Raw genomic sequence first — 72089 nt, forward strand, 5'->3', positions numbered from 1 at the left:
TTATGTATTGTATTATGAAATACTTTATGTGTTTTCCCCAGATATATGTTTTTTTTAATTTAATTTTGTTTTTATGACAACTTTTAATAACTAATTAATGGTCAGCTGACCTTTCTGTATAAGACAAGCAGGTGAATGACTCTCGATGTTGTGATGAAATCCTTTTGTAAGAATGCAGACAAAAGCAAGATGTACATCCTTTATTGTTGATATTTATAGTTTATGCTCTCTTTATTTAAGTCGAGTTACGACCAGCAGCACTTTGTGTTTCAACCTTTTACTGTGCTCAAGAATACATCTAGACATTGCTTTTAACTGAGAATTGTTTTACAAGTTATTTTTGATTCCTTCAAACATGTACACAAATAAAATGTAGTAGTATAACTGTAGGAGAGCAAGAATTTCAATGACAAATAACAGGATTCAGGAAAAAAAATAGCCAAGCAGATATTTCAAAGAAATAGCCATTAATAATTTAAATTCTAGTATATCTCATTGCACAAATAAACTAATTAATCAATTTTAAAAACAGTATATCATGATGGTCATGACATATGCCAGGCTACATCCATTTCAAAAGAAATATCATTATGCAATTATTTTTGTTTTATTTTAATTAGCTATTAATTTCATCATTAGACTATGATGATTCCTTCAAGAAATGTCAAAAAGACTTATTAATTCATTTAGTAGAATTTGCAGTTCACTGGCCATTCTGTGGTTTTCTGAATAAACTGAAGAAACTGATTTTAAAAAGAGTGCACCATAGCAGTCATGGCATTTCCCAGGCTACATCCTTGCCACAATAAATATCTTCATACAATTATTTTTGTTTTATTCGCTAGCCATTAGGTATTCTGATAGTTTTCTGAATAATCTGATACATGCAGTTGCACAACAAAAATGCTTTCCTAAATTAATAATGCTTTTGTTACCATCCATGTGCCTGATCATCCTAGAACTACTGTAAATGTATCCAAGCATACAGTCTCAGTGCTTATCTCTAGAGCACTGGTAATTTCTAAGATGCCACTTTCAAGCTGATAAAGTTACAAAAGTATGAATGTTCCACTGAACCATAAATGGAAATTACTATTAAATAAATAAACTCATGGGGTCCAGATTCATGAATGCCTACACTTAGTGCTGCTATTGTGTGGATGTCTCGCACAAGATAAACTGCTATTTCATACTCATTAAACAACTATGCACTTAGTGCAAAGCTAAAAACAAAGGTAGCTGGCAGAATATGCTAATGAAAGCATAAGTAGCTGAATTACAGTCTAATTAAGCAATCCAACATGGTGGAGCAATTCAAGAGCATATAAAGTAATCATGTACACTCATTGCACCATTTTTCCCTGAAATCCTAAACTCTTTGGAATACAGACACAACTACAATTAAAAGATATTAGGAGATACTGCTGCTGTCATTAACCTGCATGTGCAACAGGCTTTAAATCAAGGTGCTGCTGCTGCCGCCAGATGTCAGCCAGTAGGAAAAAGGGAGTATAGATCCCAATGGACTTATCTTAGACTGCATAACATAGACATTGTAGAGCAATACCAGGTGGACACTAAAGAAAATATGCAACTTCTGCCTGCTACCCTCACCTGAGGTACCTAGGAAAATCATAGAACTCATCCCAGTGGAAAAAAATACACCCCATACATAACTCTCCACTTCGTCTATGACTCAGCTTGACACAGTTGATTTGGTCCAATTGGCTGTATGACATTATTCTGTTGTTGTCACCCATCCTTAGTGCAGTCACTCTCCAAAGTCAAAAAATTCTATGCACAGTTCTATATTTATGCTGTGGAGAGGTGCATAACTAGTGTGTACTTCCACCACTATCCTGCAAATTCCTGCATTTTTTTCCCCTTTGTCCTACTGTCTGCTTACCCTATTTTCACCACTGTCCTATCATTCCCCTTTCACACATTAAATCCCTCTTAGTTCAAGAAATCTGGAAAAAGCCTAAAATAATAGGGGAACAAAGGTCCAAAAATAGGGATAGATTTTAAATATTGCTCTTATAAGCTTAGAAAGATTATAGAATAACAGGATTGCCCTATGTGTGAGTGTGTGGATGTGTGTGCCTTCTGTGGAAGGTTGGGTGCTGGGCTGGCAACTTGACACTATAAAACTCCACTGCCAATCATGAGTGGACAGGTGATCCGCTGTGATGACCCCTAACCGGGAAAAGCCGAAAGAAGAAGAAGTGTTATCATGCATTTTCAGAAGGGTATGAAGTTTGAAACTCAGATGTATGTCAGTATTTAATAAATTTAGTCCTTGGTGATTTGCCAGAAAACCACAAATTGTATGAGGAATAGACCAAAAATATGAGGCAAAACTCTGGACATTGTACAAAAATTTGGACAGCTGAGAGCTATGATGGCTAGAAATGGCCTATCAAAAAGCCTTCAGTTTTTGTCCCCATCATTTGTGTTGAGATTGGCATCATGTACTAACACTGAGTGACACTGAATGTCCTTTCACATCCTATTGCAAAAACTGGTAAGTCTTTGCCATTGCCTGCACTATTCCAGTTACCTTTGCACAAAAGTGTTTAAATCCACAGTGCTATATGAATGCAGAGTCAAGGCAGTGTAAAGGCATTGCTTTGAAACAGTTGCTCTAACGGTTCTTAGGCTGATAGATGCAATGAACTTAAAGTTCAACTGTAATGTGCTGAGACAATTCTCTTGTTTTGCAAACTGATGTTTTTGTATACTGTCAAGGGTTCGATTACAGCTGTATGTCAAATTATTATTTAATATCATTTTATATTCTTATCATATGTTTAACTGTAAACATCTGCATTTAGCTCCATTTACAACACTCACGAGCATAGCATTTAAACAGTACTTCAAAAACATTCCAACCCCAAAAGGGAGACAGTGAACCCCCCTTATCCTGCTTATGTATTAATCTCTCTCTTTCTCACTTCACCCTTTCTGCTTCATTTTGTTGTCACTGTCACTTAAGTTGTGTGATTTAAACTGAATTAGGAGTTCCTTTTGGCATGCTGAGATACTACTAATATGTTTACACTATTTATTTGTATACTATCAAGGGGTCTAATCCAAAAAATATGTCCAACTATTTTATGTGTCACTGTTGCCTGCTTATTGCTATGAGCCACTATTGTCCTGGTTCTGTCATATTCTACTTGCTCCCTGGCTCCCTCTCCCCTTTCTATGTCCCGTCCCCCTTCTGTGTCATCAGTCTGTCTCCTCAGCAGTTGGACAATATCTGGCACCAAGCAGCACCTGTAGATTAAGGCAAATGGAAGTGCATATGTTATGGAAAAATGGTGTGAGTTTTGCTTTCAGCCACATTGTGCTGGTCCCCTTTGCATTACTCTGCTTTGCCTCACTGCACTATTACAGTAAGGCCAATCTTCTCGTGTACGGGCTGAAGATCTGAATGTATATTATATAGGATATGCCAGTTGCAAATATTGTTAGAGGCAAGCTGCCCAAAACTTCTTGGCTTTATGAAAAATATGTAAGTCATGATACACAACAACTTAAGATAACACATCTTATTTCTGCATTGGATCATTGGTTATGTTTCTCGCTGGTGTGTTCACCTTATGTAATGCTAAAATTGTCATTACTGTAATAAAACCTGATGCCTACATTTTCCCTTGCCTCACTGCTTTGTGGCCGTCCCTTCAAACCAGCAAAATTAAGGTTGGGACACAATATTTCCTATGGTGTATAAAATTCACATGCCTGTAAAATGCTTTTTTTGGCATATTGTCAAGGGTTCAAATCCAAAAATGGATGTAAGCCATAGTTAATACTTTATTTACATTACTATTATGTGTGTAAATGATGTCTGCATATCTTATTAACCTACCATGTTCCTGTTTATGTCTTAATCATGTTCCTGCTGTTCGACCTGTACTTGCCCCCTAATGGAAACACTTGATTGTGCATAGCATTATTGATTACGTATCTGGAAAAGCATAACAGTAACACACCACAAAGATATTAAAAAACGGCCCTGAAAAATATGGTATTCTTTTTCTGTCTCTATCCCTTTCTCCAGGTCTCTATTTTTTCCCACTTTTGTATCCTCACTTTTTACTGTTTCATTTTTATTATGCTACTGGATGTAATGTACACTTTATGGGATTTTACAATTGTCATGAGTATGCTGAAGACTAATACATACATTCTCCTTTGCCTCAGTCTGTTTTCAGATTTGAATTTTGTGCAGTGGGGCTCCTTTCTGGTATGGTTAGAGCAACTCAGGTCTGTAGATTTATTTTGCAATACTGCCAAGGTTCATTTCCAGATGTATGCCAGTGTTGTTGAATGTTTTGTATAACTCCTTTGTCTGTAAGTGTGGGCTGCCCATTTTATTAACACTGTTGTCCTGCTGCTGTTTTAACCTGCTTACTCCCTGTTGGGAACACAGCCTTGTACAGACCATGACAGAATAATTATGATGACAAACCAAAGGGTAACTCATTACATAGACGTGCAGAAATAGACCATAAGCACATCTCTTCATACGTCTCTATCCCTGTCTTCCAGTCTCTCTTCCCCATTTTGTATCCTAAGCTTTTGCACAAAGCTTTGCATCACAGACCATTGGTGAATTATGGTAAAAGCCATTTCACATCTTATAGCAAAAGCTGAAGATTTTAATTTCAGCCAAAGTAGCATGGTTCATATCACACAAATGTGTTTAGCCATGCGGTGCTATACAAATATAGACTGGCAGTACTATTGTGAGGCAGTTCTTGTAGCATATGTATCAGACTGATAGATGTCATATATATCTTAAGGGATGTTCCACCTGTCCTAACTGTGTTGAACGCTGATGCTTCAATCTGTTCTCAATGTCCCTTCAAGTGCATCATTTGAACTTAAGCTTTTTTGAGTTCTTATGTGTTGAGCTGAAATAATCCTCCTTTCTGTATTCTTTTATTTTTATTTATTTATTTTACATTTGTTAACCGGGAAATTCAGACTGGACCAGGTCCATTTTCAGATGAGGCCCAGGCAGAAAAGCTCCAGCATTAAGTTATACAAATACAGTACAGCCAGCATAATACACAAAACAGGTTACATGATGTATGCTGAGCATAGTAATATAACAAGAAATTAATAAAACACTCCAGGAAAAAGAAGATATAGAACATAGGTAAAAGACAATGTCAGTTACAGTACACCCAGCATAATACACAAAACAGGTTTTATCATATATGCTGAGCATAGTAATATAACAAGAAATTAATAAAACACTCCAGGTAAAAGAAGGTATAGAACATGGGTAAAAAGACAATGTCAGTTATACATTGGTAAGAGAAGAAAATATATCAAGTATGTTTCTACAGTTAAAAGTACCCTTTCAGATGACCATGCCTACAGGGGATCAGAGATCCAACATGTGATCAGAGAGGAGTTTGGGGAGTTAATGGTAGTATGAGTAGGGTTATGTGATACAAAGGCATAACCAGGTACTAAGAAGGTGTGATTTGAGGGACTTTTTGAATATAGATGTGGAGGGGGCAGTGGACATGGATAGGAGAAGAGAGTTCCAATTTCTGGCAATGATGTGGGAGTAGAGCACTTTCCCTGCATTATTTTTAGCCTTGGTGATGGAGAGGAGAGATTTTTCATTGGATCTTATTTACCGGTTTGCAGTATAGACAGTAAGTAGGTTGGATAATGAGGGTTTTTTTTCAGGATAATTGAGAATATTGTAGGCTGTGCCCAGCTGGTGATAGTTAAGTAGCTGTGGTAACTCAAGCCATTTTAGTTCTTTTAGTGCAACACAGTGATGGGTTTTATAGATTGAGTTAGTAGCAAACTTGGCTATTTTATTGTAGCATGATTCTAGTTTGTCTAGGTCACATTGTCTGATTTGGGTAAAGATTGGTGCTGCATATAATAGAGTTGAGAAGAGGTGGCTTTGGGCAAGAGTGACTCTTGCATTTTGTGAGATAAAGGACTAATGCCTGTATAGGAAGCCTAGTTTTTTGTGTACTAGTTTTATGGTATGTGAGATGTGAACATCAAAGTGCAGATTATTGTCTATTTCAATGCCCAGAAGTTTGGTGTGGTTAGAAAGGGGGATGGTGGTGCCATCCTTAGATGTTATGGTAAAGGAGAGGGTTTTTTTTATCTATTAGGGGTAAATAGTAGCAGTTTTGTCTCTTTGGGACCCGATATCCATTTTTCTACTGAGTTAAAGGTATCTTGAGTGAGTGTATGTAGGGTGGTGGGAGATGAGGCGGAGCAAATCAGGGTTGAATCATCTGCATATTGAATGATTGTGGCATACTGTGTAGAGCTATTGAGGTTATTTGTGAATACAGAAAATAGTAGTGGGCCCAGTATCGAGCCCTGTGAGACTCCTATGGTGGTTGGAAGTTGTGTAGACAAAGTTTCTTTCCACTGGACTGATTGTTGCCTGTGAGATAGGTAGCTTCTGAACCAGGCTATAATAGAGGAGGTGAAGGATAATGATGTTAGTGAGTCTAGTAGAATGGAGTGGGAGACCATATCAAATACTTTTGAGAGGTCTAGGAAAATGCTATCATTCCTGTGAAGGTTTATATGATTAGTGAAGAGCTGTGGTAGTGCTGTGATGTGGATGGAAACCATGTTGTGTGGTAGATAGTAGATTGTATGTGTTAAGAAATGTCATCACTTGCAAGTGGATGTATTTGTCAAGAATTTTGGATAAGGGGCAAAGGATGGCAATAGGTTGGTAATTGGAGAATTCGTAAGAATTACCTCCTTTATGGAGAGGAATGATGTAAGATACTTTCCAGAGTTTGGGTATGTAGGATTCTAGTTTGGAGCGGTTGATTAGGATGGATACAGGATATGATAGGGAGTCAGTAGCCATTTTTAGGTATGCAGCAGGTATGTTATCAGCCACCAGTGTGGTTGGCTTTAGTTTTAGGAGGAGTTTTTTTATAGTTGAGGTGGGCACTGGTGATAGGCTGAAAGAGGGGGTGATGTGGGATTAAAGGTTCAAATCTAGACATATATCATACATTTATTTAATATTTTTACATATTAATAGCATGCTTGTAAGTGCATGATACATACTTTGTTAAACAACAGTATCCTTCTTATGTTCTCATATTTCCACTTTCCTGCACTGTCTTCATCCATATTGGAAACAGTTTATTCTACACAACAATACATCTGATGTGTGAAGAGTTTCAAATGACATACACATTTCTACATGTTAATGTTTGTTATTGTCATCCTTACCTTTGAGAACATCTTGACGACCATTGACAATTGCAAGCATTAGGAAAAGCCCTGGATATGATTTTGTAAATGTATATAGGTCATAAAATGCTGGCTAACACAAACCAAAAAATATGTGCAGAAAGGAGCCCTAAACTATCTCTTAGTATGTCTTTGTCTGCCTATCTCCAAATATCTCACTCTTCCCACACCTTCTGTGCTGTCAAATAAGCCTCCTCGATTCCATACTGTCCCCATAAGCTGTGTTTCAACAAGCAACTACATCCTTGGTCAGTTTGTCAATATATATGTATCATACATATAAGGAGAGAAGGCATGCAACTTTCATGGCAAATAGATTATGACACATTACCATAACGCATATCTGTTCTGTATTCCATAAGATTCAAACATGGTTTTATGTCTATATTTCTTATTTGTGTGAAGGATGGCAGAGACTATCATATACTACTGCAAACTCATGTTCTAAGTTCAGCACCTCACGATATGATTACACATGTGCTAATACTTTGCCATCAGCCATGCAAATGAACTTCCCAGTGGTGCATTTCAGGGAGTTAAAAATTACAACAAAAAAAATTATGTGAATAGGTAGTACATCTTCTGCATGTGTTAATGGAATTTTGAAACTAAGATATCTGGATTTTGCAATGATGTTGACTCATTTAATTCAGTTTGTTACTCTATGTCTTACAGTCCAACTGTTATATTTGCAACTGTAATACAATGATGTGTAACCTTTCTAAACATAATCCATCAGTGTTATTCAACAGTGAACTCTCATATTTTGGAAGTGTCTGTTTGTATTGTCAATTCACGTTGCCCAAGCATGACCCAATACAACTAGCAATGACACTATAAATAGTTACTATTTGCTTACAATCGTCACAGGATAAACTTTCATGAATGCTTGCTTGACAATCCACTTTCTTAAACTGTGATTATCATTGAAACACCATACTGTGAAACAGGTACATGTCATACTAAAGCAATGTATATGAATGGCAGTATATATATGCTATCAGAGCAGTATGTAATTATATGGGGCAAGCACAGTGCTGTTACATTGGCATGTCAGACACATGCATTTGCCTCAAAACCCGTCATGCACACTAGACAATCCTAAAAACACTGATGTATGATTAATTACAGATTTCACATCTTTAAAGTCAGACTTCTCCTGTTGTACTTACAGCTCATACCATGTTCTCTAGATTGTTTAAATAGTTATGTAGGTGGTTCAAATCTAATAGTGGTGAACTTGTATATGTATGTTTGGTTCTATTATCAGGTAAATAAAGATTCAACATACTTCTAAACTGTCCACATTTTCACAAAATGCCCAGATGTTTGCCTCATATTTTCTCCATTACTCATAAAATGTGATGTTTAGTGGCAAATTACTGAGGATTGAAGTCACTAAATCATGAAATCCATTGGAGTTTCAGATATCATCTCCTACAGAGAATGTGTGCTAAAATAAATCCTGTTATTCTACTTTTTAAGAAGAATATTTAAAATCTATCCCTATTTTGGGACATTTGTCCCACTATTATTTTAGGCTTTGTCCAGATTTCTTGTGCTAAGAGTTTGAGAGATATGAGCTTCAACAACAGATGTGTCATGTCCACTTCCTCTCAAGAAAGGTTTAACTTGTTTTCACAGCTCTCTCTGTACTTTATCCCACTTTTAGCACCGCCATATTCTCTGCAACACACTGATGATGTCATCCTGTTAAAAGTGCACTCTGTCCCCATAAAAGTCAAACTTCTCCTGTGGTGCTTGTAATTAATGCTGTGTTCTCTACACTGTGCAACCATGTAGGCAGGATGTTCATATCTCAAAGTAATAAACATGTGTGTGTGTGGTTCTAGTCTCAAGTAAATAAAGCTTCAACAAAAGATATGCTGTGTCCATTTCCACTCAGGAGAAGATTTTATAGGTTCATAGGTTCATAGATTAATACTAGGCTAACTGCCCTTGTGTGTCATTTCAAGCCTAGCCAATTACCCCATGTGAGAATCAAACCCTGCACGTTGTGTGTGCAAGGTAAATATCTTAACTATTATGCCAACCTCCCATTTGCATTTTATCCCACTTTTAAAACAAACATCCCACTTTTAAACAAATATTTTCTCTGCATGACACTGATGAGGTCATCCTGTCAAAAGTGCTTTCTTTCCTCTTACACCTTTAAATTCTCCTTCGGTGCTTGCAGTTAATAGTGTGATATTTAGGTTCTGTAGCTAGAGATGTAGGGAGTTCAAGTCTCACAGTGGTAAACTACTGTGCGTGGTTCTAATCTTAGGTACATATAACTACTTCAGCAGATGTACTGTATCTACTTTCATGCAAGAGAAGCATTTAAAATGGGAGCGGACTCCCTTGCCCTACTTTTAACACAAACATCTAATCTGCAAAACACTGATGAGGGCATCCTTTCATAAGTGCACTCTCTCACTGTACAAGTTGGACATCTCCTGTGCCAGTTGCAGTTAATACTCTACACTGGGTTCTGTAATTAAGTAGGTATGGTGTTCAAATCCAGCACTGATTAAGCAGTTTGAGTGTTTGCACTGTCATGTACAATTTCCTCCATGACAACACCCTTTATGTACACTTCCACAGGAGACATATTTTCACTGGCAGAGGGCTGCTCTGTGAATATCTTTTATTACCAAGCCAAACCCAGTTTTGGAAAAATAATGACTACATCTTGCTTTAAAATCTGCACCATCTCAGCGATTTAATATGAGACATCCTGCAAAGGTGGCTGTTGATACTGTGGTCTCAGACTGTTAACAAAATAGGTATGTGGTTTGACTCCAGCACTGATTGAGTACTATGAGTGTGTGTTTCTCTCACATGCTGTATGCAAAAATCTACAGATACGCATAGGATGTGTAGCTGTGCAGTGTTATTGCACTCATCCACCACTTTCTTTCCTTTTAGCATAAATATCTCCCTGTTACACAATGGTGTTTTTTGCACCAGTTCACTGCCATTTCTTGAGGTCTTTCATGGTGAGGCATTATAGCTGGAGAAGTAGAGGTTGTGCTCCTGTGCTCCTTTTAGAACACAGAGGTGGTGTGAGGAGGACTCCAATTTTTTCTGGACATCCCCCAAATGCATTACAGCTGTGGGTTCAATTCCTCACCCCTCACTATAAAGTTCTATTTTTATGAAACACTTTATTTGCTGTCCTAGTAATTTCAGTGCACCATTACACAGTCATTATATGTAAGATTTATAAGTAGTAGTTTGTTGGGCACTTCACAATATACAACAGAAATATCTGTCCCTTGTCTGTCTCCAGTGATAGGCATATTCATTGGGTAATCAACATATTTATTTATTATATGTATAGTTATATTGTTGTAAAAACTCATATTGTATTACTGATCACAAACAAGGAATTTATAAGCTACCTCTGTCCATAAGGGACTTGGGTGCCAGGCCTGGTGTAAATTTTCTATTTCCCATCCATGTGCTTAAACTAGATAAGAGATTAACTCAGCTTAACATAGATGCCTGTGTGACTTGATGGGTCCTAGCCCCAGAAAAGCAGCTAACTGTGACTCTCTCCTTACTTAGTCTGGTGAGGAGGACATCAGTGTGCCTCACTATAAAATCATCAATGACCAGGAATTTGAATGTGTGCTGGTTTACCTTAAGGGCTTAGCAGCTGAGGCACTAGCTACAGTGTTACTATGTGTAGCTGTGGGTGGTGTTTTAATGGAGTGTTTAAGTGATGGCTGAGGATCCTTTCTTGGATTGTACTATGCAGGAGGTTTTAGTGTTTTAACAAGGTTACCTGTAAGTGGCTCAGCATAAGTAGTTTTTTGTGTAGGGTCTTCACCCTGTGCAGTAGATGTGGTATAAGTGTCACTGACAACCTCTATCGGATTAGTTTTGGTTGCATGAGAGAGTGTTGCCTCCAGTGTTAAGGTGTATTTATACCTCTTGTATACTGTATCTGTTTTATTAAGAATAAGTGGGTTATCAGCTCATCTATGAGCAAACCAGATGTTCTAATAGTTAAAAAATCTGTGTAGACATTAATGCCGCAAGAATGTAGACCACAAACCTTCTTAATGTAAAATAACTAATTTGGAGCCCAAGTGCTTAAATCAGAACAAAGCCACTTAGAATGACAGGCACAATAAGCCTTTACCAGCAATTTCCAACTAAGAGGAGTACAGGTTAGCCTCTCTTCCCACAAGAGTGTAGACCACAAACTTTCATAATGTGAAATAACTGGTCTGCAGCCAGTGTATTTAAACCAGAACTTAGACACTTTTAGAATAATAGACACAATAAGCCTTCAACCAACAATTCCCAATTCAGAAGAGAGTGGGCTATCCTTTCCTGGCACAAGTACGTAGACCACAAACCCTCCTTATGTAAGATAACAAGTTTGAAGCCCAAGTGCTTAAATCAAAACTAAGAGGCTTAGAATAACAGTTTCAGTTGTGATTGGATTGCTAACAAGCAGTAATAAATGCAGCAGATTTATTTCAACTGAACCCTTTAAGAATGTGTGCAATAATATAAAGTAATAAATTAGGAAGAAGCATAAGAAGCATGGATACACTAAAAGCAGTTGAATAAAGTGTGTTTTTAGTAAGTTGGAAGGAAGAAAACAGAATAAACAGAACATAATTCAAGTTTAAAATACTAAGGAGGAGGGCTTCACAGCTGATGACCAAGGAATATCACTTCTTTTTCTATAGCAAACATGAAGTCCAGTCTATGTCATGCCCTACAAATATTGCCATCAGTCATGCAAGTAAGCCGAGTGCTATTACATGACACTATGCAACTATGAAATAAGGTAAATTGACTGCCTTTAGTTTAACTACTTCTGTGGCTTGGTATACTCATGGAATTGTTAGTACAGTGTCAATGGCTTGTGTGGAGGGTTGTAATCCCTTCAGGGTTTTATATTATCATGCAATGTTCAGTTTTCAGTCTGCACTTATGTTACATTCCTTTGAAATGTGTCTTTTCTGAGCCTCTGTGTATGAGTGCTTCTGTGGCTCACCTTGTTAAGGAATGAAGTCTATAATAAAAGTGAGCTGAGCTGATGAAACAGTTCCCCTCAATGTTTTATAGTTTCTTTTTTTTTTTTAATGAAATTCATATCATAGTTCAGGTACACTGATCAAACTTTGATATTGTTAGGGCTGTTGTAGGTTGGTACATCATGTTACTTTACTGAATCCCACCTTTCTTGCCAAAGTTTCACATGGTTGCACATTTATATATTGTGATAACCCTTTCTCAATTGTTTTTCAGTCCTGCTTTGTTGAGCTCCTTTGCAAAGTTTTGTGCATCTCTGTGGTTTCTTTTGTTCTAGTAAAACCTTTGGACTCCACCATGACATTTTCCCTTTCAGAGAATATTTCTCTGTGTATATATTGCTGTATATTACACTGCTAAACTGTAAACTTAGTCCTCCCATCTGTGTGCACGAACTTGTGATGATTACCGGAGATGCTCATGCACATTCGTTGTTTACCCCAGATACTTAAACTTTAATCTGGCTATGAGGTACTCTAATATGATCTTACTGTGAGTGTCTTCTGCTGCTGCAGTGAAGAGCTGCTTATCATGCATGGCGGCTTGGCCTCACACATGTGTAATAAGTGTTACTGCTCATTGTGCACACAGTGTAAATAGTACCAGCTTGGATACTATCAAAGAGACAGTGTTTCTGAATCCATGGGAATGATTCAGCTGGATTAAAAAGACAGACAAGTAAATAAAAAGTTTTTCTTAACCCTTTTATTCAAATATATGACTTCTATGGTAACATAATCATGGAGAACAATAAAAAGTCTAATTAGATTTTAATCACTGCCTGTACATAAATGGAAACTATGCCAGCAGCAGTAATTCTCTGTGGAGAACAGAAGCTGATGACATACAGAACAAAGAAGAGCAGTGTATGAGTTACACAACCTCATTGAGTTAATACTTCTCCAAGGGTGGGTAAGAAACCTTCTACTTCCATTTATGATATATGATTCACAATTGCAAAGCAACCAATACATAATGATCCTACAAGTCTAGGATAATCCTTTCATGCCTACTTACCCATTTGGAGTACTAGAGGGTATTTCATCTGCTACTGTGTCATTCAAAAAAAAAAAAAACAGCAGAGCATGACTGATGCAATGTTTTTTTTTTCTTCTGCTGAGAATAAGTCTATACTATGTGGTTTAGATATACTATGCACAATGCCATCAAGTGTGGTGTGAATAGCACTTAACCCATCCACCTCTTAGCTTATGGAGCACTGAGACATTGCAGAGCTGATGATTCATCATGGTCACTTGAATGAATCAGTCTGTTTCCTAGACATGCTGCATTGCACAGCTAGGCTGCATACCAATATGCTGTCAGTGTTACAGAACACTTACTGTACAATGTTATAACCCATCAGTCTGACTCATGCAGCCTAAGGGAGACGAGCCTCATACATAGAGAGCAACCAAAGACATAACAGTAAAACAAAACTGTCAGTGGAACATGTGATACATAGAGAACAACCAAAGACATAACAGTAAACCAAAACTGTCAGTGGAGCATGTGATACATAGAGAACAACCAAAGACATAACAGTAAACCAAAACTGTCAGTGGAACATATGATATATAGAGAACAACCAAAGACATAACAGTGAAACAAAACTGTCAATGGAAAATGTAATACATAGAGAATAACCAAAGAGGTAACAGTAACTGTCAGTAGAATATATGATATATAGAGAACAACCTAAGATGTAACAGTAAAACAAAACTGTCAGTGGAATATATGATACTCAGAGAACAACCAAAAATGCAAGAGTAAAACAAAACTGTCAGTGGAACATATGATACATAGAGAACAACCAAGGATGTAACAGTGAAATAAAACTGTCAGTTAAACAACCAAAGAAATAACAGTAAAACAAAACCCTCAGTGGAGCATGTGATACATAGAGAACAACCAAAGACATAACGGGTCTATATTAGATCAGCAAACGCTTAAACAAGTGAACGCTGATTGATCGACCTTATTTAAGTGAATGTTCAAAATATCGAAGCAACAGAAACCCAATTTTTTTCCTAGGGAAAGAATTCGGTTGTCCGTTTCTGTTACTTCAGTATTTTCAGTGCTGTGGTGGAAAGTTATGGGTCGAATTCAGGTAAGTGTGTGATTGTGTGGATGTGAGTGTTAGGGTGGGTTAGGTGAGTTAGGGTTAGGGCACAGGTTAAGTATGTGTGCGACTGTGTGAACGTGAGGGTTAGGGCGGGTTTAGGTGAGTTATGGTTAGGGAGCGGGTGAGTTGAGTGTGCGATAGTGACAGAACTTAGGGATAGGGTTTGGGTTAATGTAAGTGGATAGTTAGTGGTGTGTGCAAAGTTTAGTGTAGGGTTAAGTGTCAGATTTTAGGTGTATATGTGTGGATTTCTGTTTGTTTGGTGTGCTTGTGTTGTGTGTATGTGTTTTGGATCAGTGATTTTTTCCCTAGGAAAAAAATCGCTGATCTGACAGTTCGAGATTGTAACTTTCGCTTACATAAGGTCGATCAATCAGCATTCGCTTTTTTTAAGCGTTCCCTGATCTAATATAGACCCGACATAACAGTAAAACAAAACTGTGAGTGGAACATATGATACATAGAGAACAACCAAAGATATAGCAGTGAAACAAAACTGTCAGTGGAACATATGATACATTGAGAACAACTAAAGACATAACAGTAAAACAAAAATGTCAGTGGAACATATGATAGGAGATAGGATGCTTAGTCACTGGGCTACAATGTCAAGATAATGCGGTAAATGTTTTTCCTGTCTTTCGGCTTTTCCTGGTTAGGAGTTTCCACAGCGGAACTCCGGTCCACTCATGATTGGCAGTGGATTTTTTGGTGCCAAGTTGCCAGCCCAATGCCCAACCTTCAATGAAGGCACGCCCATTCATGCTCACACCTATCTGCATGTCTTTAACGTCACTCGAACATGGGGAGAACATGCAGACTCCACACAGAAGGCGCTTCAGCCGAGAATCGAATGGGAGAACCTCTTGCTGTGAGGCGACAATGCTAACCGCTGCACCACCACAATAAATGTTTTGTTTTTCCTGTCATTGACACAAAAACAAGTCAGACACTTTCATACTGGCAAATTAAGTACCAAGGAGATGATTTTCCAATTCCTTTCAACTTGAAATGGTATAATTCATTCATGTCAGGTATTTGTATGTGGCACTGCAGGAGATGGGAAATAGAGCCATACATCTGCAATCCACTTCAATAGCGACAATTATCAAGAGCCAATATTCATACTGATGAATAGCTAGCTCTGCTATAGTTATTTTTACAATACATACACATACATACTCCCTCTTATGGCTAACTTAAGGTTTCCAATTCACCTACTACACGTCTTTGGAATGTGACAGGAAGACTGAGACCCTACAGAAAACACGTGTGGACATAGGGAAGCATGCAGACTCCACACAGAAGGCACCCCAGGCAGGGATCTAACCAGAGAACCTCATGCCGTTGGGTGACAACACTACCTGCTGTGCCATATTTAAATTTCATGATTAGTATTTAAATAAGAAGAATAAGTTGCCATTTTGCCATCTGTAATGTGCACTGATGACTCTAGTGGTGTCCATTATCTAATGTGTAAATGTGCACTACTGTCTGTGTTCACAAAAATAGACACAACTCTCCTGTTGACATGCCTGACTGTAACATATATAAAAATCACATGCATCAACTGTATAAAAAGGTCACATTACTGGAGCAATATCTGTTGATGTAATTGACCATTTCAGATTATAAACTACAACCCACTTGTGATTAAATTTTCTAACTTCAGATTTTCAAATGAGGTCACCAAATGGTTCAAAATTTGTTTTGCAAGTAGATTCCTTCATGTAGTTTGTGAGCACAATAGTTCTGAAACTGGTTTCTTATTATCCAGTCTTCCAGAGTTCCTGCAAAATCTCCCACTACCTAAAAAGTCATAGTTAAGTGTAGTCTCCTCACATATTTACATATGCCCCACCTGTGGAATAAAATCCCGATCCATGTGAGGCAGAGCACCTCGCTGGCTCTGTTGAAGAGAAATCTTGACCTGTGGATGGGAGATTGTAGGTTTATCCCAGGAATCATCTCTGTGTGTCTGGACTGAGAGGCACAAAACTAAACTACACAGCACATTTTTTTTTTTTATATAGTAAGCCAAAAAACAAAAAAAAGGCTAAGGCTTATAAACCACCTATCACTGTTCTAATCCAGTTACAAAATGCTGCTTTGATGCAAACTGCAGAAAACAACATGTTATGGATTATTTATCCAAGCTGTCAACTGTGGAGACCATTGTGACTTGCTGAGTAGGTATTTGTAACAGTTAGGACCCCATCACATTCCCCAACCATTAGAATTCATAATAATGATTATTCTCCACTCCTAACACATTGCACAGAAAACAAGCATCCTACTGTTTTGTTCATAAGGATATCATACTTCTGGGGCCTCAGTTACTCTCACCACAGGAGAAAACTCTTCCACAGAATAATCCGTAGCAATACTTAAGTACTAAGGAAAACCCAATGCTGTGTAAAAAAAAATAAACACTGCCAAATGAAGACAGTAGAAACATATTCTGCATGTAAAATAAAAAAAATAATAAATTAAAAAAAAGTATATATATATATATATATATATATATATATATATATATATATATATCATCTTCTTTCGGCTGTTCCCATTAGGGGTCGCCACAGCAGATCTTCTGTTTCCATTTCTTCCTGTCCTCTGCATCATGCTCTTTCACACCAACCACCTGCATGTCCTCTCTCACCACATCCATAAACCTTATCTTAGGCCGTCCTCTTTTCCTCTAACCTGGCAGCTCCATCCTTAGCATCCTTTTCCCAATATACCAAGCATCCCTCCTCAACACATGTCCAAACCAATGCAATCTTGCCTCTCTTGCTTTATCTCCAAACTGTCCAACCTGAGCTGACCCTCTAATATACTGATTCCTAATCCTGTCCATCCTAGTCACACCCAGTGCAAATCTTAACATCTTTAACTCTGCCACATCCAGCTCTGACTCCTGCCTTTTCGTCAATGCCACCATCTCCAACTCATATAACATAGCTGGACTCACTACCCTCTTGTAGACCTTTCCTTTCAGTCTTACTGGTACCCGTCTGTCACAAATCACTCCTGACACTCTTTTCCACCCATTCCACCATGCCTATACTCTCTTCTTCACCTCTCTTCCACATTCACCATTACTCTGAACTGTTGATCCCAAGTACTTAATCTCATCCACCTATACCAACTCTACTCCCTGCATCCTCACCATTCCTCTACCCTCCCTCACATTTTCACACATATATTCTGTTTTAGCCCTGCTGACCCTCATTCCTCTCCTCTCTAAAGCATATCTCCACCTCTCCAGGGTCTCCTCAACCTGGTCCATACTCTCACTACATATCACAATGTCATCTGCAAACATCATAGTCCATATAGTTTTATATATATATATATATATATATATATATATATATATATATATATATATATACACTTTCATTCTGATACTCTAGGAACTTTTATTTCTATTATTTTGTTGTCAACCATGTTAGTTCTACTAGGATATTAAACTGTTTCCAGGGCAGACCCAAGGTGGTAGATATACTACTAGGGAAATGTGCACAGGGCATGGGGGAACTTCAACTTTGCTTTTAGAAAGATGTCATACGATCTTTTACATCCGCCTGAGCTACCACCAAATGAAAGAAATGAAACCTCAGTTTAATATCTCACCTGAATGACAGCACACTCAGAAGAGCAGTGCCCGGTTATGCTGCACTGCAGTATCAGCACTCCATTTACCTGGTATGAGAATAGAACCCACAGCCTTCTGCACCAAAAGTAAGGGTGCTGCCTGCTGTATCATTGACACTGACATAGTTTGAGTGTTTATGGTTCTTTCATAAAATAAGTCTGTTTAGCTAGAATATGTTGCACAAAGTCATATGAGGCATCTCAGAGTACCATACATTTTGGAAAAAACTAAGACGTCTTTACTTTTATTAAGCAGTATTTCATGGTGTGGGATGACTATATATTAACCAACTTACTTCATTGTTTTTGCTTTTATTATATGTGTTTTATTCATTTTACTTCATGCTCCATTGTTATGTTTTATGCATTTGAGTCTTCTTTATTTAAGGTAACTTCTGTTTTGTCTCTTACTGCATGCGTTTAACTCAAAATTGTATTTAATATTTCACTGTGTCAGTTTTATGCATTTTATCTGATACCTTGTATATCATGTCTGATAAGACATTTTAATAATACTGAAATTGAAGCTAAAATTCATTAAAGATTGCTATAAGTGCATTTGTTATTGATATCCAGGAATATATTGCACCCCTCATTATCCTGCCAGCTTTATTTTAATATTTCACATGTCTTTTGACATGGAGTACACATCCATGTATTATTTATATGCATAATATAGTACATATATGTTACACTATTATGTATCCTCATCTCTCAATAACTTGAATAACAGACACTACTCACTCACTACAAACCTTTTATCCTTAACTACCACATATATTATTCCCTTTGCACAGCATGTATTGTTCCATTGTATGTAATCTTCCAGAATCACAGGGATATAGATGACTGATTTTTTTCAGATGCTTCTGCTAGCTGTTTATTTAGTTTCAATATGTATTACTTCTCTGTAATATATAACTGTTTATCACCTTTGTGGCATGGACCATGACTGAGAAGGGTGTATAGACTAGCTTACTTATTCGCTTAACAAATAATTAATAGATAGGGGAACATATAGATAGTTCGATAGATCAAGAGACAGATAGATATATAGATAGATAGCTTACATAGATAGATGGATAGGTAAAGTGGCCAAGTTTGACACAAAATGTTTTCTTCCATTGACCTAAAACCAAAAGCTGCACAGATGCCCATCCCCTCCATCTCTGTCTCTCTTGCAGTTACATCAATGGTCACCTAAGTATTTACGTTTTTTAAAGAAAGTAATTTTCCATCACCATCCCCACCATTACGCCTATATTAGGTATTAATTCATCTCTCCCCTTCCTGTCTGGTCTAACATTTTTCCTGCCATGAACATTATTCCTTAGTTGCTATAACAGAGATTGGCAAACTTTTTTTAAACAAGGTACCAAATAAATACTTCTTTGCTTTTCTAAGATGTTCAGGTGCTAGACAGCTGAAGTCCAGTGAGAGTGGGATGTGGTAATTATGATTCTTGTGATACACACACATTTTATATATATTCACAATATTTCTCATTAATTAAACTCAGTTAATCTTCTAGTTTATAGGAAATTCCATGAGAAAAGTAGAAAAGGAAAGAAAAGAAACGGCTATAATGCCAGAGAATACAATACCTTTCCTTTGTTAGTCTATACTGGAGTGCCAAGCAAAATGTGTTTGAGTTTACTCTGAAGAGTTGTTACCAGGAACTGCCTACACCTCAGTTCATAAAACTATAAAAATATATCACAGGATAATAATCCTTCACACTGTCTATTACTAATTAAAATATTTTATATGCAATGTTCAAATGCAGTACTCAGACACATCTTCGAGTTAATCGTTTCACACATATTTTTTCTGCCATCTTATACACTAATCACATTAGTTTCAGTGTTGACATATGACTATTTGGAAATTCTCCAGTTGTTAATTTTTTTTAAATGAGTTTATTGAAGTTTTTGAATGTCAACAACATGAAAACATAAATCAAATAATACAATGAGAAAGAGAAAAAAATAAAAATAAGATAGAACTACATACTAATGATGGCAAAGAAAACATTGACCCCAACCCTATTACCCTAACTATATACATTATATACTTAAAGTTTGTTGTCAGAATAAAGATAAGTAATACTTCTCTTAGATTTAAATAAGTTAACTGCAACAAGGGAAGAAGACGAAAAAGAAGAAAGAAAAAAAGGCAATTAGCCAGGAAGTGATTCCATCATCATTAAATAATTAAAACTGAAGAAAACATATTTATTTAACATTTGTTGACCAGAAAAGTCCGACTAGGACAGAGACTTTTTTCAGCAGAGACAAGGGGAGAAACAGTCCAAACACATGTCTTTAGAATGTGGGAGAAAAGCCACATGAACACAAGGAGAACATGCAAACTCTGCACAGAAGGCACCCCAGCCAAGAATCAAACAAGCGAATCTCTTGCTTTGAGGTGACAATGTTAACCGCTGCACCACTCTGCCACCAATCATGAAGTGAAGAAAAGAGATATAATAAACACATACATGTTTGTTAAAAATGTTACCTGTTAATATATTATAGAGTAATAATAAGTGTCTAAATAATATTAGGATAAGATCTTTAACAAAGTCTTTTACCTCTTCCAATTATAGCTGTCTGCTTTGATGCAATGATTTGACAAAAGTTTCCTAGCTTTAATATATTTGAATGATAATTTCATAAAACCAGTTTATTAAGGAATGCAAGTTAGGCCAATTTTGAGCAATATATAATTTAAATAAAGAAAAACAGCTAATTAAAATTAATAAATTATTTTGTGAGTTGTTGAAGAGGGAATATCTAAAATAGAAAGTTGCCAAAGAATGGAATTTAATGCTGGCAAGATTTTTTTTGAATACCAGGTATTAGAATTTTCCATAATTGAGCAATATATTTGCAAAACCATAAAATACGTAAAATATCTATCTTTTCAGATCCACAGTCTCAACATCTGTGTGGCTTAGAAACTGACTTTTTAGACAGGGCTATTTTCTAAACTATCCTAAGAAATGGGCCACTTCCTTATAAGTGCAAAACATTTATTTATACTCTATTTACACTACCCTGCCATCTGCTGAAGTGTCTATCCTAGATTATTCTAATGCACATAATCCCCTCAAGTAAAATTGCCTCATTACACATGTTCTGTTTTATGTGTTGTTGTTCATTATAATGTCCTCATGTAAACTATCTCATTACACATGTACTCTTTTATATGTACGCATGTATGTATGTACTTTGACATTTTATAGCAGTCATTTATATAACTTAATTTTTTTGTACTAATGTGAACTTCAAATTAAATTATGCAATTGCCTGCATCTAGGGCCATGAATAAAAAATGGTCTTTAACTAACTTACACATTAACAGTATGGATAATTTTATATATATATATATATATATATATATATATATATATATATATATATATATATATATAAATATTAAAATTAAAATGCATTATACCCCACCTGATTGTCATGATAGAAAATTGCCACCTTGCAGGAATATCACCTTCATACGTTCTGAAAACCCATCTTTACCTTTCCCCTAATCTTTGCAGAGCTGCCTAAAAATTACATTAAGCAGTGTAATGACTTTCCATTGAATTCTACAATTTCATATATTATCAGGGGCATCTGCTGACCATAATCTTATTGAATTTTCAAAGTAAGACAATATTTGTAAGAGCAGCTCTAAGGGAACTTTCTTTATAAACATGAAATATTGCAAGGTGCTGTTCTAGCATGAATTAGTAGGATATGTACGCGTTCTCTTAACTTTATTTTGTGATAAAAAGGACCAGCTGGTGAGAAAGCTATACATTAGGTAATATAACTTTATATTTTTACTATGTTAAGATGAGCTTGGGCTTATAACTTTTTCATTCTCACTATTTTTTGATAATCGTATAACACAGCCATTCTTTCAGACTCACATCATGACTTGTATAGTAAAGCTTTCTTGTAATCAAGCTAGAATAACTTCTCTCCACTTTAAACATAAATTTTAAATTACCTGCATTAATGGCATTTATTTCATAAGGTATTTAATACAGTATTTCCTTGGCCAAGACTGTCACTTACAAATAATGCTTAAAATGAGGTAAAATATCAAGAATTAGTAATTAATTTAATGAACATATAACTGCCACAATTTTCATTGTTTTTTTGACAATTTTCATTGTTTTTGTTTGACATGTAACTTAGCTATCTCCCATAAAAGTACCTGCTGTCATGTTTCTGAGCCATGCAAAAATTATATTTTTCCACCCTTTAACTCAAAAGGTAATCAAGCTTCTACCATAAAAATTACAGATGGGATACAAAGAAAAGATACTGGCTAAATTTGTACATAGGATAATCTCATAAGTATTCTGTTCTAAACATATGGGGCAAATGACTTTTGAAATTTGCAGCAAAGATTATGATTCTGCATTTATTTTAATGATTATAATTTTTTATCACTTTAATAACGATCTTCAAAAAGTGAACTATGCAAATGTTTTCTCAACACTTTTCAAATGATATACCTTTTATTTTTAACATATAAACCAGATGCTTATGTATTTATTTATTTATTTTTCAAATAAGAACTTCCCACTAATAATGCACAAAGAGATTACATGGAACAAAATTACTTTGGCATTAACAAATTCTTACTTTTTCTTCTTTGCATTTGCATTCAGTGACCCAAGGTGAGTAGAGTTTCTGTCCCTTTACTTTTGCCTGACACTGAGTTTTAATTTAAAATGTTGTAGATCACTAAATGTTTTTATCATTCTGCATCCTGATGTCAAAAACAATCCTTTTATCTGTTGCAATTACTATAGGAACATTTCTTTGGAAGTCAGTTTCCTACAGTAAGGAACCTGACTGTCTTAACTTTTCCATGTGAACTGGAAAGTTTGCATCCTTGGATATCTACATCCCAGAAGGTGGTGGTTATTATAGAGGTATCTAGAAAAACAGATCATAAACCAGTTAAGGGCACTTCTCCTAGCTCTCATAGTTTCAATGCCCAGGTAAAAGCTGACCTCCAAAGCTCCACCTACAATTTCCCATTTTGGAAAAGAATACTGCTTTAAAAAGCTATGCACAGCTAAAGCTGTATTCAGCAACTGGCAAAGCAAGAGCCCTAGACTACAGCGAGAGTGTGTGAGAATGTGAGATTGTGACAGAGAGAGAGAGAAAGAGAGAGAGAGAGAGCAAGAGATAAACACACACGCATATACAACAGTTACTGTAATACTCAGATGTTCTTTCTGATAGAGTGACACGGCTAGACCAAAGCAGATCTGTCTTGCAATTCAAGACTGGCTTTTCACTTGAACTGTTCAGGTTAAGTCAGGTCTCTGCTGTAATCCAATACATACTCTTCTGAAGTAATTGTAAATGGTTGCAGCTTAACTATTTTTTATTTTAGTTTTCTTTCTTTTTGTTAATATGACTGAGTCTTGCTGGGCAGTGGATAACTGAAGCATGAACAGATCTGGAAGAGGACATAAGTCTTTCTGAAGGTGGTCACTGTCAGGTAAGAAAGCTGTTCACAGTGCAGTAGTGCTGAACATTCTCTATGGAAACATCACTGAATATATTGCTATATTCTTAAACTATGCTGCCTGTATTTGTGACAGTGAATTCATTTGCTTTCTGGGCATGTAGAAATTGTCAGTCGTCTTATTCCATTTCATATGTACAAGGCTATCAAAGTTTATTGAAAAACATTTTTTTTTTGTTTATTCTTCTTTCATTATGCAGCAGTGAACTATTTGCTACAAAATTTTAAGCTTAAATTTAGTTTATCAATGTATTTTGGTTAAGAAGAAAACAAGCCTGGAGAGTTAGACAACTTGCTTGCAATATTTTCTACCCTAGGGCAATATGAAGGGGCTTCATCTTCCCCAGTAAAGACAAAATGCTAGTTTTTCAAACAGTCACTAAGATGTAGTATGTTTTTATTAGTCTGCATACTTCCGTTGTTTCTCTTGAGTTCTTTATATACAATTTGCAAGATGTGAAAGCCAAAGGTATGCATGCATTCACAATGCAGTTTATTTATAAGTGGTTCCACAGATTCAGAAAAGCTAGCCAGAATGCAATGCAGTTTCAGATTTCAGCATGACAAAGGATTTAACCACTATGTGCACTGTCTTTAATGCAAAAGCCGTATGTAGTTCAGTAAAGTTCTCCATTTCATTTCTGGTTTGTGATTTCAAAACCATAGAATTAATGCATAGTAATTATTGCATTCATGAAAATGAGTCAGCTAAAATGTGAAAATGAAAGCACTACAGGGAATTTGTTTGACTCTGAAAAATGCAAGACCTTTTTATTCTCTTCTCTTGCTATTCATAGCGATGTGTTTTTTTGGCACTAGGTTAGATCATTATCTGGGCATGTATTTTTCTACTGACAGATTTTTTCCTGATCAAGACTTAATTCATCATAAAGTGAATATGCCACTAGTTAAAAAGCACAATTTGTTTTGTAAAGTAGTGACATACTATAAAGCAGGAAGTTTATACAGTGCAGAGGTCTGACCTCTTTGTGCATGCATACCAGGTATAGTAACTGTAAAGTAGTTAATTAAAGTTTCTTAATGAACCCTATCGACCACTGAACTCTAGAACAAAAAACTAATAAGGTTTTAAAGCAACTTTTATTGGTTTAGATTTGTTGATCAAATCTTCTTATTAAGTTGGTGACTAGCATAAGCTGATGTTTAGTGTTTCATGCAATAATTCATATCTTCATAGAAAAGGATTATGCAGCAAGCCTTGAGGACTGATATATTAATGTTCATGTAGATTTTTCTTGCTAAAAATTATAACCTAAAATGTGCTAAAACTTGCAATAGTAATTCATTTTGTTTTATATTACTGTACAGGTCATGGTATATTTCCTTAGAAAAAATGTTTGCATGCATTGGACTGCAAAAGAAAAGCAGATTTTTTTTTTGCAGAATCTAGCAGATTATTGCAGTATGGCAGTTATGGATATATTGTTCTTCCATTATTTTCGTTTACACAAAGCAATGTTACTCCCTTAAAAATGAAATATGCTAAAATAATACATTCTGTTTTCTGACCAAAATTGCAGAATGTCTAAAGATAAACAATCTATATAGTTCAGGGGTGATATTACTCTTTTAAAGTATTTTAGAGTTTGTGTGTCGAGTTACTCTGCATGTAAAAATGAAGAAAAATAGCATTTAATAAGTTAATAATATGATCTTGGATGTATCGATACATTTTAGTCGAACAATTAAAACTCCTAAGATCTCAAACCGTGGGATACATAAGAGAATTCATGAATTAGACCTGTTTGAAAATGCATGTTTAAAATATGACTGAAATAGGTTGTTCATATTTCTTTTGCATGTAATTTAAACTATTCTCCCTTGTTTATAATGTTTTTGCCTCGTGACAAGGGAAGTAGCTGAAAATGGCCCTGTACTACTCTACTGACATGGTTAAAAAGTAAACAAACAAGTCTATCTATACGGCATTGAGTGATAACAAGGTAAAGTTCTTCCTTTAAATAGGCATGTAGCAGAGGTTGTACGACTTTAAAGGCACTGATAATCTTAATGAAGCAAAGTGTATCAGTAGTGCTGGAGAGATATCAGAAAATAATGGATCTGAATACAGTCCTGTGTTTTTTTTTTCTTTTCTTATCTGCTCATTCTTATCCTGTCAACTGCAATTCACTGCCTCATTCAATGGTGCTTATAGAAATAGCATTCTATCCAAAAAGTCAGTGTACAAAGCCTTTGGAATTTGAAAGTCTAAATGCACACAAATTTTGCATTAAATCCAATATGACCCTTGACTTTCTATCAAATTTTTCTCAGTGCACCATAATACCTGCTATTTGGTACTCCACATGCTGTAAACTCCAGAAGTGGAGATAAGCCCAGAGTCTACTACTGGTGACTTAATAAATCAATAAGTAAAAAAAAACACACAAGTATATATATATATATATATATATATATATATATATATATATATATATATATACATATACATATACTCACTTTCATCAAAACAGAAAAACATCAACATTCCAAACGTCGACCAAAATATGTCAACAATGTAAACATCGAAGCACTACTGTGTATGAACCAAGATACAATCTTGCTGCATGGAAAACCAAACAGAAATGAATATCAAAACATTGTTCTTTTGCAAGGAAATAAGTCCCCTGTAAATCTCCATACTCATTAAAAGCATTGTTTTTTGATGTGGAGTAAGTCCCTCCTACATCACTATACCCTCTGCTAATTATATATTCTAAGTCTAAGATCACATAAAATCTGGTAAAGGGATTATTGCCCAACCACAAGAATTGCGTGATTTTGTACACCTGTTGACCATCTGCTTGGTCAACCTAAAGAGGTCAATTTAAGAGGTGTTGAGCAACTCCAATGTCAACAAAACACAGTGTACCTAAATGTCTATACATATACATACATATATATATATATATATAGAGAGAGAGAGAGAGAGATAGAGATATAAATATACAGATATAGATATGTATTTAACAGAATTACCTACACAAGCTTACTGCACCAGTTTAGCGAGAATGGAGAATGCATGGTATGTGCTTCTCTCTTTTTCCTAAATGCCTGCATAACTATATTTTAGTACAGAGTTCTGTAAAGCATCCTACTTCACATTTTAGGTGTAGTTGCAACCCTATGAATATAGGTTCATACCTTTGATTGACAAGTTTTCAATCCAATGGGTTTCAAGAATCTTGACTGTTCAATAATGTATACTGTTATACTGCTTTATAATAAAACGGATACAATTTCATGTAACAGCTTGTACTAAAATGTATTAGACGAAAATAATTAAACAATCTCAGAATATTGCAGATTATATTATAAGAGTTGCAGATAACACTAATACGTTCAGAAAATATTGCACTGTACTTTTCCACCTCTTTCACATTGCAAGGCATATACTTTGAGGAAACCAGTCGTTTGTGCTTGTGTTCATCTAAATAATTCAGAAGGTACAATGGAAATCTGTTCTGTTGATGGTTCTTGTGACCACTGCATATAAAACAGGGTATGTTTAGTATTGTTCCTCCTTTTTAAATTATTTACAAAGGAGTTGTAAATGTTAACAGTACTGAACCACCCATGTATTAACACCTCCAGCAGTAAGTCTAATGTAAGATAGATCATGTATGAAACTGTGAGTTATGTCTCCAAAAAGAGCACTATCCTTCATAATATCTTTTGATATGAACTGAAACACTGAGTTTAGGTTCTCAAAAGCTTTCTATAATTTTAAGTATGACAAGAGAAGTCATATTCTAGTGTAGAGCCTAGGGTTAATATTATACTATTAAAACAGTATAAAATGATTCTATTATACTAAGTACATTCACACTTCTTAAGTATCTGACCTCATCAAAACTTTTTTCTTTTGGTTTTCATATCTTGATATGGCCTCAGAAATGTGTCTATGGAGTATACATTTAATGCCTTACAGCTTATGAAAAAAGCGAAAAGTTAAAATGAGGATTACACTTTGCTGTATCTTCAGAATGAAAAAAAATCTAATTGTAACATAATCTTTGCTTTTATGTTTAAACAACATAATGGGACATTTCTTTATATTCTGTTTTAGTCAATTAATAATGTGGGTTAATCAGGATATGGAGATAAATGGAGAAACACACCTATTGAAGATTTTTATAATGAATGCCCAAATCATGAAATTACAGACTGCAGTTTCCTGTGCAGTTTTGAGACTTTTATTTTAAATACTTCTGTAACTTTTGACTGACACTGAGTTTGTTATAGGTTTGATGTGAGTATTGTCTGGCATTTTGCAGTTTTATGGTATTCTGATGTTATGGTTACAAACAGAGAATATTCTGTAATAATTTATTTGTGTTTGAGCTACCCATTACAACATAGCATTATTAAACAAGAAGCCTCCCTATTACTACTTGTTTGAATTGTATCTGGCTGATGTGGTGCTCTAAACAGCATAGTAGTTACCCACTCAGTAAAGAACAATATAAATTAATTTACTATATACCATCTCTATAGCAGTAAAATGCATCTAACCTGTACCATTTATACACCAGTAAAGGCTTCTCTGCATAAAACATGTCATTGGTACCAAACAACTTATCATAATGGATTTAAAAATTAACTCTGTGCTAGTAGGTATACAGGGAAAATACTTCATACTTACTGGTAACACAAGCACAGATTTTTCAGTTTCAGATTGCTTCACTTTTAGGAATGTTTTCTTGTAAACAAAAATATTGGAAGAATGCTATTTAAACAATCTCAGATTTTCTTACAGATGTAGGTGAAATTCAAGTCCAATATATCTGTACATTTTAAAATATACTTTATTTATGTGTTTATTTATTTTGGGCTGTAATGTAATCCAGTGTGACTTTTTTGCTTTATTTTCTTCCCTTCATTTAATTAGTTTTCTCCTGGCTGTTATGAACATTTACATCTCTTGTACTTTCTTGTTGTGAATCATGTCACCATCTATCCTGCAGAAATCAGGAGTGACAGTCTTTACAGAGAAGCCAGCATGTACAAAGGCATTGATAATTAGCTCTGGAAGACTAAAGAGGTATGACCTTCAATTGGCTCACCTCAAGAAGTTTCCATTCTGTTCCTTTTTGCTCCTAGTAATATCAGCTGTGCATGCACAGTGTGTTCATGTACGACATTCACACCTCTTTGCCCCTCTCAAATGATCAGAACTCACTTTCTAATTACTCAAGATGTATTGCAATAGAACTCCTCTGTCATGTCACTGGGGAATACATTTCTTGGTGTGATCGGCTTGTATCCTGTTTGCAAGCCATCGATTTTCATTAGCACCTTCACAAAGCTGTTTGCCATTCTGTAGAAATTGTACACTGTCTGCACTGAGTGATTAGAGCAAAACATTTTCAAATAAAGCAGACACTTTAGCAAAAAGGCATTCAAATAAATAACTAAAAAGGAGAATACAAAGAAGATCATTAATTTACTACAACAGGGTACTAATATAACTTCAGAAAATGGCAAATAAAGAAAGTAAAACAAATGCTTTTCAATACATCCATTACCAGATGCAATGGAAACAATTCTAAGTATGCTGCAGGGTTTACTCTCATTGCAGAAACAGAATACTTTCTCCAGCCTTTTTTGGCATCTCTCTAATGTAGTATCTGATTTGTGCTATTAAAAGTGAATGTGAAGTAGTGCCTAGGAATAGTGACAGGTATTGAGAGAGAGAGAGGTATTATACAATCTTTCACAAAGAGTATCCTAATAGTTGATTTAATTTACACACTCAGATAATTTGGTGGCTACAGAATGCACACTAAGAACACTTTCAATGGCTGCAAGTCACATTAATTTTACAGTCAGGATCCTGGTACTTAATATATAATGTGAGGACCCCCCCCCAATAATAGTCTGCATTTAATTATGTTCCTTAGTCTAAGAAGCTGAGACAAGAAGACATAATCAAAACAGTCAAGCATATTGTAATTTATGCAATGTGAACTTAACATTTATCTGACTCAGTAATAGATTATTCATCAAAATAAGCATTAATCTTGAAAAAAGGTGGTGCCACTACTCACCCTGGAAACTACCTCCCCATTAGCTTGACAAGTCTGATCTGTAAAGCCATGGAGCGTATTATTATGGATCTCATAAAAAAGGACATAAGCAATCTCCAAGCACATGACCCCACCCAGTTCTGATTCATCAATGGCAGATCTTACCTGTTGAACCTGGTTGACTTCTTTGAGACTGTAACCAAGGCCCTGGATGAGGGAAAGTCAGTACATACAGCTTACCTTGACTTGGCCAGGGCCTTTAACACAATCCCCGACTCAAGCATCATTGATAATTTAACACAACCTGGCATAAATCCTATCTCATCAGGTGAGTGACCAACTGGCTCACTGACAGGACCTTAAAAGTGAAAATAGGCATCTCCGATAAGATTCAAAGATCCAAAGAAACTTTATTGTCATTTAGGAAACACAAGTGCTGCCAAAACAAAATTTGGAGTGTCAGCTTTTTTACAGGAGAAGACAAACACAAAAAGACAGACATGATAGGTATTAAAGAATAAACAATAACTATAGTACAAACTAAATATCTGAGTAGCTGTTGCACATGCTTGTACACTATTTATTACATTGGACAACACTGACTACTAGATAATTAACACATGAAAAGAAAAGTACACTATACGGAGGTGAGATTGGGTGATATTGCACATAAGGAAGTGACTGGAATTGCACTTTAATGAGAATATATTAATTTTAGTATGCAATAAATAAATAGAATTTCTGTATGGAAAAAAAAGAATGAGAGTGTAACAATCTATTATACTTTTGATACATCCAGATTTATGTCTGCATTAATGATTCTTATTGGAGTGGGATAAAACCTGCTCATGAATCTGGAGGTCCTGCAGCGGATACTCCGTATCCTCCAAGGATCTGTCCTGGGACCCCTACTGTTTAGTATCTATTTCTTGTGGGTACAGGCAAAGACAGAAGGCCCGTGGCTGACCAAGTATGCTGAAGACTGTTAGTTGGGTGCTGTCATTGACTCCCCAAATGATGTTGACATACTGGAAGAGGGTATGACTGGTGCCAATGTCATGGCCTCAAGCTAAATGCAAAAAAATGTATCATGATAACATTCGGCAAAAACACGACCCTTACTGATTACCACAACATGTGGTGAGATACCTGGGCACTCAGGTTGATAACAACCTCACATTCAACCATCATGTAGCAGCAGTGGTCAGAAAAGCCTTTTACTTGGTTCACCTCATAAGTAAAGGGATTGCATCCAGAAAAAAAGGAGGTTATTAACTCTCTGTAGTCCTTCCTCAGACCAATAATTGAGTATAACGCCCCGTTTGGGATGTACCACTCCAAACATCTGCACCAACTGGAAAGGCCACTGAAATATCTCACAAAGAGAATCCATGGCTTCCAACACCTGTCCTATGCAGAAAGACTCCAGTCACTATCACTCTACTCGGTATCGTACAGATTGCTCAGGGGTGATCTTTGTCTCGCCTACAAGGCAATCTCGGACCCTGCATTACTAGAGATGCTCCATATCCATAAGTCTAACTCCTTACACACTACCCACTCAAAAGGCCTGAACCTAATATGTGACATTAACTAAACCTGCTGGAGAGACAGGTTTGTCTCCCAGAGGCTGCCCCATCTCTGAAATAGACTTCCCATACATGTCAAGCAGACAACCTCGCTGACCCTCTTCAAGTGCAAACTTGATGAGTGGAAGGGAAACCACAAATTCATCCCAGGGGTTCCACCCATGCCCCTCAATGGCAGGGGTGACAGGTGCTGACTGAGGTTTATTTTTGGGGATAAACTCTTGGCTAGGCTTATAAGAGCTCCAGGGCCAATAGCCTAGTAACCTCCTATGATCCTATGATAATCCCACAAGGAGTTTATAAATAATTCAATTAGGATATGCAAACTTTGCTCTCAAAGGTCACTCTGGGAGGTGCTAAAGTAATTTCTACTGAACTATGCAAAATAATTAAATAATTAAATAAAAATTAAGGATTTTTACAAATAAGGTTTCTTGCAATGGGCTCTACCTGTTAATTTTATTTATTTGCTTATATTTTTATTGTTGATTTATTAACTTGGACAACTTCCTCTTAGTGTATGCCCTTTAGCCTCTTTTAAGTAGTCCCAGTTCATATAGACAACAGCTATAATACTACAATTCCACGTCATTCAATTAAGGGTTCTCAAAATGCACAGCTAAGTCTTCTGTATAGAATATGTACTCATTTTGATTCCGAAAAGAGAAGAGATCTGCACCAACTAGCAATGGAAATGCAGGTCAACAAATGGACATCTGATTCCATCCACAGAACCTAATGATGTGACTTATCATTCAAATACCAGCAACTCCAATATGTGTTAGCCACTCGTCTCTTTATTCAGCTTTTACTCACATTACGCATACCCTAAAAAAGATCAAAGTGCAGATTAAAGTGGTGAGTGTTTGAATAATGCACAATAATGCTCAATTTAATTATTCTGCATTCATTAAAATAGTGAACTCCGAATTAGGCTGCATTAAGCATCATAATGCAGTAGTTAAGTCCATACCTCTCAACCTCTGAGTGCATAAAATTTAGACAAAAACAAAAATAATTGTGAAGCAGAGGCAAAAATATCAAGGACACATTTTAAGTATTGCTCTTATAAACTTCTAAAACTGTTTTTGCATTACAGTGCATTTTATGTGGACTATGAAGTCTGAAACTCAAATGCTTGTTATTATTTAGTGACTTCAATGCTCAATGATTTGCCAGAAAACCACACATTTAATGAGGACCAGGCCAAAAATATCTGACAAAAATCGGGATATTCTGCAATATTCTATACTGTTGAGATATATGGTTGTCACTGGGCTATAGTCATGGAAAATTATGCTACAGGGTCAGTTGCTCCTTGCATAATTTGAAACTGAACAAATACCTCAGTTTCTTCTTGCACAAGATATTTGCCCTGACAATTTTACATCTGTGCCAAAAAATTTGGATAAAAGTATGGTATTCCTGCTCTGCATAAACTGTACACAATTGGCAATATCTTAAAAAACGGTGTCATATTTACTTAAACCTTACTGACCACGTTAGTCCCACAAGACTAGCAGACATTAGACCTGAGATGATACCTATACTGACAAGGAGAAATATACCCAGGCAAGCACCTCATATCTTCAAATAGAAGTGAGCCATCTAAGTCACATCCATTTTGCACCATCCATGACAGTTCCAGCTGATTCCCAAGATGGTGATCAAACTCCAGATATAGTCAGGGCTTTAGCCTTCTTCACTATCAGAGCTGGAAAACAATTTATTTCTTTAGTTTACATTTCTTGCACTAACCCCTTTTACTTAACAATGAGAATAAATAACTATATATAAGTAAAAGTCAGCAGTTTTATAGGTTTCTGGAAATAACACAAACCTGGCCGCCCCCTTTAATCCCATTTTCATATTCATTACTCTTTTTTTACTCTTTTTTTTCTAGAATCATCTAAAGTCTTGGTTGTGACCAATTCACAGCTTATGGTCAGTTTGTTGTATAATACATACCTCTTATGAAAACCTGACCAGAATGTCAAAATACTCACTGTTATTCCAGGAAAATAGTTCAATAATAATTTCCACAATGAGAAAAATACTCAACCTCTTTATTCAAATGACACTGGCATAAGCTTCAAGATTTACTTCTCTTCATGGCGTGATTTGTTTCGCACTGATAACACCTTCTTTCATGTTTCAGCCTCTTGGCTTCTTTATACATTGCTATTTCTCTCTGTTTTATTCCTGTTGCCCATCTCAGTATATCTCACCTTCACTTCCACCTCCATCTTGTTCGGTTCAGGCTGCAATAATATATTATCAGATGGTCCCTTCTGATGGCAGTAACTCTCTACAACCCCTACAAACTGTCACTGAAGTTAATAAGGAGGAACTGTTAGTGCCTGGACAGCTAACCAATCTTCCCACAAAATCTTTTAACAATAGTTACACAGTTCAAATATGTGACGTGCAAGTGTCATATAGTCGCCTATGTGAATAGGCATAGGGGTATATAAGGCTCTTCTACCAATGATTTGAGATGAAGGTCTTTGAGTGTCAGTAGCCTGAAGAAAAAAACTCCCAAGGAGATTAAAACTGATCTCTGTTTTCTGTAGGAAATCATTACTGGTGCAATTTTTACAAGTTCTAAGTGTACACTGGCAATGGTTCACTTCTTTTGGGAGATTTTGCCCATGTTTTCAGTTTGATGCAGTCCTAGAGTAGGTATATATAAGTTCAGTGTATTCGTTGTGGGCTTGAACCCCTGCAGAAAACACTTGAAGTGAATGCTTAGATCTTTCTAACTTTCAGGCATTGCTTTTTGCCATTTCTAATCCCCATGATTGTGGAAGTTGAAATTTCATAGTAGTACCAGTATATAATATGCATGTTACCCACCCACACACTCTGCAGAGGTATTGTTACGACCAGGGAATCTGTGTAAAAATGTAGTCACAACTGGATATTTACATGTATATATACCCTCAAAATTTAAGGATGCAAGAAATTCCGTAGGAACGCTAAAATTAGGAGGAAGAAGATTGGAGCTATGCTTCTGTTGTGATTTCATTCATTTCATACACTTAGTGTAGGCATTAATGAATTCAGCCCACACACACACACACACACACACACACACACACACACACACACACACACACACACACACACACACATGTGTAAATAATTATATCAGCTGTGGTAAATCAAAAGAAGAGCAAATAATCAAAGACAATGACAAAACTATAAATTAAATTAACCTCAGAAATTACAGAACCAAATATCACAACATATACAAAAAAACAACACATAAACAAAAGCAGTTCTTTTTTGCAGTAGTGTAAGCCCCTGTGCTTGTATGTGAGGGTTAAGTATTGCCTCTCCATGGTCACACCAAGTTGAAGATGGGAGAAATCTTCTTGAACACACATATCACCCTGGTTCACACTTAGAACTGCACCCTATCAAAAGCATGCAGCTAGAAACGCAGACTACTACGTTCACCGCAACAGTTTCACAATCAATTAGCCATTATTGCTGATATCAATTCTTCTTTTGCATGCATACACACACACACACACACACACACACACACACACACACACACACATACACAAACACACACACACACACACACACACACACACACACACACACACACACACACACACACACACACACACGCACGCGTGTTGGCCCCACAAAACACCACAGTGACAAAACAATATAAAGCACAAATAACAGACAGTCACTCCCAACAACCATGAAATCTGCCAGAGAGAACAAGTATTATTATGGCCAAGGCTCTGAAAGGTGAAAAAAAAGTTTAAAGTTACAGTGGGAAACACTATAGAAATGGCAGACACTTGGAATAGCATTCAGGACATTCTGGCATTACCTCTGCTACATCTCCTACATCCAGAGATCTTCAGGGTGGTAGCAGTATAGTTCAGCATATCTGTGCCTACACCAGCATTATGGGGAATGGTGGTCACCTTGGTTACCTGGTCAATCAGACTAAATTAGGCTTTCACTTTATGGAACGGACCTGAATAAGGTTCCAACAGATGCTCCAGATTTGTCTATGCTAGGTGTACACTATGATCTTACTTTCCTTTGCACACCAAGCAAACACTGTCAGAAAGACACTAACATCAGCAGCCATCACCACAAATACACAGCAAATCTAGCAGCTTGTGATTCATGCTTTATGTGTGACTTAGAATTTCTGCTGCTACATATTAATGCCACAGTTTATCATGATGCATGTACATTCACATCCTGTATGCATGTGTGGGCATGCACAGTATGTGAGTAGTGTGCATCTGAATCCCTGTATGCCATATTTCTCTGAAGTGCTTCTGTGATGCATAGCAATTCAGAAGCATCTACATAATTTAGGCTCATAACATATATCATCATCTTCTTTCAGATGTTCCCGTTAGGGGTCGCCACAACGGATCACCTGTTTCCATTTCTTCCTGTCCTCTGCATCTTGCTCTGTCACACCAACCACATGCATGTCCTCTCTCACCACATCCATAAACCTTATCTTAGGCCTTCCTCTTTTCCTGTTACCTGGTAGCTTCATCCTTAGCATCTTTTTCCCAATATACTCAGCATCCCTCCTCAGCACATGTCCAAATCAATGTAATCTTGCCTCTCTGACTTTGTCTCCAAACCTTCCAACCTGGGCTGACCCTCTAATATACTTATTCCTAATCCTGTCCACCCTCATCCCACCCAGTACAAATCTTAACATCTTTAACTCTGCCACGTCCAGCTCAAACTCCTGCCTTTTTGTCAATGCCACTGTCTCCAACCCATGTAACATAGCTGGTCTCACTACCCTCTTGTAGACCTTCCATTTCACTCTTACAGGTACTTGTCTGTCACAAATCACTCCTGACCCTCTTCTCCACCCACTCCATCCTGCCTGTACTCTCTTCTTCACCTCTCTTTCACACTCACCATTACTCTGAACTATTGACCCCAAGTATTTAAACTCATCCACCTTCGCCACCTCTACTCCTTGCATCCTCACCATTCCTCTATCCTCCCTCTCATTCACACACATATATTCTGTCTTAGTCCTGCTGACCTTCATTCCTCTTCTCTCTAGAGCATATCTCCATCTCTCTAGGGTGTCCTCCACCTGTTCCCTACTCTCACTACAGATCACAATGTCATCTGCAAACATCATAGTCCATGGGGACTCCTGTCTGATCTCGTCTGTCAATCTGTCCATCACCATTGCAAATAAGAAAGGGCTCAGAGCTGATCCTTGATGTAACCCCACCTCCACCTTAAACACATCCGTCACTCCCACCGCAGACCTCACCGCTGTCACACTACCCTCGTACATATCCTGTACCACTCTTACATACTTCTCTGACACTCCTGACTTCCTCATACAATACCACAACTCCTCTCTAGGCACCCTATCATATGCTTTCTCTAAGCAAACATCACATCTGTAGTGCTCTTTCCTGGCATGAAACCATACTGCTGTTCACTAATCATCACATCCCTTCTTAACCTAGCTTCCACTACTCTTTCCCATAACTTCATGCTGTGACTGATCAATTTAATCCCTCTGTAGTTACTACAGCTCTGCACATCACCCCTATTCTTAAAAATCGGTACCAAAACACTTTTTCTCCATTCCTCAGGCATCCTCTCACTTTCTAAGATTTCATTAAACAATCTGGTTAAAAACTCCACTGCCATTTCACCTAAACACCTCCATGCTTCCACAGGTATGTCATCTGGGCCAACAGCCTTTCCATTCTTCATTCTCTTCATAGCTATCCTTACTTCCTCCTTGCTAATCCATTATACTTCATAACATATATACTGTACAAAATGGTATATATTTCTGATGCTTAATGTTGAGGTGTCATGCTAAAAGACAAAAAACAGTCACAGTATTAGAGCAGCTTAATATCTATCTAGCATGATAGAAGCATCATTTCCATGGAGCAGAGCACAGATGGAGTACACAATGCAGTTCTGAGATGTGATGTATTTCAGCAGTGTCATAGAAATTTGATGTGCCCAGGGATAGCCTTGATTTGTATAACAGGAAACATGTTACCAGAGTGTCTGTCTACACAATAACTGCCTGCAGAATGCACCTGCAGTCATAATTAAATTGGTGATGCCATTGTCTTCATACTACTACATCTATGGGCTTGCAGTCCATTGCTACATGTGTGTCATTTCACCTGTGCCATATACAGCTATGGCAACACTACTGATTGAGAAGTCCCAATATTGCTTTGTATATTGATGGCCTCTAACCTGGCTGTATATATATATATATATATATATATATAGATATATATATATATATATATATATGGGTCTACTGTATAAGTTTGAAAATACACTTCTTTGAACTCACGCAGTAGACCCTGGGTTACGCGAAAGTGCACTTAATCGAAAGTGCACTTTCGCAAAACCCGCTTCAGCGAATGGGCTACTACTGATTTTAGTGCAGTAGTTAGTAGGGCTATCCCCTTACCATGACCCGTGCCCTAACCCTAAGGTCCGTGACTACCACACCACAGTGGAGGACATAGCATGTTTTCCTGCTGTCCTCCACTGTGGTGCAATCCATTCATAGAAGCTGAGTTTGTGAAAGTGCACTTTCGAATAAGTGCACTTCCACATAACTGAGGGATCTACTGCTCTTTTTTGAATATGTGGTATTCGATGAAAAGCAGTAGACCCATATATATATATATATATATATATATATATATATATATATATATATATAAATATATATATATATATATCTAGATACACACACTTTCAAAGTATTAAAACATTGAATACCTGTCATAACACTAAAACAGTTTGAATCCCAAAGATTTGAATGCACATCAGATTGAATCCCAAGGATTTGAGAATAACAAAATCCATTTTTGCAGGATTCAAGCCCACCTGCACCTCTCACACCACCTGTTAATTGATATATACCAGTTCCAAGGTCAAAAGAAACCTTGACGATTGGATGGAAGAAAGGAAATTCACCCCGGGGATCACGTCAGTTGTCCTGCTAGACAGGGGTCCAGGGAAGTAAATAGTGTGGGAAGAAATAACCAGGGAATTGTTATGGCTAGGCTTGTATAGGCCCTAGGGCTGATAGCCTAGTACCAACCTATGAACCTATGAAACTAGACTGCGGGAAGGATATATTCCCTGATCCCTACCGCAACTTGATGTTACACTTGAAAAAAGCATTTACGTGTGATCAACTAATTTTTGATCAGCTGTACCAGATTTTTTCTCACTGAAAAAGTTGCTGCTTTGAAGAGTTTTAAGATTATCCTATTTGTATCTAGAAAGGTAGATGTATAGATATAGAAGAGCATTATTGTCACATGCGACTCATCTTGGTGTATTTTTGCCTTTGTGATTTCAAGCCTGAGTACTATGGACTAGACCTTACTTTCAGAGCTCGTTGTCTACATTTCATTATGCACTCATTACACTGCACTTCTTCATTTACATATCATTATATATTCATTTGCATACCACTCTTTCTGCATCTTTTCTGTCATTGTACTTTATCACTATTGATTCATAGGAGCTTCAAGGCTATTTTTAGAACAGTGACCATGTATGCCATCTTAATAGACAACCTTAGGCTTTACCTCCTTTCCCAATGAGGGAGGGGCATTAGTCCTGGCTAAATTTGAAATTATTAGTCCAGTTTTTCCAGTTTAGTTTGAAGGAAGATGCTGAATAGTGTTATTAACCTGCAGAAAGAAGAAATCTATTCTTCAGAAGGAAAGTCAGTGTGTGATGAATCTATCCATTGCTATTTGTCTATCTGCTGATGAATTATCAGGACTCTCTTTCTTGCATTTGGTGTGGTAACTGTGGTGCAGATCACTGCAGAGGACTCTATAACACAGTGCAGTGAAAGAGCTTCCAACCTCTCTTGGTAAGTAAGGTTGTTAAGATCAGAAATCATTTTGATGAAGAACTTCTGAGGCTTTTTGAACTTGTTGATGTGTCTACCAATGTACATCTAAACAAGAGCATTGTACCCTGTAATGGGTATGAATCATACTGCTCAACCTCTTAGTGCAAGAAATCTGGACAAATCCTGCCATAATGGGAGGACAAATTCCCAAAAATAGCTACAGATTTTAAATGTTGCTCTTATAAACTTAAAAAGTTTCTAGATTATCATGACTTGTCTTAGCATGCATTTTTTGAAGGATATGAAATCTGAAAATCAAATATATGTCATTATGTAGTGGATTAAGTCCTAAGATCACCCCAGCAAGTTGCCAGAAAACCACAGATTTTATAAGGATCAGACCAAAAATATTAGGCAAAAATCTTGACATTCTTTAAACATCTATCTGGACAGTTGAAGGGTATGGGTTTGATCATTGCTGAATATGGGGGAACAATAACATCCCGTATGTTACAGCGGGAAGGGGAATCTTTTTCCCATTTTTATGCAAACTTGAAGTTGATGTATATAAAGTTGTGGTTGACTACTTTTATGTTTAGTAATGGCACATTAACTATACTGTTTGTTATGAGTAATTACTGTCTTCCAAAAGAAATCAAACTACATTTTTTTAGCACTCAATTTCAGCCAATTATCCATTCATTAGGTATTAACTAGTTTAAGCTCTTTTTGAGGAGTACAGATATCTGAGTGGGTTTATAACTGTATAATAGGTTAATGACCTCTGGAGCCTTTATAACTCTAGCCATGCAACTGAAATGTATCCCATGAGTTATTGCACCTTATGGGTTATTTTAAGGGTATATGTCAGACGAGTACCCCAGCACCCCACACACCCCCTGCTATTAAAATATACCAACTCCAAGATTGCACTACAGTGAAGAGAATGGCACAGAATGGGAAGTTTACTGTTCCCTTCACTGTAGCGTGATCTTGGAGTTGGTATATTTAGATAGCAAGGGGTGTGGGGTGTGCAGGGGTCTTACAACCAGAGTTTTAGCCTTTTTTAATTTAGTTTACTTTCATGTTCGATGTTGTAGAGCATCGATCATCTCATCCTCAGTGATGTGTAGTTCGATGTTCTGTATCTTTGAGCAGTTGAAGTAGACCTATATATATATATATATATATATATATATATATATATATATATATATATATATATATATATATACATGTATATGCTATATTCATACACACACACACACACACACACACACACACACACACACACACACAAACTCGCGTGCACACACACACACACACACACACACACACACACACACACACACACACACACACACATGTATATGTGTTCCAGTTATTCAATCAAATTACAATTTGCTCAACAGAAGATAAGGGCTGCTGAGGAGATCAAATGTGTGTGTTTTATTTAATGCAGGACAATCAAATGTGTCTGTTTCCAGGTAAGTCAGTTGGAGTGTATCATATGCAAATGTGTGTGCTTGTGCGAGTATTTGCCAGTAAGGCTAAGGTAAAAGTTAAGTAACAGGATATATTTAATGATGTTTCTGTATGAGTACATGCAGCTTAGTATTAAGATAGAGGTTAGGTAAGGGGATGAATTTAGTTACATGTGCGAGTGAGGGTATGGGATTATTGTAGTGCTGTTCATTTGGGATGGTGCATTGTGCGTGTTTGTGTATGTGAGTATGTGTGTCTGAGTGTCTCATGTGCTGGTACTATTACAGAAGGGGTCTTTCATAAATTAATGTGTACTGTTAGGGTTAGTGGCAGGGGCAGGGATAGGATTAGGGTTAGCACTTGAGTAAGGTCATATGAGGGTGATCCCTTATGCTGCACATTCATCTATGAAAACCCCTTTCCCTAACAGTATCACTCTTCAAACAAATATGAGCTATAGCAACTGTCAGGGTTAAAGTTAGGTTTAAACTATTAGTGTACTTATTCAGTTTATTAATTTTCAAAGTGTTTTGTTTTTCATTGATTTTGTTTTTAAAGTATGGCCATCAATGGTTTTATCATGGTGCTTTTTTACACTGATAGAACTAGCTCTACATTTATATTTATATTTATATAAATATTTATATATATCTTTGTGTGTGTTTGTGTGTATGTGTGTGTTTGTGTGTGTGTATATATATATATATATATATATATATATATATATATATATATATATATACATATATATATATATATTTTTTTTTTTAGTTATGTATTAGCTAGGGGGCTGGAAGTGAGACAGCCTCCTGCATGATAGGAAAGCTGGTAAGATCTCACATGTGAAAAACTTTGTGCCCATTACCCCTTTAATCTGTCAGTTGTGGACTCTTCTGTATTCATACTGAATGAACTATGCCTATGCTATGCTATAGAAAGACTGAAGCCTATCAAATGTCTTAGTTTACTCTATATCTGTACTGAAGTGAACCAAGCATAAACATTTGCTGATTTTTTCCTTCTTCAGGTATTATAAGGAGAAAGGTATACCATCAAGGAACCATGAATTTAAACAAAGATGCAATGGCCAAAGGATTCCTGGAGGATTTGTTGGAGCTGACATCTCAGAATTTACCTCTGATGGAGCTGAAAGAACACTATAAGTTTGTCAAGGAGCTTGGTCGTGGGTCCTATGGACGTGTATTGTTGGTAACTCATCGACTTCGAGGTAATTTTCTCTTTATTTGTGATGATGGATAGTATTTACACCGTTTCATTTTTGGCCCAAGTTATGTTTGGTTATTCATTTATTTACATAGCTCACTTACTTTCTTACTTGTTTGTATGTTTGTTTTTCTTTGATAATGCAATGATGACAAGTAGCACAGCCATCATACATGCATTCATGTCATCATTGGACAATGAAATGCATGCACAGGTACTAGACTACCGGGAAATATAATTTATTGTTAACTGTTTTCAACAGTGCAAGCCACCCCCAGTGAAACTGGTGGCTGACCACACACAACCTTACCTTGTATTCTTCTGGTCCAATCATCCAGACAACAGTTCGTCCATTGTATTAGAACAGCTCCACCTGTATGTGAAACAAGCTACTGCAGGCAACCTGGCTTCCCCCATGTATTACCTGCAGTGCCTGTTGTTTAACCAAGATCACCCATAGACTTCTGTGGTCTTCTCCATTGCTCCAGGGTATTACATTTGCATACTCCACTAGCGTAAAACTCTGAAGATTGTTGGTATTGTACTCTGGAGTCTATCTTTTGGAATCAGAGATATGGTTGTGCCAGTCTTCATTAGCATACACTAAATGAGGAATGGTGAATTCCTTGGTGTAGGAATAAATCATGGAGAACCTCCCTGATGTAGCATACCACTCCACTCAAAAGATCTTTTTGAATGCCTCAGAGTAAGAAAAAGACTTTTTAATGCAGTTGATGGCAAATATGGAAATTTAGACACTTGGGGGATTGCCCTTTCCCCAAAGTTTTATGCCCAAGTTGTTACTCTGCTTTGCTTCTTGACTTTTTCTTAAGTTCAGCTACAGTATAAAATGGAGGGTCGATGAATGTGGTACAGGAAGAGGGCTTTAACATTATCATCATCATCATCATCAACATCAGCTCCCTTTTCCCCATTTCTACATGTGGTCGGTGTCACATCAACTGTTGCCACTTCCCTCTATTCAGAGTCACTCCACTGCCTTTTTCCTCTGCCAAGCCCACCTTTATTATGTATTCTGCCGCACAATGTATCATTCTGTTGGCTTGATGTCTTCTTCTCCTCTAGTCTTCTCTTAAATCTGCTTTATCAGATTGTCTTCTACTTTTACGCACATGACTGAACTACCACACTCTGTCCTCTTTGATCTTCCCTGTATCTGGAGCTACATTGGCTTCTGCTTTCAGTTTTTCATCTGTCCCACAGAGTGTATCCTACTACCCATCTCAGTCATTTCACTCAATCACATGAAGCTTCTTCAGCTGCTCTGCCTTCACTGCACATGTCTTTGCACCATACAGAAGCACTGTTTTCACTACTGTTTTTGCACACCTTACTTTGGAACTTGTTTGATATTCTTCTGTCTCACATTTCTCCTCACACTTTTACTAGCTGGCTGTAGCACCTTTGATACTAGCTTTGACCTTCTCAGTCAGACTTCCACTCCCCACAACCACCTCTTTCAGGTGCTTGAAGATATTAGTCTGTTCAGCTGTTTCCCTTCTGTCTCAGATTTTAGTTTCTTCTGAGTTCCCCTATTTAGTGCCTTGACCACTGTCTAGTTTATATTCAGTTTTATCCCATGTGCTTACAGTTTCCCATCCCATTCTCTTATTATTAGCTGAAGTCATTGTTCAGAGTCTGCTTTTAATGCCATATCATCTGTGTACAGCAGTTTGTTGAAAGTCTTGTCATCTGGAAAACATTTTGGTTTGTGTGATTTATTTGGTTTTATTTTTTATGTGAACATATTTTGGTTTTATTTTTGTTTGTTTTGATGTTAGCATATTTTTAATTTGTTAAGTGTTTATTTGTTAAAACAAGACTCCATTAAAAACATATGTTGATATTTTCTGACATTTTATGAATTAAAACAGTATTAGAAGACAGACACTTTGTAAGAAAGAGTAATGCATGTTTCCCAAAATCTATATTCTTATTTCAGGTTAGTAAATAAAATGTGAAACACAAGTCATAATTAATAGTAAGTAATAGTACTTTATTTGATTTCAGGAACACCAATGGCTCTTAAGCTGATGCCTAAGAACAAGACAAAACTTCACAGTTTTCTGCAGGAGTACTGTATCTCCCTTTGCCTGTCCTCTCACCCTGGTTTTGTGAATGCCTTTGGCATTATCTTTGAAACAAAGTGTCAGTATGGATTTGCTCAGGAAACTGCTGTAGCCAAAGACCTTTTCTCCATCCTTGAACCAGGGGTAAGTATTCTGTGATGTAAGATGATACTAGGATTTCTGTAAAGAGCATGATGTGTTCAATTTTACAATATATAATTATCAGCTAAGTGGTGTGGAGGAACAGAGCCCCGACCATGACCCAGAGGAACAGAGCCCCAACTATGACCCAGAGGAACACAGCCCCAACTATGACCCAGAGGATCATAGCCTGACTATGACCCAGAGGATCATAGCCCCGACTATGACCCAGAGGAACAGAGCCCCAAATATGACCCAGAGGAATACAGTCACGACGATGACCCAGATGACATTGCTTGATTAGCGGCTCCAGTGGTAGAATGGTCAGCTGGGGGGTGGAGTAGGATGGCAAGCTGTGCCTACTCACTTTTATTAAGATGGGTTGGGAAGAGTACACAGCCAAGAATGCATGCTGTGTTCAAAGTCCTCAGTTTAGTGTAGAGAGACAGTGAAATCATTTCCTGGAAGTGACATATATATTACACTTTGTATGCCACATCCATAGGCCATGCGTGGAGACAACAGCAGAACATAAATAAAAGGATCAGACTAATGATAACTATGAGAGCACTGCTCCCTATATGTTCACCCTTTAACCCTTAGAACATAAATGGCCATTATGTTTGTCACCCCTGAAAGAAATAAACAAGCGAGTAGAATGGCTGAGGTAGAGGTTCAATTGCAATGGACCAAAAAAGAAAAAAATACATCTATACCCATTTTTAGTTTTTAAGTTCTAAGATGCATTAGAGAAAGACAAATGGCTCCATATTACAGGGTGATGAATATTTTCACTTAACATTATCTCTAACAGAAAATAAAATCCTTTTTCCCTGTGTTGCCAGTTCTTCTTTTAAAGGACAAGTACACCCATAATATAACATTTCCTTTCCCAGGAGTGTATTTTCCTCTCCAAAGAATGTTTCCTAGACTGCTGAATATCTAAAAGGTATAATTTAGCAGCTTCTTTCTCTCTGTAGCATTTCTCTGCTAGTCAGATTTCTCAGTACACACCAAGCTGAGTCGGAATGAACTCTCTTGATACCTTTTTTTATGAATTTGTCTCCCTTGCTCTTATAGCATTTCACCTACCTTATTTGAAAATCACTTGCCAATGAAAACACATATTGCAAGTTATCTGTAACTCTTTTTTGTTATATTACACCTAATGGGGTCATAATGTTTTATACTTTTATTTACAGCTATATTATTTCCTTCTCTTTAATCCATATTGAGCCTTTGCAGTCATAAGGTGAAAAAGTCTGATAATCACTGAAAGCAACTTCACTAAATAGTTAAGCTTGGAAAGTCAGGAAATATGAGACTTTGTCTTACTCAAGGAAGAAACTATGGAGAAAAGTGGAAATAACACTCAAAAAATTCCACTTGTTAAAATGATGTGTAACACATATGCCATAGACAAATATAGCAAAGTCACTGCAATGCAGTCACTGACACTTTCAGTGCAGTCTCAGTCTTAACACAATTTGTCTCTGCTTCCATGTTAATTGAATGGCACTATGACCTGAAAGGACAAGAGTTAGACCAGTGCAAACTAATCCCATTAGCTGCATATTCACAATGGGCAAAATGCAACTTTCCAAAAAAAAAAAAACAACAAAAAAAAATACAACTATTAATAAGCAGTCACTTTTCTGCTGGCAAGGCAAGGTTGGACTATTCTGAACTTCATGACAACATTAAAAATTCCATTACTTTAGTATCTGCCAGTAGCAGCATTCAAATGTCATAAACAAGTGTCTACTGAAGTAAAAAAAAATGATGTCATATATTGCTTAAACAACTGGAAGATGTGATGAGGATTTGAATTCCTCCCCATGAAAAGTGAATGTCTCTATGATCTGTAAAGGAAGATATAGTTAAGGTTTAAGCAAAATAGTCTACACATTGAGAACTAAAAATCACTTACCTATGTCATTTTTGAGGCTTTAAAGCTTAGAAGGGAGAGCACTCTGAACTTTTACTTTATAAATAATTTCAGAAAACCATATACCTTTATGAAAAAATAACATTTCCAGCAAAGTAGCCATCCACACTGAAGTCAGCTTAGCTTCAGGGAAGTCAGAAACTTTAGCTGTGCACGATTAGTGAGGTTTGTTTTAACTGGAATAGCTTTTCATTGGGAGAGCATATTTCACTAGATTGATATCATCTTAATTACAATGATGTTATTCACCTCTGAGTGTAACACTTTTTAGAACAAAAAAAATTGTAATATTTTCTAATACATTTCATTCTGATTATGAATAAGAATATAAGCTTTGGTTATTAGTGTATGTGGGTAGAAATAGAAGTTTTCATCATCCGAAAGCATAACAAATGTGGGAGAATAACTGGCTTGCAAAACCAAATAAAATAAAATAAAGCAATAGCTTAATTTTCAATTTACCTCTCCCTGCATCTCCCTCTATCCTACTTCCCTTCCTTCTTTAACAGTTAATCCCCCCCCCCCCACAACGATGTACGAGATAAGAGATCTCCAGACACTGGATCCATCCCTGTTTGACTTAGTCAAAGGACTGTTATCCTTACTGAATCTGGTGAACTTCTTTTAAAAGGTCACTAAGTCAATGGATGAGAGGAAAATAGTGCATACTGCCTACCAAGGTCTGGCTAACCATTGGATACAATACCCCATTCAGGCATGGTCAAACAACTTGCAGAACTAGGTATAAACCCTTTATAACATGCCGGATAGCTAGCTGGCTCACTGATAAGACCCAGGAGGATAGAATTGCTGAGGACACCTCCATAAAGAGACTGGTCACCAGTGTAGTCCCCAGGGCTCTGTACTAGGCCAACTACTCTTTGGCATCTACTTCTCAGATGTCAAAACCAATGTCAGAGGCCTCTGGCTAACTAAGTTTGTAGACAATTGCAAATTTGGAGCAGTTGTTGAATCCCCCCCAGAAGAGAACACCATTCAGGAGGATCTAACACAGAAAGATATTTGGTGTCAAAGTCATGGCTTAAAACACAATACCAGGAAATGCATGTTATTACCCTTTCAGATGTCTTACATCCTAGGTACCTACTTCATCAATAAAATACCTCTAAAAGTTGATTCACTAGTCAGAGTTCTGGGAACTCATGTAGATAGTAACCTAGCTTTTGACCAACTTGTGCCCAAGGTAGTAAGAAAATCTTTCTATTTTGCTCAACTTATAGATAATGGCATCTAGGTCCAGAGAAGTCATCATACCACTGTACACAGCCCTCATCAGATCCATCATACAGTATAATGCTCCCTTCAGTATGAACCTGACTAGACACATGCAGCAACTGGAAATTCCACAGAGGTTCTCTACCAAAAGAATGCAGGGACTAAACAGAATGTCAAATGCCGATCGGCTCAAAGCCCTCTCAACCCAATGTCATACAGACTCCTTAGAGATGATCTCTGCCTGGCATGCATGGCATTCCTGGACCCTGTTTGATGAACCTTTTTGCAAATTAACAAAACAAACAGCATCAGAACTACTAGATTAAGACATACATTTTTCTTGCTACATAAATAGAACATATTGAAGAGACAGATATGTTTCTCATAGAATTCCCATTCTCTGGAACAGGCTCCCCATCCATGTGAAGCAGAGTTCCTCCTTATCCCTATTTAAGTGCAACTTAGGCCAATGGATGGGTAATTGGAAATGCATCCCTGTTCTGGTACATATGTCTCTGATGGACAGAGGCGGTCAGTAAATCATTCCTATATAAATCAAATTTGTCGCATTTGGGATGCATAGCTAGACTTATAAAGGCCCTAGCGGTCATTAGCGTAGTATACACCTATGAACAAGTCATATGAAATTTGTAAACATTGTGGTGGAGAATATTGTATAAAATGCACTATTTGGCCCTTTTGCAGGAAATAATTTCTTTACTTTCTTCTACTTGTTCTGAAACAACAGTTTTTCTACATGTTGGAGTACTAATATTAATTTTAAATATCATTACTAAATTAGGTTAAGACTATCAAACTTGTACTATAGCCAAATGCAATTTCTATCTTTTCAGTCTTATAGCATGATACAGGTCTTCTGGGATTCTATGAAGAAATTATGTCTTTCATGTTTATACATTTACCTACATTAGAATCACAACATATTTTAACAGTAATATTAATACTTTTACTAAATTCACTGGGCATTTCCTGACCTGTGAATGTTTTCCTTTTTATTCTTGTAGGTTGGTATTCCTGAAGCAGCTGCCAAACGCTGTGCAGTACAGGTTGCCAATGCTTTAGAATTCATGCACAGCAAGGGTCTTGTTCATCGTGACATTAAACCAGATAATGTCTTGTTGTATGACCGTGATTGTCACCAGGTGAAATTGACTGACTTTGGGTTGACATGTCTACGGGGAACTGCGGTGAAGCCCCTCTCAGGAACCCTGCCATACACAGCTCCAGAAATGTGCCAGTTATCAACTTCAGAGAGTTTGTCTGCAGAACCCAGTTTAGACATTTGGGCATTTGGAGTTCTTCTTTTTTGCCTCGTGACTGGATTCTTCCCTTGGGACAGGTGTATATATACAGATCCTAACTTCAAGTTATTTTGCAGCTGGCAAAAAAGAGGAATTACGTTTGATATCCCTTCTTTGTGGATGAAACCCAGTGTGAATAGCCTTCCATTGTTCCGAAACCTCTTGATGATTAATCCACTGCAAAGAAGCCCTGCTGGAGAAATTCACCACTTTCTCAGAGTCCAGTGGAAGCTGAATACTGTAAAGCAATACACTAGGGTAGACAATGCCAACTTTCTGCAAAAATCTGAAAACAAAAATAAACTATTATTCTTAAATGACAATCTGCAAACACCAGATGCATCTTCAACTTCAATACAAGAAGTTCCATGTGTATTCTCCCATGCTATAGAGAAAAATAGCAAATGGACACACTAAAGGAACTTGCTTTGCTTGAAGGAAAACCTTTTCATGGGCATTTTACTCACAGTTACTAATTTTGTTTTCTATTGTGCCACAGCTTGCAGCCAAATGTTTATTTTCTTTGTATGCACTTGTCAATACATTTTTTTATTTATCTGCATCTGTGTGAATAAGACAAAGGAAGAATATACAGATCAGCAGATTTGTGTTCATGATTTATGTAACTAGCATTGAAAATTTAAGTTCCATGAAAACAATATGACCTTGGTACTCGTGATGTTGGGTGACATGCCTTAGACAAAAAGGCATGACACACAGAGGAAAAGGGTTAACATGGAGAACATTATTCCTGAATATCCAGGCACAGCTCTTTTTTTGAAAGTGCTCTCAATGAAAAGTAGCTTGGCCAAATCATAGTGGATGAATGTGGCTTCTATCAATGTTATATTTCAATTAAAATAATTTGGCTGAAAGTGGTTGGTGTAGCATTTGCACATGTTAAAGAATCACTGTTAGATTTTAATTTGGGTTAGATTATAAGAATTTAGCTTTGGCAACATTTAGGGTCAGGTTTAGGCTTATGGTTACATTTAGGATTAAAGTAAGGTATACATTTAAGGTTAGATTTAGGTCTTGGTTTATATTTGGGTTTTGATAAACTTTGGGGTTAAGGAGTTTTTGGGGTATTGCCTTGTATATGAGGCGTTGGAGACTATGACTGTTTTGGTAATACCGTGGATCCTTATGTTGCCTTGTACTGTGTTGATTTTTTTCATGGTATAGCTTTCAAGAAAGCAATTTTGATTTTGTTTATTGTCAACTAGTTGGGCTCATTTAAGTTGCTATATATTTTTCAATTAGATGTACTAGACCTAAGACAGATGTTGATATGTTTAGTTTAAGATCTTTTTTATTCATCAAGGTTTCTTTAAATAATCATTTATGTTTAGCAGAGGAGAGTTGGTATTGCAGTATATCTATCTGTAAATACCCTGAGCAATTCACAAAGATGTGAATACAATGAGGTATTGATTTACTAGTAGCAATGAAATAGGTACCCTCTTTTTTAATACTTCACAATAAGAATGGTAGTATTAAGAGCACTTTATAAATGAATATCAATGTATAGCTGCCTTAAAGTTTTGCTAAGTACTCTCAAAGGTGGATAGCCAAATGTAGTTTCATCCCATTGTGTTAGCATTATATTCCATTCATAGAGCATATATGCAAACAGCCTTCCTCCCTGCTGATATGTTATTCATGAAAATAGCACTGTCAGAGTACTGGCTACTCCCAGTAGGGTAACCTGCGTGACAGTAATCATGTGCAATGCAATAGTGTTGTGTGCACAGCACAGTGATTCCCATTCCCATGTTAATATGTTGCTCAGCAGACAGCAGACAATGCTGATATTTCATAACAGCAAAATTCCTACTTGCGACAAAGTTCTCTATAGTGCAGACACACCTGCTACCTTACACAGTCTTGTTTCAACCCCACATAGTGATGCGGATGAGCTCCCACCAATGACAGTCCATTGCCAGATCCCTTTGCTACCACAATACAGTATTGATCTCTGCTCCATCTTCGTACCTAATGGCTGTGATTTCTTTATGAATTACAGTCAGGCATTTTGGTAAATGACAGTGTAGTGGTGTAAGGCTGTTAGGTACTGCAGAGTCTCATAGCTCTAGGCAATGCAGACTGCACCTCAGATATCTATCTTGCATCATTGCATTGTGGAGTGCTGCCTGGCTCTACTGCACTCTCTTCCACCCTGAGCACAGGCACATCTAGTCTGCATTGATGTGCTTACTGTTCCTATATAATATTCATAAAAAATGGAAATAAAAACTATACACCAGTGTGGAGTATGTCAATGAATTGTGGGAGTCCCCATGTGCATAGTGAACATAGTGCACAATGAGTTTCAATGTGTTTCTGTACAAAGTTCATGAACACCAGGGACTGTTTTGAAAATGCTATTACTAAGGTAATATAATGTGTTTATATGACAACAGAGTTTTGTTCCTGTAAGCTACACTTTTAAACTGGTAATGTCATGACAAATAACCTTTCCATTGCACCTGTGTCACATCAGAAAGGTTGAATGTCATTATGATTACCTGGTAATTTATCTGATTAATAAGCTACCCTGTATCTAAATCATCTTTGCAGAAAGTGCTATATACTTTTTAGCTAAAATATAACCTCCATGTAGAGCACTGCATCCAAGATTCCATCCCTTACTGTATTAGTTACCCTCTTTCTTTAAAACATGTACGGGGTCAGCAGTTGGCATAATGGTTAAGGTGTTTACCTTACAAACTCAAGGTACCAGGATTTGGTTCTCACATTGGAAAGCAGGGCTAGGCTTAAAAAGCTTCTATTGTCACTAGCCTAGTAATCACCTAAGTTACTTTACTAACAGGCTGAATAAGCTTTTAATGATAGAAATTTTGGTCAGAAGAAAATTATACCTTAATACACTAGGGTAGGTGATTCAAGTTCGCTGTTTTCCTGTATTAGGAGCATTTTTTAATGAAAATGTCTAGGCTGATTTTCCATGACTTTAACCTTAAGAAGCCTGTTAACAAGGAATTAGTGGAAGTGAGTTTTATTAGTTTCCTTATTAAATTGAAGTTAATCTAAATCAAAACAGTACATATTTTCGCTCCCCACATCAAGGAAAGAAATAAATGATAATGTATGTTACAATCAATCATTGGTTGATGTGTTTGCCATCAACAGTTGTGAGCATTTCCCATTCTTGTAATATACTGACATAGAAAACAATTCCATTCAAACAATCTAATACCACTGAAGTAAACACCTTTTTAAATATTTCACTATGTGGTCTAGAAAAGCAAGATAAACAGCTGGCACAGTATAATACATATCTTTTGGAGCTATGGTGTTAGGTTGCAGAGATATGCTTCAAATATGTAGGATGGCTTTTTCTCCATAAAGTTATTTTTATTTATGTATATTGTGTGACTGTTTTACAAATCAAGGATGTTTACCAGTTCTAAAAGTTTTATTCATTTGTATTTGACACACTGATGAGGAAAGGCTTTTAACTCGTGTATGTTAATTCCCTGTTCACAAACCTAGAAAGTTGAAATACATTTTTATGCAACAACTATCATTCTTATGTCAAGGCTTACATTCCTTCTTTTATACTAGTCACATTAATTAGGGCATTTCAAAACATTAAGAAAAAAAAAGCTGTTATATCTAAAACCCATAAACAATACCAACTCGAAGGACTACATTCTGTATTCATTCAGAACATCTTTTTATGACTACATGAAAAGAGACATGGAAGAGCTCTCGGATCATGAGGCCCAGGCAGGTATGACCCTAGCCCTGAGTAGCATTCTGCCTTCGCCCAGAATGATAGCACAATGTAAGGACAAAATGATTGACTTCAACAATTGGCTAAGCTTCTGGTATCATTCAAAGGGGATCCAGTATCTGTCTGCTTGGGACGACATGATCGACAGACCACAATGCTTTGCCAGAGATGGTCTGCACTTGTCGCCCCTGGGATTCAGGTTACTGGCTAAAGCTCTTGCCACCCCTATAGTGCCTTTTTTAGGCAAAGTTCAAAGGACAAAACCACCACCATAACAGGTACAAGCATGCAAAATCTGAAGGTGATGCTACTCAATGCTAGAAGTCTAAACCTCAAAATGCACTCTCTCGTGGCACTCCTAAAAATGGAGAATATTGATATCTGTGCAGTAACTGAGACCTGGTTCAAGGCTCCAGAGAGCACACCTGCAATACCAGGCTACAACTCTTACCACACTTTTCGACCACCAAACCAGGATCGAAACACTAAAGGTGGAGGAGTGTTCATATTCACCAAGGATATTCACACCACCAGGTTAGTTGCTCTCTGAAATTCTCCAGGTGAAACTAACACTAGGTAAGACTGCAATCCAAATAGTAGCTTGCTACAGATCCCCCACTATGCCCCAAGATCCTCCCTACACCTTTCTAAACATACTGGAAAATATTAATATACAACCAAACACCCTAATACTGGGTGATTTCAACTACCCTGCCATTAACTGGGAAAACTACTGGTGCACCAACACCTTTGCTCCACAGTTCTTGGAATTCATAAATTCAATGCCTTGGATCAACTAATCCATAGTCCCACCATGGGCTCCAATATCCAAGATGTGGTCATTACCAACATGGGAAATTGATGCTCCACACCTATGGTCACCCCCTCGTTGGTCAGGTCAGACCATAAGCTAATCACCCTTAACATCAACATCCCACCCTCATCCCCCAGTAAGGAAAACTCCATAAATAACTTCTCCAAGGTTAACTTCAAGCTACTCAAGTTAGAAGTTAAAAACTTCATGACACCCATGCGGATGGGAACTGAAAGTTCGACTGCTGAGTCCTACACTAAGGCACTGTATGAGCACATCCACTCATGCATGAATCGTGCCATCCCAAATAGAACCAAGATGCTCTCCTCCAAAAAAAAGGAAGGAAATCTGGTGGTCCCCTGCTATAAACAAACTTTACAACAAAAGGAAAAAACTGTTACAGAAAATAGGAAAATCCCAGAGTGCAAAAAGCTCCCTTACAAGCCTCAGTTGGAAGCTGAGATCCCTCATAAAATCCTCCAAAACTAGTTACGAAAATAAAATTTCCAAAGATTCCAAAGACAACCACAAGGCATTCTATAACTATATCAAGAATCTAAATGGCAATGCTCAGATCTGCTCTGAGCTACAACAGAATGGCATTAAATATACTGATCCCAGGGATATTGCCAATATCCTTGCAGATCGATTCAGAGCCAACTTCACCCCCCACCCCCTAAATGGCCCATCTCAATACTGGAAGATTGCCAAATTCTGGTAATAATGGCCACACAGGTAAAAACGCACTCTCCAAAGCTAAGAATACAGCATCCATGGGACCAGATGACATCCCGGGCTGTGTACTACATGAACTACAAAATGAACTGGCACCTCACCTAAGTGTTATGTTTAATCATACCCTCACCTCAGGCTTCGCACCCACTGAGTGGCACACAGCTACAGTTATCCCACTCCACAAGGGGGATCCACCTTGGATCCGGGAACTACCGCCCCATCAGTCTGACAAGCCTGATTTGCAAGACCATGGAACGTTTTGTCATGGAAATTATAAACAAAGACATTGGCAACCTTAAAACACTGGACCCCACCCAGTTTGGGTTCATGAAGGGCCAATCTTGTCTCTTGAACCTTATTGACTTCTTTGACTCAGTCTCCAGAGCCGCAAACAAGGGTAAGGCAGTCCACACAGCCTATCTGGACCTCGCCAAGGCCTTTGACACCATCACCCACTCTGGAATCATAGATAAACTTACTAAGCTGGGCATTAATCCCTACGTCACTCGATGAGTTTCCAACTGGCTTACTGACAGAACCCACACTGTAAAAGTAGCTGACTCCAAATCCAGCTCCAGACAAGTGACAAGTGGAGTACCTCAGGGTTCAGTCCTGGGACCTCTCTTGTTTGGCATCTACTTCTCTGAAGTACAGGCCAACACTAAGGGACTCTGGCTAACAAAGTTCGCAGATGACTGCAAACTGGGAGCCTTTATTGAATCCCCAAATCATGTGGATACTCTACAAAAGGGCCTTACAGAAACAGATGCTTGGTGCTAGAGCTGTGGGCTTAAGCTCAATGCCAAGAAATGTATAGTTATCCCCTTTGGGAAAAAACATGTACCCGTGAATTATCACATAGGTGGCAGTACACTAAACACTGAAAGTGTGATAAGAGGCTTAGGGACACAGGTGGACAGTGTTCTCACCTTCAATAACCACATTGCCACAACAGTCAGGAAATCCTTCTATGTGGCACACCTCATCACTAAGGGTTTTTCATCCAGAAAAAAGGAGGTCATTGTCCCACTGTACTCATCCCTCATTAGACCCATTATAGAATACAACGCCCCATTTGGTATGTGCCTTTCAAGACATCTGCAACAACTGGAAAGGCTGCAGAAATACCTCACTAAAAGAATCACAGGTGTAAAGCAGATGGCCTGTGCTGACCACCTTAAAAAACTCCAGCTATAATCTGTCACATATTGTCTACTCCGATGCGATCTCTGCTTAACATACAAAGCCATGCCAAACCCAGAGCTGTTGGACATGCTACACTTAAAGAAATCCCAATCTTTCAGAGCCACATGCTCCAGGGATCTAAATCTTGTCATCACAATAAACAAAACATGCTGGAGGGATAGGTTCCTGACCCAGATACTCCCCAGACTCTGGAATAGACTGCCCATACGTGTCAAGCAGAGCGCCTCTTTGGCCCTCTTTAAAAGGAACCTTGATGACTGGATGGGGGAAAGGAAATTCACCCCAGGGATCACGTCAGTCGCCCTGCTAGACAGGGGTCCAGGGAAGTAAATAGTGTGGGAAGAAATAGCCAGGGAATTGTTATGGCTAGGCTTGTATAGGCCCTAGGGCCGATAGCCTAGTGCCAACCTATGAACCTATGATTTTATTTGTTGTGTTACAAGGAAGATGATATTTTTTTCTTAAAGCCCCTAATGCAAGGATATAACTTAACTGATCAGTGTGATGGTTTCCTTCTTAAATGGCTTAATCCTAAAACTTATGTTTTGTGAACAGTGAGATAGGGTATGGGCACAGATTACCCATTTAAATTTTAAGTACAAGATGTATGAAATATAATGAAATCAGTACAAATGAGCATTATTTAGTTATCATACCAAAAATACCTGTTTGAAATTAATGTTATATTGCTTGCTTATAAATCAAATTATTGTTTAGCCTTTATAACTGAGGGACCTTCAGTTATTCGTAATACAGTTCTATAAGACAGTAAATGCATTTTATAAATATCTTGGGCATATGTTACAAGTTCACTTCCTTTCACTTGTGTCTGTTGTATGAAATATATATATATATATATATATATATATATATACATATATATATATATATATATATAAATATATATATACATATATATATATATATATATATATATATATATATATATATATATATATATGTGTGTACTATCTGCTGTTGTGGTGCTTAATAGTTTTGCATTCTATTACCATAATGCAGGCAGATGCTAGATTAATGAAGTCTGTACTATATACTGCACTTTATTCTTTCAAGCCAGTATAGAGAATCAAACATAAACACTTTATTTTAATACAATGCAATTTGTTTGTCATATCTTGGACCAGAATATACAGACATGTTTAAAGGTATGTTTGATTATGTGTTTGCATGTGTGTTTGTATATTTTGCTTGTGTGTCTTTGACTGTGTGTGTGTGTGTGTGTGTGTGTGTGTGTGTGTGTGAATACGTGTGCACATATGTATGTGTGTGTGTGTGTGTGTGTGTGTGTGTGTGTGTGTGTGTGTGTGTGTGTGTGTGTGTGTGTGTCTGTGTGTGTGTGTTTGTCTCGTGCTATATACAGACTTTATTATGGGATGGGATCAGTTAAGAGAAGCAATTATGTAAATGCATGAGTAATGTCTCTGAAGTTCTTGAAAGGTAAAATTATTTGTATATTTTGGATGCCTTTGTTGGATTACTGCATTAATTCATGTCACAAAGTTTACCTATGTGTGGGATTTTTTTACTGGTCCCAGAGAAGGAATTCACAAATGCAGTTGTCTGTTAAATAGTGATCTTTTCTGTTGGAAAATACCACTTTTGCTCATTAGAAAATGAAATATTTTTTTACTACTTGAAAGTGCATTATAATTGACTGTGTCCTGTTTAAAAAAAATAAAACAGTCATTTACATCATACCATAACATATTCTTTCTTGCCTCTGCATTGCTTTTTTTTTTAATTGATGTGTTCATTCCATAATGTGGTGATCCAGCATGTTCTGTTTACATCAGAAGTGTAGTTCAGATCCCCAGATCTAGTGTAGCTGATACTGTTTGTTTTGCACATGGCCAACAGATCCATCAGGACTGGGTCTGAGGAAGCCCTGTAGGCCAGACAAAGATCCCTTCTCAGCAACCTGTAGGAGACTGAGTACAGAACCAAAGCCTTTAGATGATCAGTGTAGCATAGATTATTCATGCTCTTAATTTTCCTGGTGAGAAACTGTCTGAGGCATTCCAACTGTTGCAAATGTCTGGTTAGGTACATGCCAAAGGTGACATTGCATTCAATAATAGGTCTAATAAGGGCTGTAGAGTGGCACTATAACTTCCTCGATCCTGGATGCCATACCATTACCCATAAGTTGGGCAACATGGAATGATTTTATTGCTATCTTAGCTACATGTTGGTCAAAGGCCAGATTGCTGTCTACATATGTTCTCACATCCCTTACTACTTGACTCTTAGGGATATTTTATTGATGGAATAATTAACTTAGGTTGACAGTTTCCTAAATGGCATTATAAGTCGTTTTTTGGCAATGAGTTTTAGGCCATCCCTTTGGCATCAGGCCAAATTTGTGTGTTTTAAACCCTCTTGCAAGAAGTTGATGTCTGGTGGTGACCATATAATTGCTCAGAATCTAGAGTTATCTGTGAGCTTGTTGAACCAGAGGACTTGAACCCTAGACTTGAGTTCCAAGACATAGATGCCAAACAAGAGTGGGCCCAGCACAGATCCCTGGAGTACTCTGCTGGTGACTGGTCTCTTGGTGGAGGTGGTCTTACTAATCCTGACTTCTGGGGTCCTGTTTGTGAGCAAGCAGGCAGTCCATCGATTTATGCATTGATTTATACCTAACTCAGCCAGCTTGTCAACAATGCCTGTGTGAGGAATTACACTGAATGCCTTGGTCAGGTGAAGACACGCAGTATGCACTGTTTTACCCTCATCCATTGCCTTGGTGACCCTCTCAAAGAAGTCTAACAAAGCTAAACTGGGATAGGCTCAGTGTCTGTAGGTTGCCAATGTCTCTAATGGCTAATGTATTCCTGCTGTTATACAAACTAAGACAGTAAACAAACTTCAGAAATATGTTCTTGATGGAGGCTAAGCCCTCCTATGTACCTCTCCACACTGTTGACAGGAAGGCTTTAATATTACTCCATGATTAATTAGCTAACGGTCAGTACTACAGAGCAAGCTGTTCTCAACTACACTCTGATAATACAAAACATGAACAAGTTTAATGAGAAAATTAAGAAAAACTAGAAATGGACTAATGAATCAAGTAGCATAAACTACTCTTTTTCTGTTTACTTTGCTTGGATAAAACTAAAGTAATCTGCAGGTTGGCTTCAAGGCACAGACAGATGAAGTCCTACCAGAGATTCAGATAACTAGGGATGGGTTAGTGAATCATGCGTTGGAGGAACTCGTATGGGAAATTGGGAAGTGTTCAATGTCAGCTCACCCACTCTGGAAAAAGTAAGAAGTTTGGTTCACTGCAGTGAGAACACCCACTGGTATAATTGATTTTCAGCATACAGTATGCAGTCAAGACACATGTACTTAGCTCTGAATAACTGTCTATGCAGTAGCTGCCAGTGTGCCTGTGGAAGCATGCAATTATATTGGGATGGTGTAGCAGACTCTCATTTGATGTGTGTGTGCATTTCACCTACAAGACAACATAGTAAAGCCATAAGATAAAAATCAACTGGTGGTTGCTAGGAAGATAGAAAGGATGCAATTGGCTGTCATCAGATAAGGAAATGAGGGCATAGTCATTTCAACAGGTCAAATGGTTTAGTGGGAATAGAGAGCAAAAGCAGGAAAACAAATGACTGTTTCAAATATAAATAGTGCATTTTTTTAGGTAATACAGAACATAAAATGTTTTGTAATGTCTGCAAAATCATCTGTGAATGTTCATATGGTGATTCATGATCATGTATAGCAATGGCTTCCTACCATTGCTCAAGTGTTAATGGGATGAGCTTTCAATTCACTTAGAACACTGTCAGCCTGCAGCTCCTTGGTCACTGCTCTCCATACGAAATCACTGCCAGCAGCACACCTGTCAACTGCCCAGAAATTTACAGAACTTTCCTGATTTGGTGAGGTATACTTTGTCACATCCTAAATAAAATATTTGATTTTTTGGTAAATCACTGTAGATTATGGTCAGTCATACCAGACATTAGAGTTTCACACTTCTTGTTCTTCAGAAAATTTATTTTAATGCTAACCCTGTTGTTCTAGTACATTTTCAAGTAAATACATCCTGATTTTGAATATTTGTCCCTCTATTATTTTTTGCTTTGTCCACAATTCTTGAGTAAAACAGCTGAGAGGTATGGCCAGCCAGACAATTTTTAATTGTATACCTGCAGTGACTTAACATTTTATGGGATTTTCTCCATTTCTACAGTTATCTGTGAACTTGGTGAGCCAGAGACCTTGAACATTAGTCTTGAGTTCTGAGAAGTAGATGCCAAACAGGAGTGGTCCCAGCACATGGCACCAGCCTACAGCCCTGGTGACTAGTTTCTTGGTGGAAGTGGTCTGACTAATCTTAACTTCTGAGGTTCTGTCTGTGAGTCAGCTGGCAATCCACCAAGTAATGTTGGGATTTATGAATAGCTCAGACAGCTTGTCAACAATACCTGAGTGGGGAATTGTATTGAATGTCTTGGTCAGGTGAAGATGCAAAGTATGTAGTTTTTTACACTCATCTATTGCCTTGGTAAACATCTCAAAGAAGGCTACCACATTAATTAAGCATGACCTTCCCTTAACAACGCTGAAGTGGGATGGGTCCAGTGTCTGTTGGTTGTCAATGTACTTGTTTGCCATTTCCATGATAATGTGTTCCATGGCTTTCTATATTAGGCTTGTTAGACCGATGGGTCTTGCGTTTCAGGTTCAGGTGATAGTCCACCCTTTTGGAGGGGAATGACTGTTGTGGACCTCCATTCATTTGGAACATAGCATGCTTGAAGGCTGTAGTTTAAGAGTGCCTCAATTGGTCCTGAAAGGTCATGGTTTAGACTGTTCAGGAGGCAATCAGGGATGTTGTCGGGACCCATAGTGATGGTGTTTTCAGTTTAGTAGGTGTTTCCATCACTATGTTCCTGCTAATAGCTAGGTTAAGTATGCTGTTGGGGATTTCATCCAGAGGAACTGGGGGGAATGGGGGGAAGTTTGAGCTCAATTTATCAGCCAGTAGATTTGCTATGTTGACCCTGATCTAGGAAGGTGGTACCATTCACCACCAGTTCAACACAACATAGCTAAAGAAGGGAGTGTGATTGTCCTTACCCTGTGAGGCTATCCTGACCTCATAGTTGACATTGAAGGACTTAATTATACCGTTTAGTTTCTTGTTTAGTTGTATAAGAGAGCACTTGATTTTAAGGGAGTTCTTCATGATTTTAGCCATGAGTTTTTTTTTCTTTTATCATATACTCTGCTTTTGGTGAGGATTCTACCAGTGAAGTTTGCTTTTAGTGTTTGTTTTGGGTTTGATCCTGGTAGGTACAGCAGCTTCTATGCAGCTATTCATGTTTGTATATGGACTCTGTGAATAATTCTGCATAAGTAGCTGTGGTCTTGAGGTTAGGGGGAACCTTGAATTTTGACAAACTGTCACTTAATAGGATTTAGTTTGCCTTACAATAATTCTTAACTTTTACCGGTTTAGTTGGGATTTCCTGGTTGATTTGTGATCCAACCTCACTAGTGAGTATGTGACATGAAATGGAAGTCATGAATTGCAATTGTCTCCCATGTTGGTGAGTGCCAGGTCTAGTATGTTTGAGCCTCTAGTTTGAGTGTGCACTATCTCTTCCAGGGTGTTTTTGTTAATAAAGTACAGGAAGTATTGTGTCTGTGAGTTTGATGTAGTGTAATTTTCTCAGTCTGTAGATGGGTAGTTCAAGTCACCAACAAATATGGTGTTTGATTGCACAGAAAATGTCTCCTGTCGGTTTAGGTAAGTGTCATGAGACTCTATGGGCATAGATGGTGATCTACAGCTAGCTAGCTATGATATGGTGAGAGATATTATCTCTGGGAACATGCACATGGATGAGTTTGATGGTACCATCCTGTTTAATCAACCTTGGAGTATGTTTGTAGCTAAAGTACATGGAGACACCTCCATGTTTGGCCCTGTCTGTGCTGTTATTGGTCTAAATGTGTAGAAGACACTGTAGCCTTGCTCTGCTGGAGTTCTGTCTACCATTTTAAATCAAGTCTCAGTCACAGCACAGATGTCTGCATTCTCCAGGGTGAGGAGGGGTTGAAGGGTGTAGAGTATTTTGGTTTGGCTCCTAGCATTGATCAGTAGCACCTTATGGTTGCTTGGAGACTTTTTCACTATGTTGGGAGTTTTGTCTTTTTTGGCATTGCCTAAAAAATTCTGTAAGGAGGTCCATAACATTTTAGCCAATATCTGAAAGCCTAGGGTGAGATAGGTGCAACCCATCCTTGGCAAATCAATGTCCTCTGTTGGGCATATTTTTCCATGCTTACTGATATTGGATCTCCATGGAGTGACACCAGAAACTAAGCCAATTATGAAAATCAGTCATTTTACATTTGTATTGTGGCATCATCCTTGTTGATGGTAGAACACTGCTCAATGCAAGGCTTGTATCTGTCTGTGACACATTTTTTATTCATTTATTTGACAGTTGTTGACTGGGATAGTCCAACTGAGCTAAAGCCCTTTTTCAGTGGAGCCTCGGGGAGAAAAGCTCCGCAGTAATATGCAAGCTAGGCAATATAATAGTACTATATACAAACATTACAGATATAGAACATTGTGACGTGTATTTTACAGGGATTTTTCATTTGAGCAGAGGTACAAAGAGCAGTACAAATGCAGACTCGTCATATTATTTATCTAAAGACAAGTATGTATACAGTAAGAAACATAATTACAATAGAGTGCAAGCTAACAATCCTGTTAGTAACAAGGGAGATCAAAAAATAAGGAAGACCGCTGTTAGTGTTGGAGATTAACTCAGAAGTGAATCTGTTCTACAGGGAACTAAGGTAGGGAAACAGGATCAGAAAAGGATTAGGTAATTAGTAAGTGGTCAAGATGGGAAGGGAAGGTTATGTGAAAAGGGAGGTTAGGTGAAGAGAACAGAGGAGCAGAATAAGGAATGAGATGAGCTAAATGAGAACTGAAAAGGTGAGAGCTGAGATAATGTATAAGGAGAATAAGAAAAGAGGAAAAAGCAGGGTAGGGTAGAGGGGAAAGAGTTCAGGCAGGATATACTGAGAGATATATTATGTCTTTTTTCATATCGTCTAGTGATGTATGTCTCAGGTAATTTACACCCACCACACTACTAACTCCAGAAACTAAACTGCATTGCACTGACCATGCATTCTCCATCCTAACACCTAAGATAAATAAGGGGACTCCATTTTTTTTCTGTAAATCAGAGACATTCAATAGTACTTGGACTTCATACAACAGCTCGAAGAAAACCTCTTCACCAAAACAAAGTGCAGCTACACTCACACGTCACATTACATGAACCCTTCAGCTCTCTCACACACTTTTATCTCTGTTTCATCCTTCCTTATCTCATCTTTCTTCCCCTAATGTACTGCCTGTCAGTCATCACACCTTCTTTTTTCTTTTTGCATCTTTAACACTTCTCCTTTCCACTATTCTTCCTCTTCACACCTCTCTCTCCTTTTCTCTGTCTTCTTCCCAAGGTATCTTTCCCACAACTATTCACACTTGCCTCTTCGAATGTCTTCATACCTCTACATAATGATGCTATCCCTCTAGCATAAGCCATCTCAGTCATTATGGCTAGAGCTTATCCAAAAACCATTTTCCCATCCATGGTTTGACACTGTAAACTGACTTTTGAATTAAATGCTGTAGCATATTCTTGCATCTGTATATATGTTTATGATTTTTAGCATATAGCTATAACTGTAAATGTTGTTGTTGTTTGTCTTTCGGCTTTTACCGGTTAGAGGTCGCCACAGCGGAACTCCGGTCCGCTAATGATTGGCAGTAGATTTTCATGAATGCCAAGGTGCCAGCTTGACGTCCAACCTTCAACGAAGGCATGCCCGTTTATGCATGTCTTTTGAATGCCACCCAACCACAGGGAGGACATGCAGACTCCACATAGAAGGCACTCCTCCAGCCGAGATTCAAACAGGAGAATTTCTTGCTCTGAGGCAACAATGCTACCGCTGCACCACTGTTGCAGTTATACCTATAACTGTAAATATGGTTGTTTAATTTTGTATGTGATTCTAGTCACCAAAGCTGTGTCCGAAAATTTTCCATTGAGGTCAGTGTAGTACCACAGTAAACAAATATAAATAAATAAATAAATAAATCTTCTTCTTTTGGCTGCTTCCATTAGGGGTCGCCACAGCGGATCATCTGTTTCCATTTCTTCCTGTCCTCTGCATGTTGCTCTGTCACTCCAACCACCTGTGTGTCCTCTCTTACCACATCCATAAACCTTATCTTAGGCCTTCCTCTTTTCCTGTTACCTGGCAGTTTCATCCTTATCATCTTTTTCCCAATATACTCTGCGTCCCTCCTCAGCACATGTCCAAACCAATGTAATCTTGCCTCTCTGGCTTTGTCTCCAAACCTTCCAACCTGGGCTGACCCTCTAATATATTTATTCCTAATCCTGTCCACCCTCGTCATACCCAGTGCAAATCTTAACATCTTTAACACTGCCACGTCCAGCTCTGACGTCTGCCTTTTTGTTAGTGCTACTGTCTCCAACCCATATAACATAGCTGGTCTCACTACCCTCTTGTAGACCTTCCCTTTCACTCTTACTGGTATTCGTCTGTCACAAATCACTCCTGACACTCTTCTCCACCCACTCCATCCTGTCAGTACTCTCTTCTTCACCTCTCTTCCGCACTCACCATTACTCTGAACTGTTGATCCCAAGTATTTAAACTCATCCACCTTCACCATCTCTACTCCCTGCATCCTCACCATTCCTCTATCCTCCCTCTCTATTCACACACATATATTCTGTCTTAGTCTTGCTGACCTTCACTCCTCTCCTCTCTAGAGCATATCTCCACCTCTCCAGGGTCTCCTCCACCTGTTCCCTACTCTCACTACAGATCACAATGTCATCTGCAAACATCATAGTCCACGTGGACTCCTGTCTAATCTCGTCTGTCAACCTGTCCATCACCATTGCAAATAAGAAAGGGCTCAGAGCTGATCCTTGATGTAATTCCACCTCCACCTTAAACACATCCATCACTCCCACCACAGACCTCACCACTGTCACACTACCCTCGTACATATCCTGTACCATTCTTACATACTTCTCTGATACTCCTGACTTCCTCATACAATACCACAACTCCTCTCTAGGCAACCTGTCATATGCTTTCTCTACATCCACAAAGACACAATGCAACTCCTTCTGACCTTCTCTATACTTCTCCATCAACACTCTCAGAGCAAGCATCGCATCTGTAGTGCTCTTTCCTGGCATGAAACCATGCTGCTTATCACTAATTATCACCTCACTTTTTAACCAACTTCCACTACTCTTTCCTATAACTTCATGCTGTGACTGAACAATTTAATCCCTCAGTAGTTACTACAGATCTGCATATCACCCTTATTCTTAAAAATCAGTACCAAAACACTTTTTCTCCATTCCTCAGGTATCCTCTCACTTTCCAAGATTTCATTCAACCATCTAGTTAAAAACTCCACTGCAATTTCACCTAAACACCTCCATGTTTCCACAGGTATGTCATCTGGACCAACAGCCTTTCCATTCTTCATCCTCTTCATAGCTAGCCTTACTTCCTCCTTGCTAATCCATTGCACTTCATGATTCACTATCAGCACATCACCCAACCTTCTCTCCCTCTCATTGTCTTCATTCATCAGCCCCTCAAAGTACTCATTCCATCTGCTCAACACACTCTCCTCACGTGTGAGTATGTTTCCCTTATTATCCTTTATCACCTTTACCTGCTGCACATCTTTACTAGCTTGGTCCCTCTGTCTAGCCAATCGGTACAGGTCCTTTTCTCCCTCCTTAGTGTCCAAACTTTCATAAAACTCTTCATATCCCTTATCCTTAGCCTTCGCCACCTCTCTCTTTGCCATGCACCTCATCTCCTTATACTCTTGTCTACTTTCTTCATCTCTCTGACAATCCCACTTCTTCTTCGCCAACTGCTTTCTCTGCATACTCTCCTGTACTTCTTCATTCCACCACCAGGTCTCCTTGTCCTCCTTCCTCTTTCCAGATGGCACACCAAGCACTTTTCTAGCCATCTCTCTTACTAGCTCTGCTGTAGTTAACCAGCTATTTGGTAACTCTTCACTGCCACCCACTGCCTGTCTTAATTCTTCCCTGAACTCCACCTCACAATTACCCTTTTTCAATTTCCACCATTTGATCCTTGGTGCTGTCCTCTTCTTGATCACCAATGTCATCCTACAAACCACCATCCTATGCTGCCTAACTACACTTTCCCCTGTCACCACCTTACAGTCTCCAATCTCCTTCAGACTGGCCCTTCTACATAAGATATAATCCACCTGTCTGCATCTTCCTCCACTCTTGTATGTCACCCTATTCTCCTCCCTCTTGTTAAAATACATATTCACCACAGCCATGTCCATCCTTTTTGCAAAATCCACTACCATCTCACCTTCTGCATTCCTTTGCTTAACACCATACCTACCCATCACTTCCTCATCCCCTCTGTTCCCTTCATCAACATGCCCATTGAAATCTGCTCCAATCACCAAGCTCTCACCCTTGAGTACAGTCATCACCACTTCATCCAACTCACTCCAAAATGTTTCTTTCTCATCCATCATACACCCAACTTGTGGAGCATATGCACTAACAACATTCATCATTACACCATCAATTTCCAGCTTCATAAACATCACTCTATCCGACACTCTCTTCACCTCCAAAACACTCTTAGCATACTGTTCCTTCAGGATAACCACTACATCATTTCTCCTCCCATCCACACCATGATAAAACAATTTGAACCCACCTCTGATACACCTAGCCTTGCTCCCCTTCCATCTGGTCTCTTGCACACACAATATACCAACCTTCCTTCTGTCCATCATATCAGCTAGCTCTCTCCCTATACCAGTCATACTGCCAACATTCAAAGTTCAGACCCACATTATCACAGTCTGAGCCTTACCCTTTGGGCATGCCTTCCCCCTCTTCTCCTTTTTTGGCCAACAGCAGCCCAGTTTCCATCTGCATCCTGTTAGCCAACAGTACTGGTGGCAGTCGTTGTTAACCCAGGCCTCGACTAATCAGGTATGTATATCTGTACTGTTGCCCGCATGTATGATTTGGCAAAATTTTATGCTGGATGCCCTTCCTGATTCAACCCTCCCCATTTATCTTTATTTATTTATTTCTAAATAAAAACGAAAATAAAAAATACATCTTACTTACCAAATGGCTCACAGGGATAAATCTGTGGTTTATGGGATATTACTGATTACGATGAGTTTGGCTGATGAGCACAACCCAATAACACCAGCATTTGGGAACATATCATCTGCATCTGAAATGTTATTAAATGGAACTGGTGAAATATCGAGACTTTAAATTATATTGAGCATTAAGAATTTCCAAGATCATATCAGATCTTTGACAGTTAGATGTTATATCATTCATTCAGTTATATTTTCCAATGGATATGGAATGACTATTCAGTTTCTTTTTTCATTTAAACAGTGTTCATTAACATTGCACAAGACATAAACATGATTTCTAACTTTTCAAATACTTTTCAACATCAATAAATTTTAAAACTCATTTAAAAATAGTGTTGTTTACAGTATTTATATGGCTAAATTCAATGTGGTCTTGTGTGTATTAGATTTTTCTAAATCCAGATGATAACATATTAAGGTTTCTGTCCCGTCTGGTGGGACCCTTGATGGTTTTCGGAAACATCAATTATAGAAATACTTGATGGCTGATAGTTTGACCAAAGTTGTGCAATGCAACCCAAATATGATTAGCAATGTAATAAGACTGACGTTGCATGACAAGAGTAAAACCAATTAACAAATGCATTTTATAAACTGGCACTGCATGGCAATGGTCATATGACCTAAAGAGCCCAGTAGCATGCATGTAGCATGCTCAAAACATTGAGTGTTCACACATGCAGTGATGCAGCACTACATGCACATCTAAGAGCCATGATAAGGGCTTAACAGCAAAGTTCCTGTCAATATATTATTTTAAATGAGAAAGAAAGGACAGTCAGAAAAGGAGAAGAACAAGAAGAGGAAAACACAGGACAAGAGGAATGGATGACTAGTATAAGGGTATGGAAGGAAAGGCATTATTTTTTATGAGACAGCTAACATTTTTTTCAAGAAGGACAGAGAGAGAAAAGCAGCAAGTGGAAGGTGTGGGTAGAAAGATGGTATAAGGCTTGTAAAAGGGGCAGAAATACACAAAGCACACACACTCAAAGACCAACAGGAGAGATGTTGACAAAAATGAGGGGAACTCAAAGAAGTGACACAGACAAATAAAAAGAGAATAACTGTGGATGTGAAGGAGCATGCTACAAACTAAGGAAGGAAGTGCAACAAAGGGAAAGAGAACGCCATAACTGAGGATAGCATGGAGTGGAGTGACAGGTGGCTGTCATATTGTCCAATGCTGCATCCTGCCCACGGTCAGTCACCTCCATCACTACTCTCATGACTGGGTCCAGCTACTGGTGGGCTGATGGGCAAGGCCAGACATTGTTGCATCTCTGACAATCATAGAAGGATATGCTCTAGGTGGTTATTGCTGGCATCAACACACTAGCCATCACCACCATCTTCTGCTGGGTTACATATTGTGACCCACCTGTGGTGTCCTATAATGGAGATCTTGCACCACTCACCAGTGAAAGATTGCAAGAGTCAACCAACATGGGCACCACCAATTGGATAACCTGCATCACCTCACAGAGAGCCAGGCCTGGAGGCATCTGGAGATCAAACAAGTGATGGTAAGTTAGGTGGATGGTGAGGTAATTACTGCCACACCACAGTTACGTCTGTGGTGTACTCTGCATAAAATATGAGCATAAATGGAGAGAAACAAAACAAAAATCAACCAATAAATATAAAAAGGGTAGTGATAAAGAGATTTATAAAGCAGCAAACACAGTTATCAGTACTGTGTGCCTCCATTTGTCATAACAGTACCTATAAATGTTGTTTATGGGAATGCAATGACAATATATACAACAAACATGCCAGATCAATGGGTAGTGTTTTTGGCAGTGTGCACAAGGTACAGGATGACTCGCTGCCTAAGCAGTATCTTGTGTATATGTCACAAGAACAGTGCAGGCTGTGCAACACATGACTGCTTAAACCATAGAGGATAGACTGAAACATATTTGATGCCACATTGTGTGCCCAAGGGAGATATAATGCAATGGCAGGCCTAACCTAGTTTCCTGCATGGCAAAATGTTGACCATACCATGGGGACACAGACATAGAAGGCAACCTTCATCATAAATATTGGCCACAGATAAAAGGAGGCAGACATGCAATATGACATGTCATCCAATACTGAATCACCCAACAAAGTCTATTTAAGGCAATTCAGGTATAGCTGCCCTTGTTAGGGGAGTGACAGTACATGAATAATGCTGGACAGGCAGATGACTCTGTCTTGCATGGATGTTAAGACTATGACTATGGATTCAGTAATGTAAGGGACCAAACAATCAGGAATGATGTGCAGTAGTGTACCTGGCATGCTCATGAAACACCCACAGTCATGCCAATGATCAGTACCTTGACATTCCTGACACATTCCTGACACTTCCTCTATATAGAATGGATGGGAGGGCACATCAGCCTGAATGTACAACATATGTTTGTCAGGAAGCATATAGTAGCAATATGCAAAGGTTACACTACTGGCAGCACTCAAACAGATCTGCAGGTATGCAAAATATATGCAACTATACCGTCATTAGTGTATATGTACCCCACATCTGGAGAGCCTTTCAGACAGCAACAAACTGAAAGGTCACACTGGGCATGCTTGCACACTTGGGCCATGTCTGAGTACAGCAGTGAGCCACACATATCTGGAAGTTGCATGTGTTAACCCAGTAACCTCTCACTATTCACCAATCCTGCCTTGTGCACACAGTTATATGACAACAGACACATATATAATATATTGGAACCCTGTCATAATCAAATATGTACTACAGATACTTAGGTGGTTCATAGAAAGTGAAAAAGCAAAGAAGATAAAAAACCTGAAATCAGTATCATCAATAAACAATGTGCACTCCAAACATTATCCAGTCCAGGTTATGGAAAGGTTATCTGCGAAGGAGTCCATACAGAACCATGACACTTCCTTCAGCTATGTCATAAATAGCAATGTACATTCATATACGTCCTGAGTCAGGGACAACTGTAAATGACTGTCATTGCCAACATCCTGTCAGACAGGCCCATACATACATACCCACCTCCCACTGACAAAAGGACCTATCATCATACCAGGAGATATCACATGTAGAATGGGTAAACAGCTCCTTCCAAAGCTGAAAACATGGCATCAATTGGATTACATTGTTTCCCTATATGTGTCATAAGTGAACTGCAGAACAAACAGACCCTGCACCTGAACAGTCTGTTGAGCCTCACCCTCTCTACAGGATATGAGACTGTTGAATTGGTTACAGCAACTTATGGCAAACTACACAAGTGTTGGTGCACAACAGACTATGGGAACTATAGTCTTATAAGCCTATGAAGTCTGATCTGCAAGGCCATGGAGTCCATCATGATTGAAGTCATAAACAGAGCTATTGGAAGCCTACAAACACACAACCCTACCAACTTTGGTTTGGTCATGGGCAGATCATGGTTCCCAAACCTGCTAGACTGTTTGCAAGGCAGCCAGCCAGGACATACATCAATGAAATGAGCTACACCCGTCCCACATAGACTTTGAATATCCCTTTTCCAACATCCCAGACACATGTCGTATCCACAAAATCAACAACCTGTGCATAAATATGTATTGTCATCTGATGGATTGGCAACTGGGCCACAGATAGATCACACAAGGTAAGAATTGTGGAGTCCTGTTCAAGCTGGTAATACCTGCTGTCCCCCATGGCTCAGTCCTGGGATTGCATAAAACAAAGTGCACACACATTACCATGTCTAGTCTGATGATGTCAGCATCCTACAAATATAACAGGAGAAATGAAAACACCCAGTAAAGCATATAGCGTGTCGTGTTAAAGCATATTTCTCTAGTATCATAACATAGTTAGGTGGGGATTTAAATCCTGCAATTGCTGTGTGTGTGTGGGGGGGGTATGTTTCTGTGTGATTTCCTTTGAGAGAAGTGCCCTTTTTGGAGACTAGGAAAACACCTTAAAAGTGTTATATTCCTCTTTGACAAGTCTGATGATGTCAGCATCCTACAAATATAGCATTGGAAATGAAAACTCCCAGTAAAGCATATAGCGTGTTGTGTTAATGCGTATCTCTCTAGTATCATAACATAGTTAGATGTTAGATATTGCTAGTTAATCCTGTACTCATTAAAATCTTTTGCAACAAACCTCACTAAACTTATCATTTTAATCATAGGTTTGTTTAATAAATTAGAAATGCTTTGGTTGCTACATTGCTTATTGTTAGAAATGTCTTATCCATAAGATATATTGTCTTGTTTTTACTCATTTTTGTTTTTGTATATTTCACATCTGTACTGTAACTTGCTTTCAGAGATGAATAGCAGTTGAAAGCATTACTTACACCTGCCCGTTCATCCACTTAACAAGGAAATAACTAAATAATATCTAAATTATCAGTGTCCTGGAGATAGTTTTCATGTGTACTGTTAATCTGTTCTTCCTCTCCTGTTTTCAGACTGCTGGTATAGGAGTACATTGTTTTTCAGCCCAATACTTCTTTCTTAATGAACATTAAACATTGAGCTCCATTTGCTGTTTAGCTGCTTCCCAAATGCCATGATATATGCCAACTGGTCTGTATTTAACAGCTGTACCCTTTCCTCCTGAACAGACCTCATGACAATTACATTTTTGTCACAAGTTCTTTTCATTTTATTTTTTGCCCTTTCTCACCTTCCTTTGTAGAAAATTACAATATCCTTCTTTATCTCCATTATTGACACTTCCTCAATGGAACCATTTTTCCCCAGTGCAGATTATGCTAAAGTTTGGAAGACAGTACAAAATGTTTCATAATGAAAAGTCATATTATGTTTTCTGAATAGTTTACCTCAGGAATTATCCAATGAGTGAGGTGTGAGTTTTTTAAAAAAATGAAGTTATTGCCTTACAACTCAAACAAATGTTCATATCTATGCAACAATAATTGTTACTAGAAAAATGTAAATCACAAAGTATTCAGCACTATATCATCATTACAGCGGTTGCATTCGTTTGATTCTGGGTCTTAAACAGCATTTTAAATCACAGTAAACACAATGGGCCGGATTCACGAAGGCTTTCACGGAGTCTAAGAGTAGAGTAAGACTCCATGCAGCCAACATGTCTGCCGAGCGATCCAGGAACAGCTGGCAGGGGCGTGCAAGAGAGCTCCTAAAACGACTCTTACACGGACAGGGTTAGGTCATGCAAATGACCTCATTTGCTGCTGAAAGCTATGCAAATGAGGTAAATTTGCGATCCAGGAAACCCTAACCTGTCCGAGTAAGAGTAGTGTTATTTGCAGAAATGTACTCCATTGTCAACTGAGTACCATTCTGTAAATAGCAAAACGGAGCCATGACAGCTCAAAATAAAGGGTGCACCCAGTTGAGGAAGCATGCCAATGGCCAAATATATGGCCATTGGCAATTCTTTCCATTGCAAAATAAAAAAAATATATATTTTATTTTTTTTACCTCGATCTCTAAAGTTTAAGCATAGCTCAGCGCCGCGCAAAAGTGAATGTGTGTGCTGGCTGCCCTGGAAGCTACTATGATTCCCATAAATGGCATCTGACACAGCTGTAGCAGACATTTGCCAATGGG

The 72089-nt window shown here is 37.8% G+C and overlaps 1 protein-coding gene across 1 annotated transcript; it reads left to right on the forward strand.

The window, feature by feature from the left end:
* Positions 1 to 23250: 23250 nt before the first annotated feature.
* Positions 23251 to 49740, forward strand: LOC122810816 (serine/threonine-protein kinase SBK1-like). Its single transcript, XM_044082379.1, has 4 exons — positions 23251 to 23653; positions 41729 to 41929; positions 43957 to 44159; positions 48366 to 49740. Exons 2-4 carry the CDS (start codon positions 41764 to 41766, stop codon positions 49077 to 49079), a joined length of 1083 nt encoding a protein of 360 aa, XP_043938314.1. The 5' UTR covers positions 23251 to 23653; positions 41729 to 41763; the 3' UTR covers positions 49080 to 49740.
* The last annotated feature ends 22349 nt before the right edge of the window (positions 49741 to 72089 follow it).

This window comes from Protopterus annectens, chromosome 1.part1, assembly GCF_019279795.1.
Source record: "Protopterus annectens isolate FY-2018-M chromosome 1.part1, PAN1.0, whole genome shotgun sequence".
Classification (NCBI taxonomy): Eukaryota; Metazoa; Chordata; order Ceratodontiformes; family Protopteridae; genus Protopterus; species Protopterus annectens.

Excerpts from the sequence above, each read along its gene's own strand:
- LOC122810816 (XM_044082379.1), top strand. The coding sequence starts at position 41,764 with ATGAATTTAAACAAAGATGCAATGGCCAAAGGATTCCTGGAGGATTTG. Across the intron at positions 41,930-43,956 it reads GGTAACTCATCGACTTCGAG|GAACACCAATGGCTCTTAAG; the intron begins GTAATTTTCTCT and ends ATTTGATTTCAG. Across the intron at positions 44,160-48,365 it reads TCTCCATCCTTGAACCAGGG|GTTGGTATTCCTGAAGCAGC; the intron begins GTAAGTATTCTG and ends TTATTCTTGTAG.